The sequence below is a fragment of the Nylanderia fulva genome, unplaced genomic scaffold (assembly GCF_048542155.1).
Source record: "Nylanderia fulva isolate GAGA-0341 unplaced genomic scaffold, ASM4854215v1 Scaffold373, whole genome shotgun sequence".
In the NCBI taxonomy this organism is placed as follows: Eukaryota; Metazoa; Arthropoda; class Insecta; order Hymenoptera; family Formicidae; genus Nylanderia; species Nylanderia fulva.
Window position 1 is genome coordinate 14,509 of NW_028190448.1, and position 72,089 is coordinate 86,597.

General features: G+C 40.8%; 2 protein-coding genes and 1 pseudogene across 2 annotated transcripts; 2 read left to right on the plus strand and 1 right to left on the minus strand.

Moving 5' to 3' along the window:
• Nucleotides 1-7,914: 7,914 nt before the first annotated feature.
• LOC146722073 (uncharacterized) lies at nt 7,915-8,985 on the minus strand. Its single transcript, XM_085485536.1, has 2 exons — nt 8,750-8,985; nt 7,915-8,512 (listed from the first exon to the last, which is right to left on the minus strand). Exons 1-2 carry the CDS (start codon nt 8,983-8,985, stop codon nt 7,915-7,917), a joined length of 834 nt encoding a protein of 277 aa, XP_085341662.1.
• Nucleotides 8,986-14,065: 5,080 nt separating this feature from the next.
• Nucleotides 14,066-14,794, plus strand: LOC146722074 (uncharacterized). Its single transcript, XM_085485537.1, has 2 exons — nt 14,066-14,118; nt 14,227-14,794. Exons 1-2 carry the CDS (start codon nt 14,066-14,068, stop codon nt 14,792-14,794), a joined length of 621 nt encoding a protein of 206 aa, XP_085341663.1.
• A 13,531-nt stretch (nt 14,795-28,325) lies between these two features.
• LOC146722075 (uncharacterized) lies at nt 28,326-29,372 on the plus strand (annotated as a pseudogene).
• Nucleotides 29,373-72,089: the final 42,717 nt, after the last annotated feature.

Genomic DNA, 72,089 nt, shown 5'->3' on the forward strand with positions numbered 1-72,089 from the left:
TTCCTGGTTCGGTATTGGAATCGCCTTACTAAATTTTGTTAGGGTGTCTTGGAATGTTAATAAATATTTACTCCCATTCGTAGTTATTGTTAGCGGCCCTACAATGTCCAACGCACATTTTTCAAATGGCTTATCAGGCATATCTGTAATTATTAATGGTGCTTTATTTTTCCGCGACAATTTATTTTTTTGACATGACTCGCATTTGGCGATGTATTTCTCGACGTCTTTTGTTAAACCCGGCCAATCATGATCTAAACGAATTCTCTTAATTGTTCTTTCTATTCCCTGATGTCCTCCAATGGGCGCATCGTGATATTCATATAGTATCTGTTGTTTTTCCTCTTCGGTGTACGTCCTTTCATTCTTAGCATCGTTTACCTCTTCTTTTTCTATCTTGCATATACCTTCCGTCCTTTCGCTTGAGTCAGCGTTTCGGATTACGTTCCGACTTAATGCATCAGCGTTTGCGTTCGCTCGTCCGGCCTTATGTATGATTTCGTAATCGTATTCTTCTAATTTTAATCTCCAGCGAATTAACCTTGAGCCGGGGTCATTCACGTTAAATAGCCATACCAATGGTTTATGATCCGTAATGATTTTGAATTTGGTCCCGTACACGTATGGTCTAAAATGTTTTACGGCCCATACAATTGCTAATAATTCTTTTTCCGTTGTGCTGTAATTCTGCTCCGCGCGAGATAGCACTCTGCTTGCGTAAGCAACAGGGCGGTCATTGCCTATGGGCCCCTGTGAGAGCACGGCTCCGATTGCATAATCGGACGCGTCTGTAGTTACATTAAATTCCTTATTAAAATCTGGATATTGTAATATCGGTGCCGTTATTAACTTATCTTTTAAAATATCGAACGCAATTTGTTGCTCGCTGTTCCATCCGAAGGTTTCGCCCTTTTTTGTCAATCTAGTCAGGGGTTTTGCAATCTTTGAGAAATCCTGAATGAACTTCCTATAATAACCGGCGAGTCCTATAAATGCCTGTACATCTTTAACTTTTTTCGGCGTCGGAAAATTTTTTACCGCCTCTAATTTTGATGGGTCCGGTAATATACCGTTTTCCGAGATTATGTGTCCTAAGTATATAACTTCTTTTCGTAAAAATTCACATTTATCTGGCTGCAATTTTATGTTGTGCGTCCGTAATCTCTGTAGCACTTCCCTGAGCCTTTTATTATGATCCTCTAAACTTGACCCATATATGACAATGTCGTCGAGATATACGAGACATTTGAGCCCTTGAATTCCAGTCAGTACTGAATTCATTAGTCGTTGGAAGGTCGCGGGTGCATTCTTTAGTCCAAATGGCATTCTGTTGAACTCATAATGTCCAAAAGGAGTTGAGAAAGCCGTTTTCTTTTTATCGTATTCAGCCATCGGTATCTGGTGATAACCTGATGCTAAATCGAGCGTTGTAAAGTATTTAGCGTTTCCCAGCTGGTCCAAAATGTCTGTGATGTTTGGTAGCGGAAACTAGTCGCCTACTGTAAGGTCATTCACCTTTCTAAAATCTACAACTACCCTTAGTCTTGGGTTTCCGGATGCGTCAGCTTTTTTCGGCACTACTAACAGTGGAGCGTTCCATTGGCTAACGCTTGACCTGATAATGCCAGCATCTAGCATCTCTTTAACTTGTTTATTTACCTCCGCCTTATGCTTCTCCGGCAGGCGGTACGGTCGTACGTTGACCGGTGCTGAATCGGCGCGCGTGGTTATTTCATGTTCCACGGTCGCGGTGCAGCTCAGTGGTTCTCCATTCAAGAGAAATAAATCGCAATAGTCTTCGCATATCCTGTGTATAGCCTGTCGTTCTTCTACGTTTAGATGGTCCGTCCGTAATGAATGTCATACTTCCCGATTTCTTTTGCTCGAATACTTCGGAATTTCTTTTCGTATGAGGGTTATTTCATGCTTCATTTCCCCCTCTATTTTGTCTATAGTTATTAGCGGCGTTCTTAACTCGACAACTTTGTCGGTTGTATTTATGACACTGACTGGACACACGTAGTCCTCTGGCTGCACGAGGCATCGTCCTATATACACACCGGGTGCAGTTTGTTCGGCTCTTACGATTCCTGCGCTATTTTTATTTGTGGCGGCTCGGATAATTGTTTCGCTGCGCGGCTGTAACCGGATTCTTTCGTATGGTTGCAAATTTAACACGGCATCTCCTATGGTGAGTTCCCGTTTTTTGAAATTACAGTTAACTCCCTGTTTCCGCAAAAAATCTATCCCGAGAATTCCTTCGTATTCCATGGGAAAATCGTCTTTGACGACGTATGTGGTGTGTTTTATTTTCCGACCTCCTATGTCAATTGTCGCCGGCGTCTTTCCTATTGTTCGCGCTTTGTGTCCCGTAATGCCAATGAGCGTTATTTTTCCTTTATAAATTAATGCGTCATCTTTTAGATGTTTCAGTTTTATTAACGAAATAGTTGCCCCTTGAATCGAATAGCATTTTAACTGCGCCATTCTTAGCTTCACGCATCGGTAGTGTAATTAAATCTAAACCCGCGCTCTCTTGTAGTGTGGGTCGTAGGTGTGATACGCGATACTCGACGGCGCGTGCCGGGGTCTCTCCCTCCGAGTCTCCCTCGTTGCTGTCGCGTTCGTAACTGCTACTGCTTTGCTCGGAATCCGTATCACCCTTTCTCGTTTTCGGCTTCTTTCGGCTCTTGGTTAGATTAACATTACGCTTTTTTTTTCCTCATTCGTTCTGTCGCGATTTGATGTCGTTTTTGGCCGTCCGTTTATCGTCCAGCATTCTTCACGGCTGTGTCCACGTTTTTTGCAGTGGTTGCAAAACTTTTCTGCTGTGATTACGCGATCTGACTTCTCGGGTTTCGGAAGCGCGTATTTACTGTTACGGCATTCTCGCTTGTAGTGCCCCGATTTTCCGCATTTATAACATTGTACGGCATTTTTTGTTGATCGCGACGGCGCTCCCTCGTAACGGTTTCGATTTGTGTAATTACTAGATCGCGTTGTAGTTGTGCCCTTTACTTTTTCTTCGGCGGTTGCGGCCGTTATTGCCTCTTGCAGTGTTTGGTAATTTCGAGAACGAATAAGAAGTTGTATCTCGTCACGTAGTCCTATTTGGAAATTTTGCAAGGCTTGTTTTTGTATAGTACTTAGTATGATCCGCTTTGCAATGGGGGAGTGATCTTCTCCCTCCGTCATGGATTCATATAACTCTATAGCTAAGGTATCGAAAGCTTGCGCGCCTTCATTTGCCTTTTGTTTTAAGGAATTGAACTCTATCTGCAAATACGTAGTACTCCGCCTACTCTGGTATGTACATTCCAATTGTCGCTTGAGTTCGTCGTATGTCTGTATGTCTCGCGTTTGAAAATCTAACATTGCTTTGCCTTTGAGTTTCGTGCATAGGATAGCTCCCACCAATCCTCTTTCGTTGGCAGGGTGTATGTTTGTCATGGCGTACGTGCATGTGCTTAGGAATTCCTGTAATTTATGTTGGGCCGTCCCGTCAAATTCCGGAATCATTTGCCGTGCTTCTTTTAACGATAAAAAAGGCTCCTGCAGGGCCTTGTCGATGTCTAGCGTTACTCTCTGTTCGTCCGTACACAACGTTATATTTTTTGTCGTCATTGTCGGGGTCTCGCGTTTCTCTCTCGCGGGTGTGTGTGTCCCGGCGGATTCGACCTCGTTCGTCCGCGTATGTGCTAATATCACGAATTTGTTCGCGTAATATGTCTATTTCCGTGAGCATTTCCCTACGTAGTTCTCGCATGCCTCTCATTATCTCACGTAGCATAGGGTTATCTATTCCGGCCTCCCTATAATTAGGAGTTTCGCGCACCTCGATTTCGTCAATGCGTCTATCTATGTATCGTCTGGTATCGCGGGGGTTAGTTGTTCCTATTTCGCTATTAGGGGGTGGTGCATGTACGTCGGCTTCCACCAGTCGAGTGTTGTCGCGAGCTATTGTACCGTGTAGACGGTCAATCTCGCGGTCGATGGCACCCTCGGACACATCCATGCCACCGTTAGGCGGTGTTCGCAGCATGTCCTGATACTCACTCGGATCGAAAATACTACTATCGTATGATGTAAGCAAAGATTCCCCGTGTTATGACCCGTTGCTAGGAGTTCGTCTCACGCGTTCGTTACTTTCTTTTCTTAAATTTTTACCGGTGTTGGTTTCCCCTTCTTCAAATAAACTTTCGTCAAAAATGTTAAACGGAAATTCGCGTTCGGCTTTCCCGTGAGTATATGATTCGGAGTCGCTCTCTCCTGAATAATATGCTTCTAATTTTATCCGCACTTTTCCGAGGTTTTCTAAGGTTATCGGTAGTGCTTTGATTGATCGTGCGGCTGAGTCGCTATGTAACCACGAATTATTCGCTATTGTTTGTCGGGGTGTTTCGCTTTCCTCCGACATTCATGCAGTATGTATAAAAGTTTGGTTCGGACTTACATTAATGTTACTATCGCTCGCTTGCTGACGCTGCAGATCATCGCTCGGCAGTGTTGATACGGCTGGCGGTCCGGTGTCGTAAGGTGATCCTGCGGGTCGCTGTACGGTGCGATGCGTTGTCCGTGTTGTCGTAGGTCGCGTCCTTAGGTGATGGCCTACTTCCCGACGGCTGATGCGTTGTCCGTGTGTGTGTGTCTTCTTGTACGTACGGCACGCTGCTGCTTATACGTCGGCTTCTGTTTTGTTCGTTTCCCGTCGATTATTATGTTCGACGTGCCTGATTATTAATACTGCTGTATTTTTCAGGTCTTCCTCCGAGTAGTTCCTGACGGTCCTTAGGCGCAATCCCACCGCTGCCACCAAATTGTTGTGTGCCTCGGGAGAGACACTTAAGGGTCGCGCCAAATTGGGATGGGAATCCGGGGCGTCAGGACTTGTCGGGTGTTTGTAGAGAAATGCACTACACTTTTTGTATTAAAATTCTTTATTCAACTTCAACCACTTGGTCTTTATTTTATTTCACTATCAATACACTGAAGCTTTACGAGTGTGCGGCACTGACTTTATATTACTCCGCGTATCGCGCACAACTGCGAGTCGATGCTAAGTGCGCGCGCGGTTAGCGAGATCGTGGTTAGAGCGATTATTTGTGTCTGCGACTGAGCGAGTTGTCGCGTCTCTACTCTCTTTTTATATCGTTGTTTTTTGGAGTTTTTCCCGATCGGAAGGGGTGCCTGGCAACAGGTTTCCCCGGTCGAGAATCTAGGTGCAAGCGAAGCAGATTCAAAGTCCTTCTGCTTTGCTTGCACGTTGACCAATTTCTGTTCCGCGTATATCTCGCATTGTATGCGTTTTTAACGCGGTCATTATCTGTCGTAATTCTGATTTCGCGTATACCTCGCATCGTATGCGCTTTTTAACGCGGTCATTATCTGTCGTAATTCTGATTCCGCGTATACCTCGCATCGTATGCGTTTTTTAACGCGGTCAGTGTCTGTCGTAATTGCGGATGCAATACGAGTACCCATTTCTTAATATTAGTTAACTTTTAATAGTTATATCTATTGTATATCTTTGGGGGATATAACAGGATGTATTAATGAGAATTATATATTTTTTGTTATATATATATATATATATATATATATATTTGTTATATATTTTGTATATATGGTATACAATATATAGTATGTTATACAATGATTGAATAAAATACAATAAATAACATTGTTTTTATGTATCCAAGAGTTGTGCGAACTGTCGAATCCCAGCCATTTCACGTAAACCTTGTCACCCCTCCTGCGCAGTATTTTCTCCACGAGGTACACATCCGGACAATTTGCGCGATGCAGCTCGTGCTCGTAAAACGCTCCAGCGATAGATGTCTTGCGATAATCCTCGAGTAGATATGTTACGGGATTAGTATGCTGCACTTTAACAATCTTAAACACCTCGGTTGTCCAATTTGGTGTGTATCCCTTCTCAAAAAGTTGTTTGTACTTGCTGACGCGTATCTGATCACCTACTTTGAACTTTGCCGGGCCCGCGATTTTTACACGATTGTACACGGTAGCCAAGAGTCTTTCGGCGATCGCGGGGGTAACGTCGGCGGGTCGCATACCAATCGTTCGATGCTTGCGTCCGTTGTAATCTGATACGAGGCGTGGCAGCATGTCGAACCATTTGTAAGTACCATTCAGCGTAAACATCTTCCACATATTGTTTTTTAGCGTGCGATTGAATCGCTCGACGACCGACGCCTTTAATACCGAATATGTCGAATAGTGATTAATGTCATGTTTTCGCATAAGTCGTTGCACATCGGCGTTGTAAAATTCCTTCCCGTTATCGGTTTGCATGTTTTTCGGACATCTCTTGCTGTCTCGAATTATCTCAGCGATTGCGTCAGCTGTCTCGCTTCCTCCTTTACTCTTGAGTGGTACAGCCCACGCATACTTGCTCAAAACATCGATGACGGTGAGTATGTAGTGGTAACCTCTGTTGAAACGGGAGTACGGACGCATCTCAACAATGTCGGCTTGCCACAGATCATCGTATCCTCGCACTATGACATGTCTTCGAGGGAAATTTTTTCTCGCTGACGCGTGCAACTCGTTTACCAACTGCCGTCTCTCCAAACTATGTTGGTCGTTGTTATTTTCACTATTCATTCTCGTTTATTCACGTCCGTGCCACGTTGTTTCGAGGTTCGTTCACATTTGTGCCACGTTGTTTCGAGGTTCGTTTACGTTCGTGCCACGTTGTTTTGGGGTTCTTTCACGTTCGTGCCACGTTATTTCGGGTTCTTTCACGTTCGTGCCACGTTGTTTCGGGGTTTTTTCACGTTCGTGCCACGTTGTTTCGAAATTGTTTCGGGGTTCTTTCGGGGTTCGTTCACATTCGTACCACGTTGTTTCGAGGTTGTTTCGGGGTTTGTCCACGTTCGTGCCACGTTGTTTCGAGGTTGTTTCGGGGTTGTTTCGGGGTTCGTTCACGTTCGTGCCACGTTGTTTCGGGGTTCGTTCACGTTCGTGCCACGTTGTTTCGGGGTTCGTTCACGTTTGTGCCACGTTGTTTCGAGGTTGTTTTGGGGTTGTTTTGGGGTTCGTTCACGTTCGTGCCACGTTGTTTCGAGGTTGTTTCGGGGTTGTTTCGGGGTTCGTTCACGTTGTTCACTCTCGTCCTTGGCCCATTCGAAAATCGTCTTTGACTCGTTTGCAGCCTTTTTCACAGTCGCTTCTGACCCGTTCGTAGCCGCTTTTGACTCGATCGTAACCGTCCCTGACCTGTTCGCAACCCTTACTGAGTTGTTGATAGCCTTGTATGTAACCTTTAAGGACTTGTTCGTAGCCTCGTTCGCAGCCCTGCTTGACATGTTCGTAACCTCGATTGTAGCGGTTGCGTTCACCACCGTTTCCAGGTCGTTCACTGCTGCTTCCGGGTCGGTCACTGATGCCACTCATTGTTGTTTGGTAACACGCTGATCGTAGCTGTTCGTTTGCAACCACTTCTTCTAGACGTTTCACAACTGTTTGATAGACGTTTCTGAGCTAACCGCTCATTAGATGTCTGTGTTTGAGGTAGTGTTTGGTGCACGCAAAAGTTTTTTTATCGCAGTCTCCAACGCTCGTACATCCTTCTCTAACGCAGTCAGCTTCTCATCTAACTCTTTCTGTTGGACCATCAATGTTTTAAAGCACTCTTCCAAGTACAATTTGTTGACGGCATCGGTATCCGCCTCAGGTTGCGCTACACGGCGAATCTTGCGCGATCTCGCGTCATAATCTGTAGCGACGCGACATAGAGCGTTTTTATGCACACATCTTCTCATCAATGTGTGCCAATGATCGCCGGTTGTATCAATTCTCCTCTCGAATAATCCAAATTTATTGATAGACATTTTTTTGCAATGCTTTGTAAAGTGTCACGCGATGAACTGAATAGATTGTCGGGACCTCTGTTTAATTTATAATAATGCCCGCTTCTCGCAGTTCCTCGATGATCGACAGGATCTCGTTGTCATGCGCGTTGTTGCCAGCTTGGCGCGAAGCGTCGAGCAATCGTAGGCGATCCACTAGCTCGTTGGGGTCATCCCAGTGCACGTAATCAATCTTATTGCCGGTTAGCGTCATAGCGCAAGGCATTCCCATGCCAGATTTTGGGCTCTCCACCCGCGTCAACGGTGCAATTATATATTTGTACTTGTCCCCCTTGCTACCCTTCACACGACCTTGCGCATCAAAATTGCGTTTATGCACGTTTGTCGTCAATAATATGTGCTTGTATTTTTGCAAATCGTCATCCCGGTAATCAGGTCCTTTCTTGAAGATCAACTCGTACAATCCGGGCGTTCCAATGTACCGCGTGTCGCCTATGATTATATTCTCATCTTTGTCAATATCGAATCGCTTGCTGCCGAGCCGCATTTCATTCCCGCCGAAGTAGACTCCGTATACATTATCAATTTCTTTCTTCTCATCAGCACCGAGGAGAGCGTCCATATACTCTTGTCCTAATGGCCCCCAATCCTTTCGCATCATTTGTCGACCTTCCGGCAATCTTAACCAGTGTCGAAGGGATATTTCGGGCGGATTACGCGTGGTTCCGAAAACATTTTCGTCTACGTGTGCTTTGGGTATCACAGGTAGTACGCTTATCGGTGTAGATGTTGTTGGCAGTGAAGCGTCCAATGACTTCGAAATATCATATTTTCTCTTTTTCAATTCCTCCTCTTCCTCCTCTTTATATCGCTTGATAGTTTTATGTTTTCTCTTTTTCGGTGTCTCCCCCTCATACCGTGTGTCGATCTTCACACCGTCGTCGTCGTCGGTGTTAGGCTCGTTTTTCACCGAAATCGTCGCGTTGTCGACAATCTTATGTAGCGGCTCGATAATAGGTTTAAAGTGAGTCTTGACGGCGATATCATCATCGATCTTTCCGGTCTTTAGAGTGCGGTGTTTCTTGCGGATCGATTCGGCCGTCTTCGCAATCTCCTTGGCAACCTTTTCACGCTCGCGAATATTATCAGCCATGTCGGCAGCACTCTCTAGAGTTTCTTTCGACTGGGAAGATTGTTGGCGACGACTAATGGCTCTGCGGTATCGCGAACTCGTTAAATACTTTTCTGTATCGCCTGTTCGTAAGCGAGCTGTCCTTGTCTATCACTAGAAATCCATACTTTTGTTGCCAACATGTACGACATAACTGAAATCCTCATACGACATGTCGGTATTCACGTGATCGTTGTACACGTGCTTCAAATTGTGGCGTCCTGTTTAAACAGGATTAGCAGATTCGCGTTGTCGCGTATAAGATGTTTCGGTATTCTCGCGTATGTCTGACAGAGATAGAAGCAGTCGATGTTCGAGTGGCGCCCCATTGAGAAGTACTCTCTTATCGTATCTTGCTTGTCGCATGCCACGTCATCAAAGACAAAAATTGAATTTGGATATGCCTCGCTCGGTGGAATGACGTCACTGTTATTGGAGAATGTAAAGTAGCCGATTTCGTCAATCGGCGTCAATAAATCTTCCAAATAGCGATATTTCGGCTGTTGCAGCGATTTAGAGTACACGTTCTCGAAACGCACACCGTGCGGACTTTGCAGCAGGCTTATCAACACGTTGGTTTTACCGCAGTTTGAGGGGCCGCAAACGATCGCGCGTATAGTTGTCGGTAGCATCGTACCGTGTTTGCGCACACCTTCGTTCACGCTGCAGCGTACTCTGTCGTCGTAATTCATCACTCGTATCGTCAGAGGTTGTCGCACGAATTTCATTTTCTCACTCCCGATTTGACCTCCAACGTCCGCCTATTTATAGCTGCGCGGACTCGCGCTTTGCTCAGTAATGTCTAGAGATTGCGGCGGATGTCAACGAAAATAGGCACAGGTGTATTAAATCGTGCGATAAACGCACTTCCGGTCGAGCTTCATATTCCCGGCTATCAATTTTGCGGCCCGGGAACTCGTTTGGAAAAGCGATTGGCTAGAGGTGATCAAGGCGTCAACCCATTGGACGCGGCGTGTCGTGAACACGATATAGCGTACTCTCGGAGCAGCGAACTCACCGAGAGACACGCGGCGGATAAGGTACTCGTCGAGAAAGCAAAAACTCGCATCGTCGCGAAAGACTCGAGTCTCGGTGAGAGAGCCGCGGCCGCAGTTGTCTGGGCAGCGATGAAAGCCAAGACGAAGCTCGGCATGGGCTTGAAGAAAAGGACGAAAAAAAGGACGAAGAAGAGGAGGGTACTTTCGGCAGCGAAACGAGGCGGATTTTTGCCGATTTTACGAATGCTGGGCACGCTCGGATCCCTGGTCGGCGGAGCGGCTGGCGTAGCAAAAGCGGTAAACGACAATAAAGCCGCGCAACGTCAGTTGCAAGAGATACTACGCCACAATCGCGCCATGGAAGGCCGCGGACTGTATCTCGCCCCTTACAAATATGGACGAGGAGCGAGGAAAAAAAAATGTCAAAAAAACGTTAAAAATGCCGCAAGGTGTAACTACAAATGTGCAATTGCTACAACTTGCAAAACGTATGCACATTCCATATTTTAAAGGTGTATTTATGCGCAATAATTTACCGATAAACGCGCGAGAAAATGAGAGCGGTATCGTCAATCTGGACAGCACAGACGGTCCTGGCACTCATTGGATGGCATATGCAAAAAGGGGAAATCGCGCAATCTATTTTGACAGTTTTGGCAATCTTCGGCCACCCGAGGAATTGGTGCGATATTTAAATGTGCCGAAATTGGAATACAATTACACTTCTTATTAAACGTATGATCAGAGTATCTGTGGACAATTGTGCTTGCAGTTTCTCCGAGATTTCTCGCCGCGAATTTAAAGACTGACATTGCGTTATTTAACTCAGTTTTGTCAACATGTCGCTAACACTAACATTGACTGGGAAGAGTAGCGTTCTTGCGGCGACTTACTTTCCGCCCATAGATTTGAGCGACGCGGACTACGAGCTCGGTCTGACGGATTTTGAAACTTATCACACTATATCGAATGTGAATTCCTCGAATAATAAATTTTACTACGGCATAGACGACGCGTAAATTGCGATTCCCGAGGGATCGTACGAGCTGCAAGCGATACATGAATTTTTGAAACGTGCATATTCCCGAAAACATAATGCTGTTAGCGATAAAGGTGTCGACGATGAAGATTACCCAATCGTGCTCCGCGCTAATTACAATACAATGAGAAGCGAGATCAAGTGTGCCTACAGAATAAACTTTAGCATGCCCAACAACATTGGATCGCTGCTGGGATTCTCGAATCGTATACTGCAACCGCGAAAATGGCACAAATCGAACATGGCGATTAATATTATCAACGTGTATATTATCCGCATAGAGTGTAACGTGACCGCGGGTGCATACAGCAACGATAAACTCGTTCACACGATACACGAATTTTCACCGAGGGTACCACCAGGATATAAGATATCGGAAACGCCGGCGCAGATCATTTACCTGCCGGTCTTCGTACGGAGCATTACTGATTTAGTGTTACGCGTTACTGATCAGGAGGGACGATTGCTCGATTTTCGAGGTGAAGAGTTAACAGTTAGATTGCACGTACGACGGCGGGCTACCCTCGTGCAACAGGATGCTCGTGTTGAATAAAGACACGAAGAACACAATCAGACCAGCAGCAACATCATTCGCTAATATCAAATCAACCACGAAGAAGAGACTCACCTCGTCAAACGTTGCGTTTTTACAATCTTTGGGATTTGCGGTGCGCGCCATCTGAACAATGACTGAGATTCTCAACATCGAGGAAGAGCCAGTCTTTGACGATCGCATCGTCATGATTGAGACTCACACATACAACCCGTTTGCCAACACAACATTTGGATACAGCGACGAGATAAGAATACCCATACAACAACAGGATTTATATACGTTGCCGTATGAGAGTTTCCTCTACATCGAGGGTGAACTGCGGATAACTCATCCAGTTGAGGGATCCAATGTGATGCTGGGAAATAATTGCGTCGCATTCATGTTTGACGAAATTCGCTATAAGCTCGATGGTGTGGAGATTGATCGCAACAGGAATGTGGGAATAACAAGTCTGCTGAAAAACTATGTAACAATGTCATCCGATAGAAGCGTGATTATGCGAAATGCAGGCTGGGATAGCCTGACTACTGTGAATGGATACTTTAATTTTTGTGTGCCGCTGCACATGTTGCTGGGATTTTGCAAGAATTACAAACGCGTGGTTATTAATGCGCGTCATGAGTTGATCCTAATACGAGCGCGCAACGACAATAATTGTCTGTATGGAGATTCTGCACTGGAGCCTGTGATCAACATATTCAAGATACAATGGCGAATGCCACACGTGTTGTTGAGCGAGATTAAGAAGCTGTCGATGCTGCGCGCTCTGGAAAGCGGACGTTACCTCAGCATGGGTTTCCGCTCGTGGGATCTATACGAATTTCCGCTATTGCAGCATACGACCAAGCATTCGTGGGCCATTAAAACCGCGACTCAACTGGAGAAGCCGCGATATGTAATTTTTGCCCTGCAGACAGGGCGTAAAAATGTCATGTCTGAGGATACGAGTCGATTCGACAACTGTAAATTAACCAACGTGAAACTCTTTCTGAACTCGGAAAGTTATCCGTACGACGACATGAATCTGGATTTCGATAGAAACAGATGGTCGATTCTGTATGACATGTATGCGCGTTTCTGCAAAAATTATTACGGATACGAGTATCTCGAGCCGAGCCTCACCATCACACGGTTTTTACAAAACGGTCCGTTTGTGATTATCGATTGTTCTCGACAAAACAAATCGATCAAGAGCGCAACGGTGGATGTGAGATTAGAGTTTGAGTGTAAGGAGAATATACCTAATAATACCACTGCGTACTGCCTCATCATACACGATCGCGTGATCCAGTTGACCAACGTTGTGCGCAAAATCACCTAAAAATGTCTACACAACTACCCGTGTGAGGGAGGAGGAGGAGGATACATAATCATGATGATGCGAGATGTCTGATGTTAGTGAAGTAATACCTCTCGACTGACTCACATCGAAGAGATCATGTCCGCACCAACGTTTGTCGACCTGCAAGGATTTATCCTAAACAAACGATTTATCGTAAAGGAAGCGGCAATTCTGAGAAAAGGATATGTCCTGTCGCACTATTTCTTCGCATGCCCTGTGCCATGGGGCGTGCTTATAAAGTCGGAAAGGCGCCAGGCCTCGTGGATAACTCAGCATCATCACAGCTTGCAATGGGAGGATGGAAATGTTCCATACTGCATGGCTCAGCGCTTGATCACGACAGCTATCATTGGTATAAATGAACAAGACGAAGAGGACGAGGAATCCTCTCTCGTGTATGTAAAAGGACTCGAAAAGCGAGAATGACTGGCCGAAATAGTGGACGATGCGAGCAGCGGTTTCATCATTGAGACCTTGGATGCCATATATAAAGATGTGCCTGCATTAAATAAATTAGATCCCACATACACTCTACGGTGTAATAAACATGTAAAAAATTGCGCGTTACAAAATGTATTTAAATTATTCAATTGGTAGTCGGCCGCAGAATCCAGGCTTGGATCAGACGATCACCCGTTTTTTGAATAAACATATTGTTTACATACTATTCTCTTTGTTATTTCCCTCATCAGATATTTCTAAGAAATCCTTTCTCCTAATATTTTTAAATATTTGTCTTTCCCTCCAGATATATTTCTAAGAATTCTATTTACCCCTTCTTCTAATATTTTAAAAAATTTCTCACGCAATCGTTTTTCTAAGAATTCCTTTACTCCCACCACTTTTTGTTATTTCCCTCACCAGACATTTTTAAGAAATTCCTTCTCCTAATATTTTAAAAAATTTCTTACGCAATCGTATTTCTAAGAATTCCTTTAACCCCTTCTTCTAATATTTTTAAATATTTGTCTTTCCCTCCAGATATATTTCTAAGAATCCCCTTCTCTTAATATTTTAAAAATGATCGTTACTCGATTATTAGTACTTTTTATACGATCAGTCTCTCGTCGACTGTTCTGACTGTCGGTTCACTTTTTTTTTTAATACCCTCGGTTCAAAGAAGCAGCATGAATTACTACATGTCGAGACATGATAAAACGTGCGAGAGGAAATGTGACGAGTAAGTATAACTTTTTTATATTTTATATTTTATATTTTATATTTTATATTTTATACTTTTATTTTTTTATATTTTTTACGAGTTATAATTTTTATCTAATTTTTACAGCGTTTTGCTGGAGTCTCGTGCGGTTCGTATACTTGGAAGACGATACGCATTGACGGCCACGGAATTCAAATTCCTCGAAATCGGCATCAGAGTGGATCCGCCGAGTTACGTGGAGATCGCCATAGGATATCATCGGGGAAAACAGCTAATACTATCTCTCGAAACGTGGAAAGGACTCTACGAGCAACGTCACGCTATTCACAATTATCTGAATAATGACTCTCCCAGCAACGATGTGTATAATTTCATAAGTGCCGGGCCGCTAACAATACGTTTTCACAAGATAAATGATACCAAGCTCATAAGTCTCGAATCGGCGGACGTGCGCATGATGATGGTCGAATCGACGTTACGTCGTATGTTCGAGCTCGATTCATGCATCGAAATAATGTTCGATCGATTGACGAGGCTCATCGCAACGGTCGATATCAAACATACGCAATTCTCCAATATTGCATCCACTGTAACGAATGCGAGAGAATTGCCGAATGCGATACGCGCTAGCAACGCCTTCGACATGCACCAACTTGTCGATTGCGAGCTGGTGGCTATAGTTTTTAATATGTAATAAAACTTTATATATAATTATGTATTAAATATAAGACAAATAAATACTTATATGTATATATCATGGTGTACTTTATTTACGCGCCACCCGTTACATACTTTGCAAGAGATAATTATCTTGTCAAGGACATTGAAGCCTGCTTTCAGCGAGAAAAAATCAATATTATTATCTTACGAGATAAGACGGGCCGCATCCATGCTGCGGCAGAATCAATAATTTTATCTTACGTGGCGCACGCGACATTAAGAAACAGAAGACGCACGCATTCGAAAGAGAAGACGCAGCGCGCGAGAGTAAGAGAGATGCACGCATTCGAGAGAGAAGGAGGTAGCGCGCAGTCAGAGCGAGAGAGAGAGGTAGCGCGCGGCGGTATACGCGCTCTCCCGTCGGAGCGAGAGAGAGGTAGCGCGCGGCGGTATACGCGCTCTCCCGTCGGAGCGAGAGAGAGGTAGCGCGCGGCGGTATACGCGCTCTCCCGTCGGAGCGAGAGAGGTAGCGCGCGGCGGTATACGCGCTCTCCCGTCGGAGCAAGAGAGGTAGCGCGCGGCGGTATACGCGCTCTCCCGTCGGAGCGAGAGAGACAACGCGCGGCTCGGGATTCAGCGGCGAGAGCGATGCTGTGGCGAGAGAGTCGACGGCTCGCGGCGAGAGAGTCGACGGCTCGCGGCGAAAGAGTCGGTGGCTCGCGTCGAGAGAGATTCGGCGGGAGAGGGATGTGAAGGAGAGGAGGGGAAACATTTTTTTATTTTAATAAAATATATATTTTATTCCATATTTTTTTTTTGTACATTATTTTTTTCATTATTTTTTTTATACATATTTTTTTTGTACATTTTTTAAATTTTTTGTACATTATTTTTTTTATTATTTTTTGTACATTTTTTTCATTATTTTTTATACATATTTCTTGTACATTTTTTTTTTTTTAATAATTTTTGTACATTATTTTTTGTACATATTTTTTTGTACATTTTTTGTACACTTTTTTTTTATTATTTTTTTATACATATTTTTTATAAGGATATCGAGAGAGGGAAACAGTTTTAAATTAATAAAATTTTTGTATATTATTAAAATATATATTTTTATTCTTGCATCCATGCGGCGGCAGCGAGAGAGGGGGTCGCATCACCCATCGCTGTCATCAGACTCGGCATCTGTGCATAGAAATATATTAAATTAAAAATATAGTCATTTTTTTTGACATATATATATATACTCACGTCCTTGACAAGTGGGACATGCGTTGGCCAGGTAGAATACGTATAATCTCCCCTGGCAATCGGTGCAACGCAGTTCTGGTGCGTCAACATAACGCGATGTCGTGTGGCTCTCGATGGTCGTGATCGAGATGAATCTGCCCCTGTTTTTCATGAAACAGGGCATACAGATTCGCACTGACCCCCATAGTGCGACGTATGCCATGACATACGACGTTACAGTGCATACCCTCATGTGTTCGTCGAGGGATGCAACTGCTCGTATGTCAAACATGTGCGAGTGGCACGACTCCCGAACAGCGTTTTCGCTATCGTACCCATCGTCGTGCAAATCTTTTTCCTCTTCCTCCTCTTCTTCTTCTTCTTCTTCATCACCATCATCATCATCATCATCATCATCCTCTTCTTGATCTTCATCGACGATGGGTACGATATCGACCTCCATCTCCTCAATATCGTCTAGTACGATATTCACATCCCTGTCATAGTCGGGGTCGTACATTGCCACATCGCTGTCGCTGTCGCTGTCGTCGGAGATTGTTATTATCTCAATCTCGTCGTCTGAGATTGTGATCATCTCCATCTCATTGTCTGAGATCGTGATCATTTCATTGTCACTATTACGCGCTGCGTTCTCCATTTTTTATCACAAAAAAAACTATTCACTCGCTCACTACTATGCTCGCAAATGTCACCGTACTATGACCCGGCAGTGGCATTGGTTCTCATTATATACCCCGATCATCTCTTTGTTCTTCAACGTATGATGCAATTATCTCCGAAAGATTTGCTATTATCTCCGAAAGATGATCTTCGCCGAAACAAAAATAGCGGCTGTTGACTATCGACATGTTTACACCTTCCGCGAAGTCATATACATATCTACTCTCAGAAACGTTGACATACTCTTCATATATGTTGTACACCTATTTAATCAGACAAATAAATAGGTTGCAACAAGTAATCTGACGATGATGATGATGATGACGACAATGGTGATGGTCTCGGTTCTCTCCTATCTGACTCCTCTATTTCTTGGTCCGAATCATAATCAGATGATTGTGTTTTGCATGACACCGATGGTGAAGACATATCCATGTCGGCAAAATAAAGGTTGTCCACAGTGAAATATTCTGCACAATTTTTGTAGCGACGCTGATAACATGCAACTCGCTTGTGTCGTTTAGACGATCTGGTGCATTTGGATAACCCACCAATCACTCTTAAAATGTCTTCGTGCATTTCCAGGAAATAGGCAACATCTCTTGTATGCGGTTTTTGCACACCAAGTTCGCGATTTCTTACGAATTGCACAACCGAAGTCACCGCTTCACGTTTAAAATGAAACGGGTCATCTTTTTTTTCATCATAATAGCATTCATCGAGATGTCTATACCATCTCTCAACATTCTCAAAACACCTCGAATGATCTTTTACCGCGTTCTCCATTTTTTATGTCTGGCACTTATTCGCACTGTATTACGCTTGTAACCTTAGCCTATTTTCGCTGACATTCGCTGCAATCCCTGATCATTGGTGCTGGACCGTCAATATGCGTTCGCATCCACGGCCGATTTTAATGTTCGAGGCAGCGACAATATGTCTGAACCTCCGGATCCGTCTTGATATGCTCCGGAAGCTTGTCCCACAAATGCTCTACGAAATATCCGCACTTTTGCAGTAAAACAATCTTCGGAATATATTGTAACTGTTCGACACTTAAACTGAGAATGTCGGAAGCACTTGATAGTATTACAAACATTCTGCACCCCGAATGAAGAGAGCGTGCGCTCGCCAGTGGTACTATGACCCGGCAGCTGCATCGGTCCTCATTATATATCCCGATCATCCCTTTGTTCTTCAACGTATGATGCAATTGTTAATTCGCGAGAAATATTTGCGCTATCTTATCTTGGATTCGAAAACTTAGATATCGCTGATAATTCTTAGAAATTTATAGATAAAGCTGCCATTCCATTTCACCTCGTCGCAAGACACGTCGGATCCAAGCCTGGATTCTGCGAAGACATGTCGCAACCTGTGAAGCCTGCGTTCGCCCCCGCTGATATTTCTTAGAAATATACGTATTAACCCGCTTGATTGTCGGCGCTCGGGATCCAAAATGCGGCAGCCATTCGCAGAATTTTTATCTTATCTTGGGGTAATACATATCTATTTGTCGGCGCTCGATCCAAGCTTGGATTTTGCGGCAGCTCTTCGTAGAATTTATCTTATCTGCAAACTTTGATACCTTACAAAGACGCCGCTTATCTTATCTTGGATTTTCTACAAAAACTTTGATACCTTACAAAGACGCCGTTTATCTTATCTTGGATTTTCTACGAAAACTTTAATACCTTACAAAAACGCCGCTTATCTTATCTTGGATTTTCTACGAAAACTTTGATACCTTACAAAGACGCCGCTTATCTTATCTTGGATTTTCTACAAAAACTTTGATACCTTACAAAGACGCCGCTTATCTTATCTTGGATTTTCTACGAAAACTTTGATACCTTACAAAGACGCCGCTTATCTTATCTTGGATTTTCTACAAAAACTTTGATACCTTACAAAGACGCCGCTTATCTTATCTTGGATTTTCTACGAAAACTTTGATACCTTACAAAGACGCCGCTTATCTTATCTTGGATTTTCTACGAAAACTTTGATACCTTACAAAGACGCCGCTTATCTTATTTATGAAAACTTAGATATCCGCTTATCTTATCTTGGATTTTCTACGAAAACTCAGATATCCGCTTATCTTGTTTATAAACATATCAGGTAACATGATCCCTTATCAGGTAACATGATCCCTTATCAGGTAACATGATCCCTTATCAGGTAACCTGAGCTGATAAGATAAGCTTATCTGCTGATAAGACCTCTCCCCCGCGTGACGTCACCCTCCTCGCCCCCGATTCCCCCCCCCCCCGCCCCGCACCCCCCCCCCCTTATTGCCCCCGGGTTAGAACCCCCCTATTATTCCTACTACCAAGGATATCCATCTGTATCCTCTCTAATAGAGCTTTGACGTTATATATTTGTAAGGGAGATTTTCCTTTTTCAGAAGGACTTTTCTTTGATACACAGGTCCTGCACGTTTTGCACCATCTCTCAACGTCCTGTTTACAATTTGCCTAAAAGAATCTTTATTGAATCTTCTCGAGAGTCTTGTTAACTCCAAAATGTCCTCCGGACAAAGAATCATGAGTCTTCTGTAAAATTTCTTTCATTCGATCTTGGGGAACTATTAATTGAAGAAAACTAGTTCGTAGATTCGGGGCTTCCCATTTCTTATAAAGAATTCCATTTTTTAAAACGAGAGAATCCCAATAAGACCAGTAAATCTGAGCCGAAATATTTCCAACAGGAACTTCCGAATGCGATGGTTTTTTTGTTTCTTTTCCTTGTATAATAAATGAGATATTAGGATCTCCATGTTGTGCTTGTCGCCATTCTTCAAGATCTTCCCCTGCGAGCACAATACGAGCGACTATTTTCTCCGTTTCCTCTGCGCTCTTCCTCTCGATTTTGGCACAATATTCGCATCCAAAGGTCTCACATAATCGCCTGGATAGTCCATCGGCATTTCCATGAGATTGTCCTTTTTGATGAATAACTTTGAACTCAAATTCTTGAAATCTCTCAAGCCGACGAGCCAATTGTCCTTCTAAATCCTTAAAAGACATTAACCACTTCAATGACACATGATCTGTACGAATTATAAACTTTCGACCTAAAAGATAATGACGGAAAAATTTCAAAGAATTGCTAATAATTCCTTACGAGTAACGCAATAATTCCGTTCAGCTTTACTAAGAACCCTGCTAAAATAAGCAATCACTTTTTCTTGTCCGGATTGTCTTTGAGATAACATTGCACCAAAACCGATGTTAGAAGTGTCAGTATCTAGAATAAATTCATCTTCTCCTTTCGGAAAAGATAATATTGGAGAAGACGATAACATCGATTTTAATTTCTGAAAAGCATTTTTGCAATCAACTCCCCAAACAAATTTAACTTGATTTTCAATTAACATGTAAGGAGGTTTTGCGAGAGAAGAAAATCCCTTTACAAACTTCCTATAGTACGAGCAAAAACCGAGAAAACTTCGCAATTGTTTTTTCGTATGAGGAATCGGCCAATCTTTCACAGCAATAATCTTTTCGGGGTCTGTAGTAACGCCCTCTTCAGAAATTATATGTCCTAAATATTAAACATTTTAAAAAAAAAAAAATACATTTCTTTGGATTTAATTTTAAATTGGCTTCTTTTAATCGTGAAAATACTATATTCAAATTCTTTATCATTTCATCAAAAGTTTTCCCAAAAATTATCACATCATCTAAATATACTAAACATATTTTTGATAGAAGCCCGTGTAACACTTTTTCCATTAATCGTTCAAAAGTCGCGGGAGCGTTACGTAAACCAAATGGCATTACCGGAAATGCCAAAGACCCCTACCAATCGAGAAAGCCGTCTTTTCCTTGTCTTCTGATCGGACTTTAAGTTGCCAATAACCGTTTTTTAAATCTAATGTGGAAAACCATGAGTTACCTGAAAGTTGATCTAACAATTCATCTATACGAGGAAGGGGGTAAGAATCCTTTACCGTCACATCATTTAATTTCCGATAATCAATACAGAATCTTATACTGCCGTTCTTCTTTTTGACCATAACGGCCGGAGAGATCCATGGACTTTGAGATTCCTCAATGATTCCTTGTTCCTTCATGTCCTCAATAATTTGATCAACCTCTTTTCTCAAATGAATAGGAATTCGTCGAGGTACCTGTTTTATGGGGAGAGAGTCTTTTACGTTAATGACATGTTCTACAATGCTGCAATTGCCAGCCACAATATTTTCAGAAAATACATTTTGATAATTATTTAGAAAATTGACAAAAATTTTTTTTTCAGTATCTCTTAAATTTATTAAATTACTTTCAAAAAGTTTTTTTAAAATAATTGGGACTTCAGGAAAATTCTCTATCCGTGAACAATTATATATTTTATTTTTATTTAATTTTAGATTTTCATTTGTGTTTAGAGTGAGGTAGAACGAACACAAGAATATTATAAAGAATAAAGAAATGTTCAAAATATACTGTTCACAAAAAAGTGTTTAATGAAATAAAACAAAGCACAAAAAAAGAATATATATATATATGTAAAGTAATTAGACACAAAAAAATAGAAAGTAATTGATGCAGTAAATTCTTATTAACTGCACGTTGCAGCGGTGCGATATTGGCGAGAATACTAAGTGCAATTTTGGCGCGAACTCGAAGCTATATTTTCGGCACGACTCGAAGCTGCGGCGTACTTAGAGGCACTGAGCGTGAGACTTCAAGAGCCTGGTGTCTTTAGATTTCGGCGGACCTTGGGATAAAAAAAAACACGTCAGTTCTCTCGGGGGAAAATAATGGTCTCTCTCGATTTCGCTCGGCGATGTTGCTAGGCGGCAACGATGCCCTTGGTCGAAGACAAGAGGCGCGTTTTGTTATGATTCGCATATTTATTTTCCGCCGCTGTTTGGCTCTCGACAGATTTGCAGAGTTTCGACCATCTCGCAAAAACACAAACAGCGCGCGGACTGCGTGATCATTTCCGCAACAATTTGATTCATTAAATTCGGAGTCAAAAATATTTTCTAAATTAATTTTTTTAAGAAAATCAGTGCCCAATATGCAATCATCATTAATGGCGGCAACAAACATAGAAATCACAATACAATTTTTTCCAATCTCTACTCTAACTTTAACTTCAAAATTAATTGACACTTTTTCTCCGGTTGAATATCTTAAACTATAATCTCTAACTCGAATCTTTTCAATCTCTTTATCAATCAGTTTTCTATTTAACAGAGAAATATCGGAGCCCGTGTCTATTCTGAAAAAACAATTTCTATTATTAACTTTTCCACTGTATATAAAGTTATTTTCTATAATCCTAGCGACACTAAAATTAACAAAACGATTCATCGGGGTTTTACAAGAAAAAGTCGAGCTCACCCCACGAAGCTCGACTAAGCCGTGTTTCCCTTCTCCTCAGGGCACTCAAATCGGAAATGCCCTGTCTTTCCGCACGTCCAACATTCTTTTCCTTTCGAGGAAAAATCATTCCCTCGCCATCTTCCTCCCGAAGGATTTCTCTTTTCATTCCCTTTTCGCGCGTTCTCACTGTTCTTATTTCCGTTCTCGTTTTTATAGTCTTTCCGCGCGTCGTTTCTCTCTGCTTTTTGATAATTCGCGCTGTTAAATTTTCCAAAATTATTAAATTTTTTATTAAAATTTTCCTTTTTTCTCTCAAAATGTTCTCCTTGAATTAATTTAACGATTTTCGCTCTCTCAACGGCCAAATTCAAAGAGGTTATTCCTTCTAATTGAAGAGTCCTCCTCAAGAATCCATCGGAGAGAGCGGAAATAAACTGCGCGCACGCGATTTTGTCTCTAACTGCGTAGGGACATTCGGGGTAAGCAAGTCGCGATAATCTCTCTAACTCAGCACCAAAAGAAGCAAAATCTTCTCCGAATTTCTGTTTTCGATTTGTGAACATCGAATAATAATTTTGTGTACCTTCTCCGAAAAGTAATTCCAATTTTAATTTTATTTCAGAAAAATTTAGGTTATCAAAATTTTCTATGTTCTCTAAAACAATTCGCGCTTTCCCTCTTAAATTCGCGGCCAAAGCAACAGTTTTTGTCGATTCGTCCCAATTATTCGCGCGCGCAATTAAAAGAAATTGCGAGAGGAACTCTCGAAGCGGAACTTTTCCGTCAAATGTGTCGGGCTTTAATTTTAAGCCCGTTCTCGCGCAAAAATCATTATTCGAATCCCCGCAAGCTCTAGTATCGGAACCGGAAGCTCTGTTATCGAAAAGACTTACAAATTGTCTTCCCGCGAAGCGATTCTCTGTTCGAGGCGGCGTAGTTCCTCGTCTCTCTGCCGCAGCAAGGCCTCAAATTGCGTATGTTCTCGCTCCCGTAGTTCTCGCATTCGTCGGATCTCGTCGAGCGCGGTTTGCAGCACGTCCTCCCCCGAAGGAGCTGCTGCATCTGGTTGAATATGAAGCGGAGCCTGCGAGCGGGTTACTCTCGGCGAATGTTGCGTAGTCATTCCGTCGATTCTTTCGCAGCTCGACGTTCTTTCAATCCCGGACGAGCTCCCAAAATGTTACGTCCTCGAAACGGTCCTCTGCAATTTTTGCAGAAGTCTCACTCACTCACACGCGCACGAAATGAATTAACATGTAATGAGAAAAGGATCTTTAATAGAATGATTCAATACACAAATACGACGAGATATAATAATATATGCATTAAATATGCGAGCAAAGATAATCGGGTCTCAAATGCGTCCGCTCGGTGCGTCGGTTAGACCAAATCTCTCCAATGGCGCCGGAAAACATCCAAACGTCGGTCGTCTATAAACAACCCTCCTAACGATGATGCTCAGGGGATAATAGTAAAGTGAAGTTGCACAGGGGATGCAAATCCAGGGACGTAACAATAAGATTTGCGAAAACGAGAGTACATGTCGAAAAAGAGGGCGAATCTATTTTTTTTTTAATCTAAATTTAAATCATCGTAAGGATAAGATTCTAAATTTAAATAAAGCTTAATGTTGATTAATTTATAATGATCAAATATGGTATTATCTTTTATCATAACATTTTTTCTACCAGTCTGCAGTGCAAAGATTACGTATTGCGGCTTTTCCATCTTAGAGGCGGTTTTTACAGTCCATAAATGTTTGGTCGTACTAAGTAACAAAGGAAATTTGTATAGATCCCAAGAGCAAAAACTTATGTTTAAGAATCGCCCGCTTTCCAATGCTCGTAACAAGAACAGTTTATTGATCTCGTTCAATAGTACATGAGGCATACGCCATTGTATCTTGATCAATTCAATATCAGCTTCCGCAAGCCCATACAAGCAATTGTTGTTGCGTGAACGTATCAAAATTAATTTATGTCTAGCGTTAATCACAACTCGCTTGTAATCTTCGCAAAATCCCAATAACATGTTGAGCGGCACGCAAAAATTGAACATGCAAATATCATTACATGTTCCATGATGTGCCATATCCCATCCAGCATTCTTCAAAATTTTACCTCTCTCAGTTGTCAAAGAGATATAATTTTCCATCGTGGAAGTTATTCCAACGTTTCTATTGCGATCAATCTCCATCCCATCGAGTTCATATCGAATTTTATCAAACATGAACGCGATGCAGTTATTTGTTAATAAAAGATCACCATTTTCAGCTAATTTAGATATTATCGATTTTCCCTTAACATACAAAAAGCTTTCACATGGTAACTTGTATAAATCCTGATTATACGTATGTGTCTGAATTTTGACAATACGGTCATCAAAGATTGACTCACCACCAATATTCAAAATATCAAGCATTTTTTTGTACAGTGAATCCCAGGGTCTTTGAAAATTTGCGATTCAACGCGCTGAGTTTCTTTTTAGTGTTATGAGATCTCTGATTATTGTCACTTGATACCACTGTAGTTGTTCTCGCAAATGTATTGTCTCGTGTAATGTCTCTCGTAAAAATATTGTCTCTTACGTGCTCCGTTTCGTTTAACACAAGCATCACATGCTAATTTTGTCGACGTCGCACATGCAATCTTACAGTATATTCTTCTCCTCGAAAATCCAACAATCGTCCTTTTTGATCAACAATACATATCGTTAGATCAGTAATGCTCCGTACGATGATCGGCAGATAAATGATCTGTGCAGGCGTTTCCGATATCTTATATTCTGGCGGCACGCTCGGTGAAAACTTATGTATCGTATGTACGCGCTTGTTATTACTGTACGCACCAAAGGTAACGCTACATTCTATACGAATAATATTCACACTAATAATATTTATAGGCAAATCCGAATCATGCCATTTATGGGGCTGCAATATACGATTTGTCGAGAATCCCAATAGCGATCCTATGCTGTCTGGTTTACTAAAATTTATTCTATAGACGCATTTGATTTTACTCTTTAGCGTATTATGATTGGCACAAAGCACTATTGAATCTTCATTCAGCTCTTTATTAGAAGAATATTGTAAAATTGCATCTTAGATACTCACCTATAGCATGTAATTCATATGATCCTTCGGGTATCGTAATTTTCTTATCATCATTATCAAAGTAAAATTTATTATTTGAAGAATTCACATTCAGTATTGTATGATAAGTTTCAAAATCTGTTAAACCGAACTCATAATTGCCATCAGATAAATCTATAGCTGGAAAGTAGCTTACAGCGAGAACACTACTTTTGCCAGTCAATGTTAGTGTTAGCGACATGTTGTCAAACTAAATTGTGATGGTAAATCGTCAGGCTTTATATCTGCTGTTTAAAGAAAACGCAGACATAATTGTCCACAATTATTCTGATTATAATTTTAATAAGATGTGTGATTGTTTTCTATTTTCATCACATTTAAATATCGCACCAATTCCTTAGGTGGTCGAAAATGACCAAAACTATCAAAATATATAGCGCAATATCCTCTCTTTATATATGCTACCCAATGAGTGCCAGGACCATCCGTGCCATCCAGATTAATAATACCGCTTTCATTTTGCCGCACACCAGTTATCGGTAAATTATTGCGCATAAACACACCTCTAAAGAATGGTATGCGCATACGCCTTGCCAGTTGTTGCAATTGAACATTAGTTGTTACGCCCACAGGCATTTTTAAAGTTTTTTATTTGGCGTTTTTTTTATAGTTGAGAATCCTTGTCCACATTTGTATGGAGTAAGATAAAATCCATGACCTTCTATGACGCGATTATGACGTTGCATTTCTTCGAGCTTACGTTGCGCAGTCTTGCTATTATTCACAGCCTTAGCGACTCCCGCTGCTCCACCGGTCAACAAACCGAGAACTCCCAACAATGGTAAAATTGGCAAGATACTACCACGTTTTGCAATAGGCAGTATTCGTTTCTTTTTTTTCAATGATTTTTTCGTCTTCATTCCCATACCGGATTTTGTCTTTGCTTTCATGGCCGCCCAAACAGCCGTAGCGGCTGCTCTTTCACCAAGAGTCGAATCTCTCGCGATAATACGTTTTTGCGCTTTCGCAGCGAGTATATTATCAGCAACGTGTCGTTCGCTGAGGTTGTTGCTTCGAGAATATGTAATGTCGTGTTCGCAGCATACAGTATCCAATGGATTAAACCTCTATCACCTTTATCCAATCGCTTTTCCAAACGAGTTCTCAGACCACAAAACTGATAGCCGGGAATATGTAATTCAATAGGAAGTGCGTTTATCGCACGATTGAGGAGACCATTACCCCTTATTCTCGCTGACATTCGCGGCAATCTCTTATCATCGGCGTTGAACAATCAATATGTGTCCGCTGCCAAGATCGATTGTAATGTCTCATGCAACGACGATATGTTTGAACCTCCGAATCTGCTTGTATATGTTCGGGAAATCTGTCCCGCAAACGTTCTACGTAATAACCAAAATTTTGCAGTAAAACAATCTTGGGAATAAACTTCAACTGCTTAGCAGTAAGCTCGAGAATTTCGCTTTTAACCGACAGATAGAGCAACATTTTCAATACTGAGCAATTTTCACCCGATGCATGGCTATAAATAGGCTCTCCATGACTCATTCATTCAATTCGAGAGAAAACATGCGATTTATGCGGCAAGCAACAATAATTAAAGTTATAAATTTTGATGATAAAACACGACTAATGTCGAAGAAAGAAATACGTAAACATGGAAACATGTTGCCAAATACTATACGGGGTATTATTTGCGGTCCTTCAAATTGTGGCAAAACTGACGTCTTTGATTGAAAGCCCGCACGGTGTTTGCTTCGAAAACATGTATATATACTCGAAATCGCTTCAACAACCAAAATATTAATATTTGGAAAATTTGCTATCACCGATAGAAGAAATTGGTTATTTTACATTCTCTAATAACAGCAATGTCATTCTGCCGAGCAAAGCGTTTCCGAATTTCATTTTTATCTTTGATGACGTGGCATGCGACAAACAAGAAATGATAAGAAAGTACTTTGCAATGGGGCGACTCTCGAGCGTCGACTGTTTCTATCTTTGTCAGACGTATGCCAAGATACCCGAGCATCTTGTAACGGTTCACCTTTTCCGACGCCGCGGATCGGCTCGCCGGTTCCAGGATTCGGGAGAAGAGGGAGACTCAGACTCGCTTATTCCTTTACAAAAATGCTTTATTGATGGAAAATAAGAAGTGTGTCCGCGAAAGACTTACATGCCACCCTGCGGATGATAATGACTGAGGCTATACAATGCTAAAGAAAATAAAGGTGTGTTGTGCCCCTAAGGAAAGTATCGCTTATTACGTTGCCCGGTATAACCGGATTTAGGCGTTGAAGACGTATAACCTAGACGGTGTAACAGAGACTTACAGACTACCCGATATATATACAGTGCGCGGCGGTTGAACTTAATACACGATGGCGTAAAGCCTGGACAATGAACAGAAAGATTTACTGACTACCCGGTATGTACAAGGCACGGTAATTGAACTCACTACACGGTGACGTATAGCCTATAACGGTGTCCAAAAACCGGGAAACCCGGCCTAACGACGGGAAGCCCGTTGTCCGGAGATTAACAGGAAGAACCGAAAACCAGGAAATCCGGCCTAACGACGGGAAACCCGTCGCCCGGCTTGTAGCAGGAAGAGACCGGAAACCGGTAAACCCGTTGCCCGATGCAAAAGGAAGGAACCAGAAACCGAGAAGCCCGGCCTAACAGCGAGAAGCCCGCTGCCTGGTATCAGAGTCTGGAACGGGACTGGTGTCAGCTCATCCGCCGGGCCGGCTTATATATCCGGTCGGCGGCCTCCCGCCTTGCGTCGGGTGCATGGCGATGGCGCAGTGGTGGGGCGCTCCCAGAGTAGGGCTGCTCGTGTATGGCGTTTAGGGGGGCGCCTTAGGCGCCAGAGCCTCACGTGGCGGGCGGATGATCGGCCCGCGAGGCGATAGTAACGGCTATGCCGTTACAATCTTATACGTGACAATACAAATTTATTAATTTTATTTAAACAAGATGGAACAAATTTGAAACTTGTATACAACGGTCATGTAAATACAGACATGTCTTTCAATGAATTTCGCGCTTTTTGTCAAAAATGTTGGCAACACAAATATGGATTCGCAGTGATTGACAAGGATAGTCTGCTGATTAATGGACGATATAGAAAAGAATTTAATGAATTTGCAATACCGTTAAGCGATTAGTTGCAGTTTGCACATTGAATGAACATGATGAATAATGATCGTGAGAAGATTGTAAAAGAGATTGCGAAAACAAGCATTTCTATTCGTAAAAAATATCGCTTTTTGAAAACTGGTAAAATGGAGAAGGATGAGGCCTTACAGAGACACTTTAAACCAATCTCTGAACCTCTGACCCAACTTGTCAAAAACACAGTCGGTGTTGAGTATGATGATGAAGCAAAAATCGAGCTATTGAGTATACTTGAAGATAAAAAAGGATCACTGCATGGAACATCACTGAACAATATAACTTTTACTCCGAAACGCTTCAAGTACATGCAAATGCATCAGTTATCTGATGTGGTTACTTCTACTCCGATACATGATGTAAAACCAAGGCAATTATTGCATGACAAGACGGCTCCGTCTGCTGAAGAAATTTACGAGACTTCACCTGAATCGCTCGTGACATCTGTTCAACATTCATTACAAATGTCCGATGGTCAAAATTTATTAAAAAGTCGTTTAAGTCCACTGGCACAAAAATATGTAATAACTATAATAAGTCAAGACAGAAATTCCTAGATGGATTATGTCTATGGTGTTAAATTTACTGACAAAGGAATGATGCTCAATGATAAATATTTTGATGTAGATAAAAATGATAATATACTTATCAATGGAACCAAATATGTGGAAACACCAGGTCTTTATGAGTTGATTTTTATGAGACGCCCCAATGATAAAATATACACCGAGAATAACTAACAAAAATATAAAAATATATTAATACCAACAAATGCACATAGACGATATGGTAATGTAAAGCAGCCTGTATTAGGTAACAAGGGATTCAAGTATAAAGTTATAATTGCACCATTATTTGCTGGTAAAAAATTTAGAAAAGGTATACCAAGTGCTATGACGCTAAACAATAATAAGATTGATTATATACATTGGAACGATCCCAACTAGTTGGTAAATAGTCTGCGATTGCTCGAAGCTTCACGTCAAGCTGGCAACAATGCTCATGATAATGAAATATTGTCGATTATTAAGGAACTTTACGAAGCTGGTACTATTATAAAATAAACCACGTATTGACGATACGAGTCAGTCTGTCAGTTATCATCGATGATGAAATGTCAATCAATAAATTTGGATTGTCGCTGGGTGCTTCAAATAATTCATATTATCAGTAGAATGCATTACTGAGAAATTACGTAAGCGATAACGCTCTATGTCGGACAACTTCCGGCTTTGACGCAAGGTCGCACAAGATACAACGTGTAGCGCGACCGGAAGCAGAAAATAATGCCGTCAACAAAGTATATGTAGACACAAGTATAAAACAAATGAGATATCAGCAAGAAAAAATTGAGAAAAAAATTGCCACGCTACGAATAATGTTGGATGAGATAAGGAAAATGCTTCGTAATACAACTACTGAGTCAGCAAAAGATTCATAAAGAAGAAATCATGTCTTCCGAAAAGCAGCTTCTCGTGGAGGAATTGCATGCTTCTGCGAGAAAAAAATTTCCCACGTAGACGCGTAATAATACGCGGATACGACGATCTATGACAGGCTGATGTGGTTGAGATGCGTTCTTATGCGCGATCTAATAAAGGCTACAACTATATACTCACTATTATCGATATGTTGAGCAAGTATGCATGGGCTGTACCGCTCAAGAATAAGAGTGGAAACGAGATGTCAGAAATAATTGCAAACCTTATTTGAGAAGATGGAAGATGTCCAAAAAATTTTCAGACCAATAGAGGAAAAGAATTTTACAACGCAAATGTATAGCAACTCTTGAAGAAACACAATATTAATCATTATTCGACGTACTCTGTCATGAAAGCCTCAGTCGTGGAACGGCTTAACCGTACTTTAAAAAACAATATGTGGAAAATGTTTACCCTTAATGAAAATTACAAATGGGTCGACGCGTTGCCTCGGATCGTTGCGAAATATAATGCGCGAAAACATCGTACTATCGGTATGAAACCTATCGACGTTACCCCCGCGATTGCTGATAAACTATTAAAAACTGTATATAGCAACGTAAAGATTGCCGCTCCAGCAAAATTTAAAGTAGGCGATCAGGTCCGCGTGAGTAAATACAAGACTATTTTTGAAAAAAGCTACACACCAAATTGGACTACTGAGGTGTTTAAAATTATCAAAATGCAGAAAATTAATCCCGTAATATATCTACTCGAAGATACACGCGGAAATGCCGTCGCCGGAGGATTCTACGAATACGAACTATTGCGCGTCGCTAATTCGGACGTATATCTAGTTGAGAAAGTGATACGCAAAAAAGGAAATGAGGTTTATGTGAAATGGTTGGGATTAGATGCATCACACAACTCCTGGATAAATGAAAATAATGTATTGTAAAATTGTTTTAATATACAATATAACTGCATAATAAATATAATAAATATAATAAATATATAATCAACATACAATAATAATATAATTAACATACAATAATATAATATATTATACAATTAATATAAAATAATATAATATACAATAAATATAACAAAAAATATTTACAAGGGTATTTTGTAATGCCCCCATGGCAATGTTTCAGTGGTTTCAAGTACGATATACCGCGTGTTATCGTGTGGACTTAGAGCAATTTTTGTCTCGCAAATGATGTATACCTTATGCAGCTTGGATCTTATGCAAGGCTGCTGACGCGTCATTTCAATCTCTTCATTCAAGCACCGCGTATAATTGTCAAACGTTATTGTCTTTACGACAACGTTACTTTTGACACCTTTGACTTTTTTTGTATCTTTTTTACCATCCACTCGCAAAGCGTACATTTTTGCTCTAAGCCCTACAAATTCAGTCATTATCGAGCCGTTGTTTTCATCTTTCATTAAATCAGGTACTTTTTTATTCACTAGTGGTATACCGTACGCATTGTCCGCAGCGTAATCGCTCGTATCAAATTTGCATACGTCACGCTTCATATTCTCACGTCTTCGCATTCAATGTCATATATAAGACTGTCTGTGTCGGTGTACATTACCCTGCATTTGTCACGATACAGCGGTGACATGTATTCGTGATGAAACTCGTATAAACACGTTTTAGAAATGTCGAGTATACACATGCCTACATAGATTGATTTATAAAATTTTACTTCAAGTTTACGTAATTCTACGGCAATTAAATTATTTGAAAAAATGCTCTACTATGAAAATTTGGTTTTGCAATCATTGCCATCGTATCTCCCTTCCCAATATGTTATGAGTTTTACATTAATTTGATTACGCACTTTTTCCATCGTCTTGCCAAATACCGCATTATTCACCAGTTTATATAAATTTTTTTCAAAATCATTTTTTGCTTGTGTTCTAAATTGTGTATTAAGTTCAATATAATTTTGAAGCCACGGAGATTGAGTAAATTATAATACGCGATGCATTTTTGTAACCTGAAAGCCATGTCGCATACATTGTTGCAGGTTGCGGTAGTGTATCACGTAACGCTTCTTATCGTATAGCGTCGCGAGAAGTTTATCTTGCCGCTTGCCAGGCGGTTTGTCGCATGTCGGGCAAAACGATGTGCGTATCATGTAGATGTTGAGGATACTTTAAATCTACTTCGAGGATGTAGCCTGTAGGTGCATCGAGTGCAATAGATGATACATCAAAATTAGATACATCGTCGACTCATCGAAAATCAGCATAAGGCAATGGTTGACACATTGCCCATTCGTACAAATTATTTACGTCAAAGTACATAAGATACGATGAGTCGTACGATTGCATATACTTGTTATTAGCATGTGCATATCTGTCTGAACATTGACTTAGACCGCCGCATATACCCCGTTCGATAAACATGACCATGTCAATGTTTGTTAATAATTCAAACGTAATGTTTGTATGTTTTAACATGGCATCTCATGTATATCCCAAAAGGGTATAATAATACGCGGGATCGAATCTATAATTTTTAATACAACTATCCCGAAAATTTTCAAAAATATCTGCTAATAACAAGACATCGATTTTCAAATATAGATCGCTATATTCAGCTAACGTTCCAAGGAAGAATCGCTTCCAAACGTTCTCGGCATGCGCTTAATCGCTCTCGGATACTGTATCACCGGTTAAGAAACTGTAGAATGATTCACGCGGTGGTAAATGCGTATCTTGCAACTTGTCTACACAGTTTATATATTTATATGAAAAGACGCCCTTCCGGGTTAATAAATTGAAATTTTCAGCTGGTAAATTTTGAAACTGTGATTTTAAAATTTTAAGTTTGCTTTTATTTAAAAAAGATGCCAATTTGTCGAAACTTGTTGTGAGAAATTTATACGAATCAATGAAACGTAATTTCACAAATGTTTTTCAATCTTTATTGTTATCAGTATTATTGACAGTTTTTGTAAATGATATATATTTTTCTTTTGTTATTGGAAGTAATTCGATGCTCCCTTCAAACGCTGTAGCTATATTCTCGATAATAAAATGCGCGTCATAGCCTGATAAATTGTAAAAAACTACTGGAATGACATAAGAATCTTTATAATTTAGATTACAGTTGGAGTGTGCGGGATCCCTGTACTGTCCGGTGAGATGGCAATGATCGCGTACGCGTGTATCGTCTGGTGCAAATGGTTTCTCGCAAATGTGACAATGCGTTGTGCTGCAAAATTTTGACCACTTATCTGATGTTAAATTTACCATGGAAACATTTGTTGTTAAAATAGTTTTTACGCGTACTGCTAAATTTTTAAGCTGTTCGGCAAACCATGAAACGCAATCAATGTTACGGCGAGAATGATATGCGGATAATGAATTATCATACGAGCAATGTACATAATACGCGATGATAAATACTTGATAATGTTGGTAATTTTCTTCTTCTTCCGTCCTTGCCAAAACGCATTCCATGTCAGCGTACACTATGAATGGAAGCCGCTCTTTCTTTGTGGAGTTGTTAAACGAGAGCCACTTGTCCTTATCGCTCGGTAACCGGTTGCTGTCTTGCACGTACAGCAATTTGACATGCTTGTCCCTTTTCTGCCCCGAAAGCCGTAGCGGGATGATGCCGTTTTCATTACTGTAGACATTGATTGAGATGTTATTTGCCAGTTCAAATTTCTTTATTTGATTCAGAGTCACTGGAAACTCAATGTCCTTGAGATTCAACACTGTCGTATAATGTGGATACGAAGATTCTCGTTCCACATGTCTTTCGGCAGGGTACAGAGCAGCGACCACCGCCCACGTGAAACATGCATTGTCTTTAGATTTCACGTTTACAACCGCTCTCTTCATCATTATCTCACGCGGTAATTTAATATAACATCCTGCACGCATCGGATTGTACTTGTTGATATTTATAATCAAATTGATTATTCGCGATAATGCCCAACCACTATCACGTTCTTGAAATTCTTCAAGCGATGCTAGCGTGGGCTCGATGACGCGGTGCTCAAACCACTCGCGTACATCAGACATGCAAAAAAGTTTATAGTTTCTCGTATTTATACTTTTATTGGTCAAAAATTTCAATAAATTTGTATGGTTTTATCGGCATGTTTATTGCCCGACACAAACTCACCATTAAACACAGTGTTTACTTTAACACTAGTATACTTTTGCAACACTTTTTGCACGTTCTCGATAACAATGTCTTTAGCATCTTCAAGAAATTGACGAGGTTCGATGTGATTACAATTTATGACTGCACCAGTCAATATGCGGCTCTCAAACGCCGTATCAATTTCTCGCCATTCGAGTCTGTTTTCTCGCGAACTACTTCCTGCACCTGCGTGTACGAAACGTCTGCGTATAGCATTCTTTAAATTTTTCAGACGAGCAATTTGGGCGACAAGCGATTGCCGAACTCCGATCGCTAACCGTGGACGTTTAATTCGACTTTGTTCTTTTAATGATGCAATAAATTCATCACATCTTGATCTGGGCGTTATTTACTAACATCTACTAAAAAGGCAAAATGAAAAATATAGGATCAAAAGGGTCTGAATAGCTTAGTTGGTAAGAGCAGTCGCCCGGAAAGTGAAAGACGCGGGTTCGATTCCCACTTCAGCGACTTTTCGGACCTATATTTTTCTCGCCTATTTTTCTCCATATGTAAGTTCGAGATTAATTTATATATGGAACTTAGTAATCTCAAACCAAGAGATACAGTTCCAAAGAATTAATTTTTTGCGCTTTGGCTCTATTGGCCGATTTAAAATTTATGTATTATTATTATTAATAATATTGAGAGCCGACATATATTTCTTATCTGATTTTATATTAAATGTTTGCTATTTTGTCTAGAATATCAAAATAAGATTCACTGAGTAATTCGGTATTTTTATTTAAATTTAAACCATTTTTTGTTCCTTAATATGTAACATCTCAGAGATGAGTCTTTTATGATAATTAATTTCACTATCTAAAATTTTAACATTATTCCAATCAAATGTATGTTGTTTATTTAATATGTGTTCAGAAATTACCGAATGTCTACTCGAATCTGATTTAATATTGTTTCTATGCTTTTTTAATCTAGTCTACAGTTGTCTCTTCGTTTGTCCTACGTATGATGCGTTACAATCATTACAGTTTATCCTATACACTACATTTGAGTTACATGAGTGTTTATTTTTATCTTTATGTCTTAATGATTTTGTCAAATTTATTAAAACATCTGTATCCTATTGTGAGGTCCTTATTTTTAACCAAAGAGACAATCAATTCTGATATTTTGTTAATGTATCGAATAACAAATAATTTTTTATGTACTGATTCATTATCTGAATTATCTATTTGTTTTGCGGTAATATCTCTATTTACAATGCTTTTCTTGAAAATGAGATGTCCTATCCGATGATTAATCTTGTTGAAAATGAGATCAAAAGGATAACCGTTGCTTTTTACGAGTAGTATACTAATAATTAGTTCCAAGTTTTTGTCAAAAAATTGTGGATGTGATAACAATAAACATCTATCTACTAAGTTATAAATTATACCAATCTTGTGGCACAATGGATGATAAGAAAAGAATGATAGAATTCTTCCTGAAAGTATCTTTTTGATACCAATCTATGTGTATCATATCATTTTTTATTTTAATTGACAAGTCTAAAAAACTCAAACTACAGTTAACCTCCCGTTCAACAGTAAATTTGAGTCTATTGTGATAATTATTAAAGTAATTTACAATTAGATTCAAGTTCTCACCAGAAGTGGCCAATATTATGTCATCAACGTATCGAAAATAAAAAGTGCAGCTGATGTTTAACAATTTCAAAACTGTGTCTTCTAAATCCTGCATAACCAAATCAGCTATAATCGGGGACAATGGGGAGCCCATGGGGGTCTCAAATGTTTGTTTGTATGTCTTGTCTAAGAATGTGAAATATGTAGACGTTAAAATGAACCTTATCCCTTATATAAATTCTTTTTTAGGTATTTTTGTATTCATTTCAATATACTCTCACCTATCATTAATAGCGTTAATCGCAAGATCCAGAGGTACGTTGGTGAAAAGCGATACCACATCTAATGAGAACAACAAATCATTGTTATCTATCATTTTACCAGATAGCATGCTGTACAAATCAAAACTATTGTTAATATAGCTTTTGGCTTTAGGGAGGCTATTCAATAACATTTTGTGCACAAATGAAGCAAAAGCATATAAAGCCGTATCAACAGAAGAGATTATGATTCTAAATAAGATGTTTTCTTTGTGAATTTTAGGTAATCTGTAAGCCTTTGGTAAAATAATCGATCGAATGTAATTTATAATATTGGGTTTTAGAAATTTAATCCATGTTCAACCATTTTTTTAATAAGTTATTTAAATCTTTCTCTATTATTTTACATGGTTTTTTTTTGATAATGGAATATGTATTTACATCATTCAATAGATTTTCTATTTTATTAATATAAAACGATCTGTCCATTGCAACAGTAACGTTGCGCTGTATTTGCGCATGTAAATATGATTTCCGAATTTTCTTTGCAAAACCTAACGGATTTTTTATAATTGTTAAGTACTTTTTGTTGTATTACATCGTTGTTATTGTTCGAATTTATTGTAAAAGTTGTGAAAATTTTGGAATAGCGATATTCTGGATAGTTGCGAGGTTATTAATATTATTACGTTTCGAATTACTCTCTATGTCTTTTATAAATTCATGTATGGCTGTTTTTTGTTGATATTAAGTAAGCAAAAATTATTGCCCATTTGTAAGAGATTCGAAGCGTTGGAAGGAATATCTGTATTAAAAAGGTTAATAAACCATTTTTTATTTGTGTGATCCAATGGGTGAATATTATTATTTGAAAATTTATTAGCCTCTATATGTATATTAATATCTGTTATGTTTGTGATTATTGTAGGATGATTTTGTGAAACTTTAATCGGTTGTAAAGTATTTTTATGTAAAACAACTTGCAAGTCTATAGGTTTAATGTTATTAATGTACCTGGAGTTGTTCTTCCTTACCAACCACTCAAACTTCTTTTTATGAGCAAAAAATAATCTAATATGACAATTATTAAATAAAATAACGTGGTGTTTGTATATTTTATTCCAAATTTGTGTATGAGATTAGTAAATTCGTGTGTTAAATTGAGAATCTTCTGTTGTAATGAATCTACTTGTCTATGCAAATAAAAAATTTCTATGTTTAACGTATTTGTTTTAATTTTGTACAGCATGCTCTCCAGTTTTCTGATTTATCTGTAATGATGTTAATTTTATTAGTATTTCATTTTTTTTAATTATTAAAATTAAATACTTACTAATCGGCTCCTCCGGAACGGGAGGATATGGTTCATATCTGAACAATTTCCGGAGGTCGAAAGTATCATCCCACCGATGGTTGTACCAATCCTCCTCCTCATCCATCCCCGTGTCTTCCCACATCTCATTCAATTCTTATCGGTCACACCACCAGTAATTCTTCTTTTTCTGTATCTGGCGCATATTGAGAAATCCATCAATTTTTACGGATTCCTCTGTAATGTTCTGCAAATTTACAAATAAATTTAATAAATAATAACAATATAACGACAGTATAATAACAATATAATAAAAACTTACTGGCATTGTCAGTACGAGAAAATAATCCTCAATAGCGTCTCTATTAAGGATACTTTCCATGTTACTGCTATCACCACATTTCTAAGCCCTAGAAAGAGCATCTTCGTGATCTGTGACGTGACGCCTTTGGAGCACCGTCACAAGGGCGGAAAGCCCGATCGGGTAGGACGCGAGGATCTGGAGCGTCCCTCATTTCGGGGAGAGTGCGATCCGTTTCTTTTGTTTTTATTTTTTGCGAAAATCGCAATTGCGCGCAGCATCGGCCTGTCGATGCGCGTGCCGTGCGATTCATAGGGAGAGCGACGGCGACGGTCCAAGAGAGCGGCCGGAGACCATTTTGTAAAGCAAGAGAAAGCGAGACGAGAAATGCCGGCATGCCGCAGCAGAGAGAGAGATGGAGCAAGAGTGAGAGAGAGCACGGGACCTCGCACAGCTAAGTATCACGTGGCCGAAAATTACGTGAATATCTCTCGCGCAAAATTAATCAAGGTGACTTCTTCTAGAGTACCGAGAGAACTCTGAGCCGTATCAACCCCGGGGCCGATTCTGGAGAAAGACGACGGAGGGCCCGACCAGCCTACCGCCTATTCCCCCCAGGAGAAATGCCAAAGGAGCAAACTCGGAGAAACATCCTCTCGTGCAGCTTTAAAAATACCGGCGAGAAATTACCCCGGCTAGGAGGAGAGTTAGGGAGACCCTAGGACCCCCGCCATCGACCCTATCATCGAAGGAATGCGCGAGAGATCGACGCGGCACTTAAGGTACCAAGGCGCGCGAGGCTCGGCTCTTCACTGTTCGGTGTGCCATAAGCCAGAGAGGGTGCCTCCAGATCTCCAGTTGTGCGACCAGAGGACAAATCTTCACCGCCAAATACTGTAAGCCGCCTCTCGGGTAGCCGTACGTAATTGTTGGTTGGTGCCGTGGGTGGCGAGAACGTAGAGTAATTACTGTGAGTACCGTGTCCTCTCGTTATCGTATCGTTTTGTGTTAGAGAGAGCGGTCTCTTTCTCTGAGTATCGTACCGTGGGGCCAGCCGACTTCGAGTTTCGCGAGCCGAGCCCTCTCCGAAAAAGTGCCGCCGACAGTCAATCGTTCCGAGAGCGAGAATCGTAAATTCTTGTTTGCCGATATATTCAAAGTAACGTTTATTACATATTCGATCAGTAAATTTTCAGAATGTGCGTGCAGCCGTTCTCCGCGAGTGTGTTAAATATTTCAATTTTCGACTCGGCGAGAGAGTCGTGCGAGAGAGTCACGAAATTACCGTTATCTCATTGTTACCTTTTTTTGTATACCGCGCCGTGTCTTGAATTATGTTTATGTGACCTCTGTATATACCGCGTGTCCGCGATAATAAGTTTAATCAGCGAACCGTTTACCGATTTTTTTTCTTTGTGAATTCCGTTCTTATAATATTGTCGCGAAATTGTTAAAAGTATTCAACATTGTTATAATTCATGAAAATTTAATAAATCGATTCCGTCATACCGACATATTTGCATATATCATTATATTATATTCTTCCATACCGCTAGCCTCAATGTTAATGTTTGTTATATAATTATATTGTCCCTTTATACTTATTACATGTAAAATTGTTAGTCCTAAGTGTTTGAAATATATATATGTCTATTCGTGTCAACATGTGTATGTCTGTCTATATACCTCTCTCTTAACCATAGACCAAAAATCCTATAGACCCGCGACTCACTGCCGAATTTTGAAGAGTTACCTTAAGTACCGTTTTCATTGATATCGTGGCGCATTTACATGCGCCTGGCGCTTAACTTTATCGTGAGTTACCGAAAGTACCGAAGTACGAGTAATTAACTCTTTTGTTACCGATCTTTGACGTTTTGTTATCAGAATTATTAGAATATTTAAATTGAACGCTCCCCTGTCAGAACTCGGCGTTTCGGAGCATGAAAAGACGTTGCAGATCATATTCATCATGATAATTCTCCAAAAATTTGGGGCTCAAAAAATCAGCAGTTTCTTCGGCTTCCATACTTTTGTTCTCGTGACACTTTACACGTTGATTGCTAGAAATTGTGCAACAGGATGCATATTTTATAATGTCGCTCCCCTCTTGATTTAATTCTACATCTCTTTTCATCTCTACATCTCTCTGTTCTAATTAGATCATCATTGTTTTAGCTAGCTCATTATTTCTTTACAGAGCACGTTTAAAGAGAGAGACAATTTTGTTGACTATACATAGCCAGGAGAGAAAAATATTTTTATTTGTTAGCTGAAACGCTTACGAATTTCTCCACATCGGAAACTAATTACTATCAGAATCCGAATCTTTATTAATTATTTGTCTAAGATTTAGCATCCAGTAGATATGATAATGGATTCTCTGCATTCTTATCGAACACACTTGCAAATTTCTAGCTCTAAAAATGCAATTTGGGCACAAGGCTAACTTGTCTAACTCTAATCTATCTGTCTTTGTATTCCATATATAAAATTCTACATTGGCGGTCGCGGCTGGAGAATTTCCTACACCAAGTTTACGATTTCATAAATATTGGAGATCGAGGTCACAGAAATGTTCTTTGATTTTTCCCGAGTCGTCATTTTCACTGCATTTTAAGTGTCCCAATTTTTTTCTTACTGTGTACAAATAAAGTAGTAGTTTACTGCTTGCAAATAGGGCACACACTGCACGATAAAATTTGATATAGGGAGCATCTACAACTGCAACACGTTTTCCCTTCAAGTAAAGTATATTTTGCAGTTTCGTGCAACCACACAGCACGAGCACGCGAGTATAAGTCTGCTACTCGCAGGAAACATGTAGAACAAAATTTTTGTCTTTATTTGTTTCGTAATAAAAAAAAATATTACATATGTAACAGACGCTTTTCGCGAGCGTCGGACTGCTCAGTCGGGATCAGGGCTCGAGAAAGGGTCGACAAATCACCCCGGTGATTTAGTACTGAGATACATGTAATTTATTCATATAAAACAAAATAAAGTATTCATACAAAAGAAATCAAATCCGCACTCGATCTAACGTCAGACTGCGGGTAACGTAATATATATAAAGTAATGCAATTCGAACGCGAGTGAGTAATAGGTAATGCAAAGCGATTATCTGTGCGCGAATATAAGCGAAATACAATGGTTCCGCGGGTAATATATAATACAAACTATTAAAAGTGCGCCAAGACAAAAGACACATAAGCGGTTCGTGGATAATATATAATATAATCAGCAAAAATCAGAACGCGAGTACAAAAGACATATAATCGGTCCGCGGACAATATATAATACAATCAGTAATACAATCAGAACGCGAATACAAGAGAAATATAGATGATCCGCGGATAATACATAATATAATCAGAGCGCGAATACACAGAAATATAGTCGGTTCGCGGATAATACATAATACACTCAGCCGCAAAAAAAGCGGTACACTTAAAATTTGAGAAAATTCACCAAATTTTAAATAATCATAATTTGGTAAATAATAATGATAAAAATATGTTAAGAGTTTAACACGGCTCTGTAATATAAATATAAATTTAAAGTGTAAGACAGGCAATAAGAGCCAATCGCGGAAGACAGTGCGTTATCCCAACAAAACTAAATTTTTTCGTTAGAATTAAATATCTGTGCACAAGGCACCAAATTTTACTTGGTTACCGCCAAGATTTTAAAATATGAAATAATCTCATCTTTGAGACTTAATTTCAATAATCCTGTAACCCCCCTACAGAAATAAATAAATGCAAGAGAAAAATATAGATCCGAAAGTCGCTAAATCGGGAATCGAACCCGAGACCTTTCGCTTGCCGGGCGACTGCTCTTCCAACTTAGCTATTCAGATCCTTTCGATTCTATACTTTTCTCTGTTATATATATAATAATGTTGATAAACAAACGCCTTTATGCCAGCGTGTATAAGTTAAGAGTTTAACACGGCTCTGTAATATAAAAAAATTTAGTTTTGTTGGGATAACGCACTGTCTTCCGCGATTGGCTCTTATTGCCTGTCTTACACTTTAAATTTATATTTATATTACAGAACCGTGTTAAACTCTTAACATATTTTTATCATTATTATTTACCAAATTATGATTATTTAAAATTTGGTGAATTTTCTCAAATTTTAAGTGTACCGCTGGCATAAAGGCGTTTGTTTATCAACATTATTATATATATAGCAAAAAAAGTATAAAATCGAAAGGATCTGAATAGCTAAGTTGGAAGAGCAGTCGCCCGGCAAGCAAAAGATCTCGGGTTCGATTCCCAATTCAGCAACTTTTGGATCTATATTTTTCTCTTGCATTTATTTATTTCTGTAGGGGGGTTAAAGAATTATTGAAATTAAATCTCAAAGATGAGATTATTTCATATTTTAAAATCTTGGCCGTGACCAAGTAAAATTTGGTGCCTTGTGCACAGATATTTAATTCTAACAAAAAAATTTAGTTTCGTTGGGATAACGCACTCTCTTCCGCGATTGGCTCTTATTGCCTGTCTTACACTTTAAATTTATATTGATAAAAATGTTTAAAAAAACAAAATGAAGGTTTTAATGTCTACTTTAAGAATATTTAAGTGCCAATTATGCTCATCCATTTTCTCAAAATGGCGGATAACAAAGTGAGAATGTAAAATTGATTATTAAAAGACCGAATTTGGGACAGTGTACGGTGCAAATCAGGTATCGCAGCCCAATGGGACCAAATGCACGTGAAAGTGTGGAGTGTTACCTTTAAAATGCTTTTTTACCGAGCTTGATATAATAATTATTCATTGAATTATTCCAAATTAAATTCAAAACGCTTTTTTTCTTCAATTTGCAGTTCAGCGAATAATTATCGTATTAAGCTTGATAAAAAAGCATTTTAAAGGTAACACTCCACACTTTCACGTGCATTTAGTCCCATTGGGCTGCAATACCTGATTCACACCACGCACTGGAGCAAAGCGGGAATCTTTATTTATCAGTTTTGTATGCTTTTATTCATCCACTATTTTGAAAAAAATGGTTGCACATAATTTTAATTTAATTTACGTGTGTGTGTGTGTGTGTGTTCGTTTGTATACCACAAAGATAAGGATCTCGTGGTTCGTCAACTTCACAGTATTTAAAGACTCCACCACATCTTGTGGCGTGTGTGTGTGTTTGTGTACGCGCGCACGCATGTGTATATTAATAGTGGGTATGACCTCCTCGTGCGCGTATTTCCTCATTCATGCGATCAGGCATACTCTGTATTAATTTTTTTATTTTATCCTGCATAATTGCATCCCATGAGTTTTGAATAATTCTTTGAAGTTCTCGCAGTAACTGAGGGGCAGGTACGTGATTTTGTACTTTCTTGCCGAGATAGTCCCACAAATGTTCGATGGGATTTAAATCTGGACTATTTGCTGGACTATTTCTTCAAAACTCATGGGATGCAATTACGCAGGATGAAATAAAAAAAATTAATACAGAGTATGCCTGATCGCATAAATGAGGTAATGCGCGCACGAGGTCATACCCACTATTAATATACACATGCGTGCGCGCGTACACAAACACATACACACGCCACAAGGAGTGTTTGGAGTCTTTAAATACTGTGGAGTTGATGAACCACGGGGTCCTTATTCTTGTGGTATACAAATAAACACACACACACGCGTAAATTAAATTAAAATTATGTGCAACCATTTTTTGTTAAAATAGTGGATGAATAAAAGCATACAAAACTGATAAATAAAGATTCCCGCTTTGCTCCAGTGCGTGGTGTGAATCAGGTATTGCAGCCCAATGGGACTAAATGCACGTGAAAGTGTGGAGTGTTACCTTTAAAATGCTTTTTTATCAAGCTTAATACGATAATTATTCGCTGAACCTGGGAGGTCTGATGGCGCGCTTGACGTGTCGGAGCCTGGCATCTTCCATAGCCCGGTGGAAGTCTTAGACAGGGAGCAGGTTCTGTCGGATAACTGCCGGGCTTACGCCGAGGAGATTCGGAGGCTTGAGGGGCGCATCAGCGAGTTGGAGGCGAGCAACCGAAAACTCCGTGAGGAGTTGGAGGTTGTTCGCGGTGCGATGGCTCCCCTGCCTCCCTCTTCTGGGGAGAAGGAGGCGCCTCCTGCAAAGAAGAGGTCACGGCGAAGGCGGGACAGAGGGGTGGTCTCTGAGCCGGAATTTTCTGGTAAGAAGACCACCTCTGAGGTGCGGAGGACTCTGTTTGAGTCCTCCTCTGAAGCGGCTTCGGGGGGGGATCCACACCAGCAGCTTTTAGCGCGGATGGATCTCCTCATCGAGAGGCGCATAAGTGGGGCGCTTGAGGACCTGAGGAAGACGGTAGAGTCACTCAGGTCCTCTTTGGTTTCCCGGGGGAGGGGGACAGGGTCGCCTGTCTCTGCCCCCCCGGTCAAGGAGGTTTCCCCCGTCCTCTCGACGCCTGTGCGTGGGAGGCGGGGTCGTGGTACGAGAAGGAAGGTTTCCTTCCCGGGGCTCGGGTCTTCGTCCCCGTCGGTGGTTGATTCGGCTGTCGGGGGGGTGAGGGGCCCGGGTCCTGGGAGGGTTCGTGTGTCCGGACCTTCTGGTTCCGGACTGGGTGTTCGGCGGGGCCATTTAGCGCGGGCTGCACGCGTTCCGAGTACGTCGGCGGTGCAGCTCGTTTCGACGGGGGACCGGTCCTACTCGGACATTTTGAGGGAGGCGAAGTCGCGCGTCGACTCTGCGGAGTTGGGCATTGGCCCGATGTCAATGCGTTTCGGTGTGACTGGGGGTCTGCTTCTGCAGGTCTTTGGAAAAGACACGGTGGAAAAGGCTGACTTACTTGCAGGTAAGTTGCAAGAGGTCTTCCTGGAGAAGGGCGTGGTGGTCTCCCGCCCCCAGAAAACCATGGAGCTTAGGCTCCGTGGGACTATGGGGGAGGGGATTACCACGCGTGAGGAAGTATTGGAGGCGTTGGTGTCTCTGGGGGGATGCAGCGCGGGGGATTTCCGGATCGAGTTGATCCGGCCTCTGCCGCGGTCCCTTTGGAGCACCCTATGGGTGCGCTGCCCGGTGGCCATTGGCCGTAAGGCCTTGATGGCGGGCAGTTTGGAGGTAGGATGGAACACCCTGGGGGTGGAGCTACTTAGCGCCCGCCCCTTGAGGTGTTTCAGGTGCCTCGAGTTGGGGCATGCGCGGGTGAACTGCTCGTCTCGGGTGGACCGCTCGCGGTTGTGTTACCGCTGTGGTGTGGAGGGACACCAAGCGGCGGGATGTGTCGCCACCTCTCGCTGTCCGACTTGTGCGGACGGCGGGAGGTCGGCTGACCATGTCCTGGGTGGGCGGGGGTGCGGCTCGCTCCCCCCTCCACCCGGGCAACGCACTACCGGGGCGAAGGATAGGCGCCAGGCTCCGGGCCGTCCTGATGGGGGACGGCCTTTGGAGGCCAAGGCTGCCTTGGCATGCGCGAAGGCACCGGGGCCCCCTGTTGGGGGGGCTCCCAATAGTCCCGAGTGGGTGGGGGTGGACTGCAGTCGGGGGCGGGGGAGGTCACGGAGAGGTGGCTCCCCTGTGCCGGGCTGTAGCTCTGCTTCCAATGTTTAATGTCGTTTTGTTAATTTGTCGTAGTGTGTAGCGGTGGATGTGGGGGGTTCCGGGGAGGTCGCCGAAAGGTGACTCCGTGGTCTCCCTGCTCCGCCATGTCTATGTTAGTAGGTAACGGCGCTGGGTGTTGAATGCCGGGGAGGTTGCCGCAAGGTGACTCCGCGGCCCCTTCACCCGCGCCAAGTCTATGTTGTTGTTTAGTGTTGTCTTTCGTTCATAGGTGGGAGTAACAACCCTCCCACCTTCACTGTGGTCGGCCACTGGGCCTTCGCTGTTGGCCCCTAGAGGGCTGGGCCTGTGGCCCTTATTTGGTCATTGTTGTGGATGTGAATATGTCTGTCCACGTAGTTGGTGACGTCCTGTGACGTCTTAAATGTGGGGTGGGCGGCTGCGGCCGTCTCACTAACCGGGTTCGGCAGGGAGAAGGGTGGGGGCCCTGATCCCATTGCACGTCGACCCAGGGAAGTCCGGGGGGAGCTAGTAGTCCGGCTCCCTCCGATGCCCTTTCGGGGCAAGGGTATTGTCCTCTCCGGGGGGAGGCCTGTAGTGTCCTCTCGGGGGGATGTGTCCTACCTACAGGACGCCGGTCGGGTGTCCACCGTGAAGTAATGCTAACGCGGTTCCGCGATGGACATAACCCATACGACCAGGGGCTTCAGTCAGGTTTTAGGTCGGTCCCCCGTCCGATAGTCCCTCGGGATACTACGGGCGGGAATCCACCACGAAGCCTCCTGACCCTCCCTCAGGGGTCAGGACGGCGAAGTTTGGTTTAGGCAAATTTCCTGACTATAAAAAAAAAAAAAAAAAAAAGTGGATAAATGAAAGCATACAAAACTGATAAATAAATGTTCCCGCTTTGCTCCAGTGCGTGGTGTAAATCAGGTATTGCAGCCCAATGGGACTAAATGCACGTGAAAGTGTGGAGTATTACCTTTAAAATGCTTTTTTACCAAGCTCGATACAATAATTATTCGCTGAACTGCAAATTGAAGAAAAAAAAGCGTTTTGAATTTAATTTGGAATAATTCAATGAATAATTATCATATCGAGCTCCGTAAAAAAAAGCATTTTAAAGGTTACACTCCACACTTTCACGTGCATTTGCTCCCATTGGGCTGCGATACCTGATTTGCACCGTACACTGTCCCAAACTCGGTCCTTTAATAATCAATTTTACATTCTCACTTCGTTATCCGCCATTTTGAGAAAATGGATGAGCATAATTGGCACTTAAATATTCTTAAAGTGGACATTAAAACCTTCATTTTTCTTTTTTGTACATATTTTTATCATTATTATTTACCAAGTTATGATTATTTAAAATTTGGTGAATTTTCTCAAATTTTAAGTGTACCGCTTTTTTTGCGGCTGAGTGTATAATTGGAGCGCAAATACAACAGAAATGTAGTCGGTCCGCAGACAATTTAAGGAGACGCGGTAGTGTCTCCGGCCATGTTCAAACCCTAAAAGACCTTAAAAGACACTACAAGTCTCCTTATCCTGCACCATCAAAGTCCATTTTTTGGGGGTGTAGAACTACTAAAATATAAAAAATTTTGAATTGCACGTAATATAATCTGAAAGGCGGCATCACCACGAGTAATTTGAGCCAAGAAAAAATAAAATCGGTCAAGCCGTTCTGGAGATACAAGCGGTCAAAAAGTGACGTTTTTCATGAAAAATTAAGTAACGTCGTCTTCTTCTTCTTCTTCTTCTTCTTCTCTGTCCGCGTATAAATCTCTTCTCACCTGTCACTCACACCTCCCTCAACTTCTACCCACCCCTTTCCCTCCCACATCCCGCCACCACCCCCACCCCACCCCACCCCCACTCACAACCCTCTTTCACCCTTTTTCGTCCTCTCTCACCCTCTTTCGTCCTCTCTCACCCTCTTTCACCCTCTTTCGCCCTCTCTCACCCTCTTTCGTTCTCTTTCACTCTCTTTCATTCTCTCTCACCATCTTTCACCCTCTTTCATTCCCTCTCACCCCCTTTCGTCCTCTTTCACTCTCTTTCGTCCTCTTTCACCCTCTTTCGTCCTACCTTACCCTCTTTCGTCCTCTCTCACCCTCTTTCACCCTCTTTCGTCCTCTTTCACCCTCTTTCATTCCCTCTCACCCTCTTTCGTCCTCTTTCGTCCTCTTTCACCCTCTTTCATTCTCTCTCACCCTCTTTCGTCCTCTCCTCACCCTCTTTCATTCTCTCTCACCCTCTTTCACCCCGTTTCGTCTTCTTTCACCCTCTTTCATTCCCTCTCACCCTCTTTCGTCCTCTCACCCTCTTTCATTCTTTCTCACACTCTTTTACCCTCTTTCGTCCTCTTTCACCTTCTTTCACTCTCTTTCGTCCTCTCTCACACTCTTTCATTCTTTCTCACTCTCTTTCGCCCTTTCTCATCCTCTTTCGACCTCTTTCACACTCTTTCGTCCTCTCTCACCCTCTTTCGTCCTCTTTCACCCTCTTTCGTTCTCTCTCACCCTCTTTCGACCTCTTTCGTTCTCTTTCACCCTCTTTCGTCCTCTCTCACCCTCTCTCACCTCTTTCACCCTCGTACGTCCTTTCTCACCCTCTTTCGTTCTCTTTCACCCTCTTTCGCCTATCTGGTTTACTCTTACCCTCATTCGTCCTCTCACCCTATCTCCAAAAAATCATAAAAATGAAAAGGTCAAGCCATGTTCAAAAGAAGGTCCTCAAAAATTTAAACCTAGTCTGTACAATGAAAAATAATTACTCGTAATTCCAGAGTTCCAATTTGTTAATATCGAATAATGTATTTGTTTCAAGTAATGGCAGTAGAGTCAAATACATACCTACGTATATGCAGTTTTTGCTGTTAATTGTACTTGAACGAAAAAAATAATTAAATGATTTAAATATAGCACATTTTAAATCAAGAAACTTATATAATCGAACTCTGTTTAGGAAAAGGTAGAACATTTCATTTGCCTCTGCCTTTACAAGAAACATTGGATAAGGTATGTCCTCCGGAAGATCCTATAAATTTGAATAACGAGTTGCACATTCTCGTTCGAGGTATACCCAAGAAATCTAAAGTGGTTTGGGAAAATTTGGTAGATATTAATAAAATGTATAAGGCTTTACAATGGTTGAAAGAAAATAATCCTCATTACTCAAAAATTCGTCTTCCAGCGTCATCTGATGATCTATTAAAGGATAAGTTGCAGGAAACAGAATATAGGATTGTCGATGAGGAAAGCGACAATGACGAAATAAATGAGGTGGTTGAGGAATTACCAGCATTGAATTTGTACAATGTACAGCAAAACAAAAATAATAATGATCAAACCGTTTTAAAACGTACGGCTTTTCTCACACAAATCACTGAACATTCGGATATTAACGATCAGTATACAATATACCCAATACACGCAAAAAAAATCGATAACGAATCTGCATTGAAGCTTTATCAAATGGTGAAAATTGAAGATTTTCCAATGGATAATCGTTATAAATATCTGGATGTCATGTGTTTCCCTGATTTATATCCTGATGGTGTCAATGGACAACGAGAAAATAGAAACTTTGCATCGCCGGAATATTTATTTATTAGAACACGATTGATGTCGAAACATAGTAGATTCAGGTTGAATCTGCAGTATCTGTTCTTCCTTCTCAATGATGCTAACTACCGACAGTTGAAAAGTGGTATCTATTATACGATGATGGTTACTAACCCACGAGAGAGATACACTGCTGGTAGATACTTGAACGAATTGAAAGGTTACCAATTAGAATCGAATTTAATGGGTATTTTCGCAAAATTGAGAAATACGGATCAATTTTGGCGACAACCGTCCAATAATGTAAAATGCATGACTTTGCATTACGGTCCAGCGACGTGGTTTTTGACTTTGAGTCCTAGTGAATGGAAATGGTCCGATTTGGGTGAATATTTACGAGATATGAATCCCGATAAAGAGAAGTTAGGCATCAGCGAACTAGTCGCATACGATCCTGTAAGTACTTCTAGATTCAGGTGCATAAAATTCGAAGCCATGATTGATTTTATTTGTTCGTCCGATAATCCAATAGGAAAGGTTATTCATTACTTCTGGCGACTGGAATATCAACGTAGAAGTATCCAGCACATGCATTGTATGATTTGGATAAAAGATGCTCCAGTATTAGAAAAATCGCCGGATGAAGAAGTTGCTACGTTTATTCAAAAATACGTAACGTGTGAAATTCCAGATGAAAATGTTTCCCCAACGTTGTACGATACGGTAATAAGTGATCAGAATCATAAACATAACTCGTATTGCATGCGTACGAAAAAAACGGAAACTAATATATACTGAAAGTGTCGGTTCGATTTTCCTCGGCCAGTTACTGAGAATTCCGTTTTAAGAGACGTTATCACTTCGATAGTCGGTAGAAAAAATTTACGCAGTAAGAGCAGATTGTACGATCTTCCTCGCAAGGAGTCGGAAAGGTTTATAAATGATTATAATCCGTCTATCAAATTAGCCTGGGAGGGAAATATGGACATACAATTTATTAGAGAAAAATCAGAGTTTTTAAACTCATATTTAACAAAATACACAACAAAGTCGGAAAAATGCAATACAGACTTTGAAGTGATAGATTCGAATAAGTCCTTGGCATCGAAACTGTGGAATTTTGCAATGCGTTCATTAAATAACAGAGTATGCGGTGCTTTAGAAACTGCGGATACACTATTAGGGAATCCCTTGTACGGTACGGATAATGATACCATGGTCAAATGGATCGATGTTAATGAGGTGAGAAATAGAAAAGTTAAAACATTTAATGAAGTTTAAGCTCTTGATAAAAATTGTACGAATATTTACTGTTCGTCACTCATCGATGATTACTATCCAAATAGACCTCAGGAATTAGAATCATTGAATTTGTACGATTTTGCCAGATTCTGGGAAATTACGAAACAGATGTCAAATAATGACGAAGTCAAGTGTTACAAACTGGCATCGGGTTTATTTTTAAAAAAACGAAAAAAGGGTTATTTAATTAACCATTATCGATTTAATATAAAAACTGAGCTCGAAAAATACTTTTACTCGCTGCTTCTTCTGTTCAAACCATGGAGAGATTTGAGTGAACTCAAAAGTACATTCGAGACTTACACGGATGCCTTTAAGAATTCAGAGTCTGTTTTAACGAATGGCAATGAAATATCACGAAAGGCTCGAAGAAATACAGAAAGCTTTTGAGAACGTTGCTGAATTAATCAAGAAGCGCGAAAATGATCTGAAAACAGCAGACAGAGACAAATCCGATGACGATGAACTGGATTGTAATCCGATAGAAGCTGACGACGCGATGAAAGATCTGGAAGATTTTGGTAAGATTGACGACCCGATTGATTTCGCAAATGATGTCGCAATTGAACAAAGACCAGAAAAGAGTCTTTGATGGAGTATGCCAAGTTTTACAAGATAAGAATCAGATTCTGCGACTGTACGTAAGTGGCGAGGGTGGTACAGGGAAAAGTTTTCTAATTGAAACGATTAAACATTGGATCAGAATAAATTTGGAAAAAACGACTGCCATATCTGCTCCCACGGGTATCGCAGCATTCAATATCAATGGCTTGACAATCCATAGAATGTTTCAACTACCGGTTAGTCATGAATCTACACCAAAATATACGCAATTGTCAGACATGGTCTTGAAAACTTTCAGAGACAAATTAAAGAATGTCGAATTATTTATAATCGAAGGAATTACATGTAACAATGCAATGATGGATTTAGGAACGACTGTATTCAGTGATGGTCAAGCCTATGTAGGTTTGTCACGAGTAAGTAAATTGGAAGGCCTACATTTGATAAATTTTAATCCAGCATCAGTTAAAGCAAACTCGAGAGCCATTGTAGAATATAATCGACTGAGATCTATATTCAAATCTGAACTGCCACAAATCAATCCGTCCGAGAAAAAGGTTGTGAAAATGTACGATCGTCGATGGGATATCCCTAATATCATTGATGATATGCAGAATTATGATTGTGAGGAACCAGAAAGTATAGTTACGTGGAAAATATATGGCCTTTGCAATAACGATGCTGTTTCGTGTTACGCTAATGTAATATTACAATGTGCGTTTCATTGCGTACGTATTAGGCAACAAATACTGAAAAATAAAGCATCGAATGCATTGATTGATGCCATCTGCGCGTAAGGTAAACGTAAATATTGCAACATTCAAGCGGTTAGAAGATCTGTCGGAAAACGCTTCGAAGAACGAACACAACAAGATGTTTCGGAATTTTTTACGGCTCTAATGTCGACGTATTCCGACATCAATGATGTATTAGAACTCGAATTAAAGCACGTAACATATTGCTCGAATGTCAAATGTAATTACAATGTAACTTAACTGGAAAGCAGTAGTTTGTTAATATTACCTATACATTCGACATTAAAAAAGAAAAAAGGTGTAACTCTACAAAGTTTGATTAATGTAGAATTTTCTAAATGGGAAACGATAAACGGCAATTGTAACGAATGTAAGGGCACCGTGTTGAAAAAGAAAACCGTAATCGAATCAACTTTATCCGTCGTGGTAATACAGCTCAATTTATATACTTTTGTAAACGGTGCTTCTAAAAAAATTATCAACAATCGGATTACCGCCGTGCCGACGAGTAATATCACGATTAATAAAAAAAAGTACAAGCTAATAAGCGCTATATTTCACGAAGGTGAAGAAATGAATCGTGGTCACTACACGTGTATGTTGAGAGCTGACACAAAATCGGAATGGTATTACTCTAATGATATGGAAGTGTTCAAGAAAAAATGGCCCAAAGGAGCACAAGGGGCATACATATTGTTCTTAGAACAGATTAAATAATGGCGCTGTATAAAAGCTGCCGTAAACACTACATTAAAACATCAACTGTTCTAGCGCTGTATAAAAGTTGCCGTAAGCGCCAAAATAAAATATCGGCTGCTCTGGCGCTTTATAAAAGCTGCTGTAAGCGCTGCGTTAAAACGAGTGCAATAAGTTTCTAACTTGACCTAGGCTTCATGACATTTCAAAAAGTATCATCCAGAAAAAAATTATCAGACAGAAATATGTATGTTGTGTTAAAATCGGAGAGACAAAGAAAAATATATGGTTGCGTTTTCACGAGAATGGGCGATGGAGGGGCCCATTCTTTATTTTTAATATTCATACAAGAATATAAATTCATTCTGTTGCAATTGAAATAAATGTGCAATGTATCGTTAAAAGTTATTACAATTATACAAACATTTACATATATGATTAAATAAAATATATATGTATACTATAATATAATTATATATTTTATATATGTACATATATACCATATATTTCAATTATTTTGAACTGTATTGCATAAATTGTTACTTATACAAAGTTATGTGATAAGAATCGAAAATACATATATTTGTGATACTTGAATTATTAGAAAGCTGCTCTATATATCTGTACTTTAAAAAGTAACTGATATCCTAAAAAATCATAAAAATGAAAAGGTCAGGTCATGTTCAAAAGAAGGTACTCAAAAATTTAAACGATCTAATAATAAATTATCACGAAAAGTAACTGATATGTTATTCAAGGTGCCAGTTCAAAGTGAACATACGTAAAGTGTATATTATCTAAATTTAGTAATAATATATTACCATGAAAAGTAACTGTGATATTTTATTCAAGGTGCAAGTTCACATTGAATATACATACATATAAGTAAAACTGATTACAATTTGATTCTAGAAAATAAGTGCGATATGTTATTCTTAGTGCACAAAATATAATAGTCGTTTATAGAGATTTGATTTGAAATTCATACTAGCCCGTACAATGAAAAATAATTGCTCGTAATTCCAGAGTACCAATTTGTTAATGACTCAGAAAAATAACATGGCGGCCTGCTCTCAAAAAACTTTCGATGGATAGAATAAATAATTGAAATAAGAGTTGTGAAAATTGTATAAATTAAAAACCTCCAATCTTTCTTTAGTAAAATTTCGAATTTTCGTATCAACTTCCGATTTGTGTTATACCGTATTTTCAGGGAGTAAGTTATTGATCAGAAAACTTTGCCTTGTTGCTCGAAACGGGTGTATATTAAGTAAAATTTATAAATGTACAGTTCTCAGGTCAACTACAATAAAGCTATACGCTTAAAAAGTTTACTGATTATTTGTCGTAATATACAATAAAAAATTACATATTAATTATTCAAGATACAAGTGAGAAATAAATATCATTAAAATATACAAAAAAAATTTATCAATTTGACTCTGAAAAGTAAGTGACATGGTTCTCAAAGTGCAAGGTTTCATTTGACTTACAATTTTCTTCAGAAACACAGAAGAAAAAGGTATTTGTATATAGTTTTGTATATTCACTTCGTTGTGTGTGTAGAGCTTTTAAAAATACGTTGAATCCTTATTCTAATCTAATCTTCTTCTAATGTAATACTTTTCGTATTTCAAATGTTGTAGTAATTATTCTGTAAGAGCTTCGACATTATTTCTAAATGGACATCGAGAAACATCATAGTTTTTTGAGAGCAGGCCGCCATGTTATTTTTCTGAGTCATTAACAAATTGGTACTCTGGAATTACGAGCAATTATTTTTCATTGTACGGGCTAGTATGAATTTCAAATAAAATCTCTATAAACGACTATTATATTTTGTGCACTAAGAATAACATATCGCACTTATTTTCTAGAATCAAATTGTAATCAGTTTTACTTATATGTATGTATATTCAATGTGAACTTGCACCTTGAATAAAATATCACAGTTACTTTTCATGGTAATATATTATTACTAAATTTAGATAATATACACTTTACGTATGTTCACTTTGAACTGGCACCTTGAATAACATATCAGTTACTTTTCGTGATAATTTATTATTAGATCGTTTAAATTTTAAAAGGTTTAAATTTTTGAGTACCTTCTTTTGAACATGGCTTGACCTTTTCATTTTTATGATTTTTTTAGGATATAATATAATCACAGCGCGAATACAACAGAAAGATAATAACGAATAGTGAGGTCGGATGCGGTTCCGGTGCCTAGGCGCATTTTTTCCGACGGTCCGATTCTAATTTTGACAAGTGTCAAGGCGGGACCTTATCGGTATTTCGGCGCAGATGAGGAGCGCGCGAGAGATGACGGCGCGACCACTTTTCGGGGGTATCGGAACTTCGCAAGTATAAGAAACCGGCAGGGCGTAACACGTACGCGTAAGGGGCGCGTTTTCGCCCGATGACAAACCCCCACGCAACAAAGACGGTTTCACGATGAGAGCGAGTAGGCGACGCGTATCTAAAAGCGCGCGTGCGAGAATGTCGGTACTAATTGCGTGCAGGCCATGTGCGACCGTTAACCTGCAAATAGAGGGATGCACCGACCTACTGCAACTCAGCAGCAAAGGGACGTCACCGACAAGAAGTCGGTGCAGAGAGATTTCGGAAGACAGATAGAGAGATAGTCGGCCCTGAGAATCGAGGGAGACCGAGTATTTTTGACCTCGTGTCGACTGATTCGGGAGATTCTCGGGTTCAGCTATATTCGGAAATGTTGCGAGGTTTGCAACGGAGTATGTTCGATCTCAGATTTCCATATATACCGTTCCGTCGATCAGGATCGATCGAAATCAGAAATCGGAATTCCTTTGTTCTATTTTTCGACTCTATTTATACCTAGAATGTAACGGGACTTCTGCCGCCAAAGTTATTCGATTGTTCCCGTCTGTCGTCGGGTTTTGGCTGTTCGTGTACGCGTATCTATAATCTGTGCCGTATGTATATGTACGCGTAGCTATAGTGCGCGTATCTACAGTACGTGCCGTGCGAAATACGAGTCGCTTCAGCGACTATTATGTGAGAGATTAGAGTGGCGCGTAAGCGCCCGCTGCATTGCCCGGCCGGTGTTCGCCGGGCGCAGCCTTCCGACATGCAGTCGGGAACGATGGGAAGATGCATCGTTACCCACATTTTTGTCAGTTCATTAAAATCAATTATATCATCCGGTTTTAAAACTTGTACACATTTATCATTAAAGTCATCACTATCGCAATCAGAATATAATATCACTTCTTTATCTACTTTTTCATATACTTTTTCATTTACTTTTTTGTCTACTTTTTCATCTACTTTTTCATATAATTTCATCGACAATAATAATTTTTGATCTATTTTGACTTACAGAAACTTTATGACGGATGGACAGAAATTGCAGGGTTAAATAGTCTTTTAATAAAAAGAGTAGGGGATGCATGACAAAAATTAGCATGAAGTTTATTATTGTTGCGGATTGGAGAGACAGAGAGAGAGAGAGAGAGAGAGAGAGAGTGTGTGTGTGTGTGTGTGGGTGTGTGTGTGTGCGTGAATGCATCTCGGAGTGCATTCTGCGCCTTGCAACAAGCGCAGCTAACTGCGCTGAAAAATAGCCGCTCGAATTTGGCACGACGATTCACACTAAATCTCCGTGCGCCAATCGCGAGCGAACGCGCCCGCCATAACGCGAGACCGCGCGCGTCTTTAACGCTCGCAATACCTGTCGTTTGAACGGTGACAGGTAACCGTATCGTAACAAACATAAAACCGACGACAACAAGTGATTTTGCCCTCCGACATTCGAGAGGATTCTATCATTATGTGGAAGGAACACAAACACGGTGTTCCTTACCTCGGAACTCTCTCGAAGGTCGGTAGAAAACAATCACGTTGGTTCGCGCTTTCTCTTGTCGAACGGATCTATCGTCGTACAGTCGTTCGCGCGTACAGACAGCGTTACTTTTCTCTCTTCTCGATTTTCGTCGCACTTCTCGCGGGAGATCGATTTTGTCGTTGGATTGCACTTCCGGCAATCATTGCACGCTTCTAATTGCAGTTCGCTTGCATTAGAGCATTTCTTTTGTACTGTATAATTATTTGTAAAAATATATTGTGTGCTGTGAACTTTCTTTATTTCCTTTTTTATCTGTGCCGTCCAAAACTTGACACTCGCGTCCGCGCACTAACTATAATCACTCCGCGTAGCATCGAATATTGCACAATTATGCATCTTTCTTCATCTCTTCATCTCTACATCTCTGTTCTAATTAGATCATCATTGTTTTAGCTAGCTCATCATTTCTTTACAGAGCACGTTCAAAAAGAGACACTTTTGCTGACTATGCATATCAGATAGGAGAAAGAAATAATTTAACCGAGATTAACAGTAAAATCATTTATTTGTTAAAAGCATTATACAGAATATTATTTATAGCACAAGCTATCAATTCACAATCTACAAGTGATTCGTTGTCAAACATATTGCTTCCACGTATCACTTTTTCAGCATTGCTCGCATCGCTGATATTATTTCGTTGTAAAATATGCATAAATTGTTTAAACTTTTTGGTAACGTTATGTGTATTTTCACACAACCAGGAATACATATGATCAATACATTTATCGAAATCAAATAAATGTAATAAAGTTGACGGTTTCATATATTATACAAAAAATTATCTGACAATGTAATTTTTATAATTGTTGAATTAGATGTATTAAAATGTTAGATCTCGAATCCATAGCGGAGTCCCAGTTAGTTACTCAATGTCCGCATTACTCGTGTCTGCATTAGCAATCTCCACGTTTCAATAAACAATATTATTTGATTGCCTCGATTGTCACCGAGAGCCAATTCCACATAGGATATATTTCCAATGCTGATTCGTATCTCCAAATATTTGTATGATGTTAGGATTAAGGCGTATCTTCTTCCAAGTATACGAATCGCAAAAAGAGATAAAGCGCTATAAAATTTTATTTAAATTATTTAACAAAAGTTGTTTATCATCAATGAAAAAGGTTTCCGGATGGATGCCGCATGGTTTAACAGCGTAACGCCGACGTTTCGCAAACGTTGCAGTTTGCATCTTCAGGGCTGAGAGCTCCGATATTGAGCTTTCTTGAGTTGTGGTCCTTATATATATTATAAGAGGTTTTTTATCTACGGAAAAGTATTCCGTAATGACGCCGCTTAATGGTGTGAGTGTATATTAAGGGCAGTGTGCCAAATAGGGTTTGTTTAATAACCTTTGTCGCGGTTGAGGTTGTTGGGATGTTTTAGAATTTCTAGGGTTTTACGATGTTTCTTGGCGAAATAGCTTTGCGAGGGAGCTAGTCTGGTTGCTTTGTCGTATTGTACCGAGTGTCCCGTCTCCATCCAATGTTCTGCCAAGGCTGATTGACTTAAATGGCAGCACTTGGCACTCCGTTGGTGTTCCTTAATTTGTGTACCGATCTTTCTCCCAGTTTCTTCTATGTACACTTTTCCGCAGAAGCAAGGAATCCTGTATACACCTTGTGTTTCTAAGTATGGTCTCCGGTCCTTGGGATTAGGAAGTAGTTGCTCAATCTTATTTTGAGGAAACATCGTGAAGCCCTAGAAATTCTAAAACATCCCGACAACCTCAACCGCGACAAAGATTATCAAATAAACCCTATTTGGTACACTGCCTTTAATATACACTCACACCACTAGGCGGCGTCATTACGGAATACTTTTCCGTAGATGAAAAAACTCCCATAATATATATAAGGACAACAACCCAAGAAAGCTCAATATCGGAGCTCTCAGCCCTGAAGATGCAAACTGCAACGTTTGCGAAAAGTCGGCATTACGCTGTTAAACCACGCGGCATCCATCCGGAAACCTTTTGCATTAATGATTTCAATAGCCGCGAAAGTCTCAAAACTAGAAAAGTTGTTTATTTTAAAAATCTGTATTTAACAAAAATATTGAAACTTACTTGTCACATTTTTTCTTTGGGATATCTTGTACTTTTGGAACGTAATAATTTATGTTGCAATCTTCGCCAGAGTACAACCTTTTCAGTCGAATGATCAATTGCGATATTAAATTATTTATAATAGTTCAGGTTTATATTGATGTAAAATGCTGATGCAATAATATTTTTAGCCAATTAAAGCGCTGATGCATGGCTGCTATAATATCATACTCAGGTGTTCAAAATGCATCATATTCAAAATTTTCGATGCAACATTATCCACAGATGAAATTTTAGAATTATTGTCAAGGTTAAAAATATGCAACATGTTCAAGCGCCAATGTATGGCTGCTGACCTAATCCTCAGGTATTTAAAACGTGACAAAATTATGCGATATGCAAATTGTATCAATTTCATACACTAGTGATGTGACATCATCATCAATGAAATCATAAAAAAATGCACAGCTGCTATGACATCAACCTCAGGTGTTTAAAGCGTAACAATTATCAGAATAGCAAAAATGTATCACGAGCGCCAATGTATGACATCATTCTAAGATGCAATATTAGAATTATTGTCAAGGTTAAAATGCACAAAACTTCAAGTATCAATGATCACATAAAAATCATGGCAAGGAGACATACACTGTCAGTATATTTATTAAGAGTTCCGCAAGAGCATCAAGATGGAAGCAAGTTTGTTGATGTAATCCACAAGGGTGAATTCGATGGAAGAATACATTGTGTGGAAGCAGCAATGTGATGAATTTATTGCATCATTGGAAGAACAAAGTCGAATTAAACGTCCACGGTTAGCGATCGGAAATCGACAATCGCTTGTCGCCCAACTTACTCGTCTGGAAAATTTGAAGAATGATGTACGCAGACGTTTCGTACACGCAGGTACCGGAAGTAGTTCGCGAGGAAACAGACTGTGACATCCCGTCTATTTCAATTTTTTCGCTCTTGGTATAATTATTGTACGCTATTCATATTCTTGTAAAAATAAGACTATTAATAATTATTATATCTTACTAATTGCTCTAATTCGACTATTTTTGTATTAATAGTTAAAACCATTAGATCTGGGGTCCTCCGTATAAGAATCAAGCACCTTTATCTAGTCCTAATCACGCGACCAATCAGGCATTATCTAGGGACCCCAGAGACAGCACATAACTAGCGGAACTAACTAGATATTCTCTTACAGGAACACTTATTAATACACCTCTATTACAATAATATTAAACAATATAAATAATAAGATCAGACAGAAATATTTTTATCGGCTCTCAATATTAAGAATATAAATATAATGTTTTTTAAATCGGCCAACAGAGCCAAAGCACGAAAAATTAATTATTCGGAACTGTATCTCTTGGTTTGAGATCACTAAGTTCCATATATGAATCAATCTCGAAACTTACATATGGAGAAATAGCTCATCAGGAGGTAGCTCATCTCGACTAAATGTATCGGGTCAGTGACTTATCTCTCTTATATACCCCTGCGGGAGTTTTCCACTCACGAAAAACCGAATTCCTTCTGCGTGCCTTAGTGGCGAAGGATCGGACTGCGCGCGATCGCCGGTAAGTCGTTACCGACCGAGCCGATGGGTGGGAGATACTGCTAGATGGCGCGGGGAGTGGTGCGCTCGAGGGGTTACGACGGCGGGTCCGCGTTAACTCTCGGCGGTCTTCTCTTCTCCCTTCTCGGGAGCCGATTTGAGGTCCTGTACGTGGATGTGGCGGTGTCATCGTCCCCGATTGTCCTTGAGGTCAACGACCACAGGTGAGATGATCCGGCGGACCGTCATAAGCCCGATATACTTAGGGACCAGCTTGGCGTTAAGCGCGTTGGCCTTGCTCGATAGTGGACTGTCTCGTTTCCATACTCTGTCTCCCAGCTGGGGTCGCTAGTCTCGCCTTCGCAGGTTATAGTGTTTTTCCTGCCACTGGAAGGCCCGGGCAAGATATATCCGGACCATTTCGTAGGCGTCTTCCAACTGAGCCCGGCGGGTGTCTGGTCCTGGTGCCAAAGCGGTTCTCCGTCGATCGTCCGGATGCGGTCGGGTGTGTTCTCGGCCGTGTAGTATGTATGCCGGGGTATACCCGGTGGCCTCGTGCCGAGCGGTGTTCACGGCAAACTGCAGAGCGAAGATTCGTACGTCCCAGTCTTTATGCCTCTTTTCTACGTACTGGGAGATCATGGTCTTGACGGTACGGTTGGCCCGCTCCACTGGATTGCATTGTAGTGTATATACGGGAGAGGTCCAATGCTCGATCCCGTAGGTAGTGAGCAAGATCTCGACGCGCTGGGCGATAAACTGTGCTCCGTTATCGGACACGAGGGTGGTCGGGCATCCGTGTCGGAATATCAGGCGATCGGTGATCGCTTGTATCAAGACGGCGGCGATGGCTTTCCGTAGCGGGACCATTTCGATCCATTTGCTGAATCGATTTTGGATGGTTAGTAGCTATGTGTGCCCGCTGGCGGATTAAGGCAGGGGGCCAATCAGGTCCACGGAGGCTTGTTCCCACGGAGCTCGGATATGTGTGGTCATCATTTTTTCCGCGGGGCGCTGTTGACACGCTTCATGTTGCGAGCAATTGGCGCATTTGCGGACGTATCGGGCAATTTCTTGAAACATGCCGAGCCAGTAATAAAGTTGAGTAACTCAAACGAGCGTCTTTGAGATACTCAGATGTCCGGCGGCCGGGTCGTCGTACAACTGCAGCAACAGGGCAGGTCGCTGCTCAGTTGGTACGCACTGCTTCCATTGTTCTTCGGCTGGTGTCTCCCGGAAATCCAGGTCGTGGAGTATGTGTCTATATAATTTTTGGTCTTGTATTTTGTAATCCGGATGATCCGCCGGGCGCTCCCGCACTTCGGCAAATTTTTGGTGATACCACCGGCATCCTGGTCGTGCCACCGCTAGGGCCTCCGGAAGGCAGGAAAGGGCGTCCGCCGCTTAATTGAGCGTTCCTCGCTGATACTGGATGTCGAAGTCGTGTTGCTGTAGCTCGAAGACCCAGCGGACTAATCGACCAGTATAGGCCTCGGTCCGTTGCAGCCATCTCAGTGCCTGATGGTCGGTCACGACTGTGAACCGGTAGCTCTCTAGGTAGTCCCGTATCCGGCGTATGCCCCACACGACGGCCAAGCATTCTAGCTCGGTGGCGCTATAATTCTTTTCGGCCGTGCTAAGAGTCCGACTGGCGTACGCGATGACCCGCTCTCCCTCGCCGAGGTGTTGGATCAACACAGCTCTTAATCCGTCGTCGGAACGCGGTCTCTTCTTCATTCGTCCAACTCCAGCACACTCTCTTCTTGGTGAGTCGGATGAGAGGGGCGGCGATTGTTGAAAAGTCGGCAATAAAGCGGCGGTACCATGACGCTACTCCCAGGAACTGACGGACTTTGCGGAGGATCGTGGGGATAGGCCAGTCGGTGATGGCCCATACCTTTTCTGGATCTGTCTTGATTCCTTGACAGTCGATAACGTGACCGAGATACTGGAAACTTGGCCGAAAACAAAAGTGGTATTTTTCGGAGTTGAGGCGGAGTTTAGCGTCACGGAGTCGGCGAAAGACTTCGGCCAAGTGCCCCAGATGTTCCTCAAAGGTGCGTGAGGCAATGACGATATCGTCTAAATAGACAAGAACATGCGGCTCCAACTCGGGTTCCAGAGCAGTGTTGAGCAATTGTTGGAAGGTAGCCGGCGCCGAATGCAATCCGAAAGGCATTACTCAAAACTGCATCAGCCCTCTTCCTGGTACCGTGAAAGCGGTTGCGAGGCGACTTTCCGGGGTTAACGATACCTGCCAATACCCGCTTCGCAGGTCCAACGTGAACAAATAGCGGGCGCCTCGTAGTTTGTCTAGCGTGGCAACAATGTAAGGCAGCGGGTAGGCATTCTTTTTTAATGCCGCGTTTAATCTGCGAAAATCAATAAAGAACCAGTATGTTCCGTCTTTCTTCTTCGCCAGCACTATCGGTGAACTCCAGGCGCTGGTTGATGACCCCTTCGGCCTCCATCCTCTGCACCTCCTGATCGATCACGGCTTGCATTGCCGGATTGCGGGAGCGATACCGCTGTTTAATAGGTGGCCCTGGCTTTAGCCGAATTCGGTGCTCGGCCTTGTCGGTTGAACCGTGGACCGACTCGAACTTCGGGAGCTCAACATTTAGGTAGGCTTGCAGTCGTAGCACCTCGCTGGCGGTACCAGAACTAATGCTAACTGTGGCGGCTCCGACTTTAGCTGCGATGTCGGTGGCGGGTCTAGAAGGCGGGCGTAATTCGACCCCCAATTTTGCCCAGAGGTCTACGCCTATAAGACGGCGTTGTCCAGGTGTGGCAGTACGGAGAATCGGTGACGGTGAGATTTCCCCTGCAGTCTGACCGTTGTCTTGATGGTCTCTGCAATAGGGACCTGAGTCCCGTCGGCCAGTTGTGTTGCTCTAGGATCCGAACTGGATGGTTCGTGACTGATTCGGCGGACCGTCTCGGCATTCACGAACAAGATTTTCGAGCCGGAATTGAGGAGACTCCAATAACGCTGTCCGGCTATCTGGATCTGGAGGTGCGGTCTCGAGTTGTAGCTTTGGCAGAGTCGGGCTGGATGACGGCCGCGACAGTCTTCGGTCCGCACCCCGTTTCTCTTCGGAGGATGGCAGTCACGGGTGAGGACCTCATCTTTGCTGCATTTCGAGCAGAATTTCTTAGGTGGCCTCTTACAATCCAGGTGGGTGTGTCCTCGTTGCTTACACCTCCAGCAGCATTCGAGAGGGACGAGTACCCTCCATCACGCCGAATCATCGTCAAGACTTCGGTAGCATATTTCTGTAAGGATTCCCTGGGCCGTTGCTGGCGCCCTTAAATCGTCCTTTTCATTTGCCTCTCGTATCCCCTCGGCAGGTATTGCCGGCGGACGACTTGGCAGAATTTGGTCCAGCTGGCTATGGTATCGTGAACATTGCGGGAGAAGGGCGTCTCCCCGTAAGAGTTCGGGCAGCCCCATAAGCATTTGGGCGTCAGTGTAATTGTCCGATGCGCAATTCTTCTATACGTTCGAGGAACGCCAGGGGATCTTTGCCGTCAAAGTGGCATCCCCATTTGCGAATCTGGTTCATCACCTTGACCGGTTCAATGAGAGTGGAGGTAGTGGTTCCGTCACCTTTGGTCGGACCTCCTGTGGCCATCTCGACGTGGATAGTGGGTATGGTTAGGTATGCTTGGAATAGAGTGGGGTTTTGCCCTACAAATTGGCGGAGTCGCCGGCGAACCTTGTCTAACGTTTCTTGACTTTCGAGCTCGTTTTTTGGCCAACGCAACGGCTTCGGCTTTATGTATCTGATTAATCCACGCGGGCATCTGGGTAGGCCTAAGCGAATCGGGATCTCCACTGAGCAGGTCCCTGTTTGGGCGCCATGTAATAGTGCACCTTTCCCGACGCCGCGGATCGGCTCGGCGGAGACTCAGACTTGCTTCTTCCTGTACAAACTGCTTTATTAAATAAAAATAAAAGGTAGAGTATCTACTGAGAACTTACAGGCCACCCTGCAGGTGATACGGATTGAGGCTATATAATGCTAAAGAAAATATATTTATATTTTGCCCCAGAGGAACGTACACCTGATTATGTTATAGCGCGGAAATCGGATATAATGCGGCGAAGGCGTATAGCCTAGACGGTGTACAAAAAGACTTACAAACTACCCGATATATACAACGCACGGAGATCGAATTCAATACACGGTGGCGTATAGCCTATGACGGTGTCCGGAAGGGACTTACAACTCACCCGATATACGAAGACTGGATATGCCAGATACGGAGGCGTATAGCCTATAACGGTGTTTGGAAGGGACTTACAAGTTACCCGGTATACAAAGACTGAATATACAATGTACGGAGACGTATAGCCTATAACGATGTCCGGAAAGGACTTACAGGTCACCCGGTATACAAAGACTGAATATACAATGTACGGAGGCGTATAGCCTATAACGATGTCCGGAAGGGATTTACATGTCATCTAATATGCCCGATGCAATGAGGAGGAGGTATTCCGGAAATCGGGGAATCCGGCCTAACAACGGGAAGCCCGTCGCCCGGAGACTAGCAGGAAAAACCGGAAACCGGGAAACCCGTTGTCCGATGCAAAAGGAAGGAACCAGAAACCGAGAAGCCCGGCCTAACAACAAGAAGCCCGCTGCCTGGTATAGGAGTCTGGAACGGGACTAATGCCGGCTTATTTGCCGAGCCGGCTTATATACCCGGTCGATGACCTCCCACCATGCGTCGGGCGCATGGCGGGGGTAGCGCCGATAGCGCAACGGCGCAGTAGTGGGGCGCTCCCGGAGTAGGGCAGCCCGTGTATGACGTTTAGGGGGCGCCTTAGACGCCAGAGCCTCAGGTGGCGGGCAGGTGGTCGGTCCGCGAGGCGATAGTAACGGCGATGCCGTTACAACCTTTATCTCCAATTATTCTTGAAGAGATTGATAATATAATTAACGAATTAGTGAAATCATCTAAAAATTCCAACTAAGGTTTTACACTCTTCGAGGAATATATTTTTCTTGCTGTTTCTCTACCCGAATTAGTAAACCCGAAGTAGTCAGAACCGTTACAGCCTCACTTTGAAATCGACGACTATCCGATGTATCTAAATCTTTAGTAATTCTAACTCGTAATTATTTACAAATTATTCTAAATGTTTAAATCTTTGATAATAAAATGTTGCGGATTGCACTGATAATATAATTTTGATCGGAAGTAGAGGGAAAGAGGGGATTAACTGTTAACAGCGGAGATATCGTTTGTAAAAAGTTTATTCGGCTTTTCACAAATAACTAAAGTTCTTAAGTAATAATTAGGCATACTCGACGAACGGTGGAAAATAAATTCAACGAGGACGTACGGACATCTTGCGCTTGATCGGATTTGCTGCGCGTGTACGCGGCGGAAATCTTTAGCAGAACTATGCTGTAGTTCCGAACGCGACGGAAATTTTCTCGCGACAATGTTAACAAAAGATTGCAGCGATCAAGAGCCGAACGCGGATGCGCGACGCACCGTTCGCGAGATCGAGATCTTGGAGAGTCTCCGTAACGCTGTAATATCGGAACACGTGGTGACACGTGCTGTCGTAATTGTAGCCGAAATATGCGTGTAGTTCACAAAATTGAACGGAACTGACTGAAAATATCGCGGGCACAATATTATACAAATCTTGCCGATGTCCGGCGGAAAAGTATTACTTTTGTAGCTCGACGGATTATTTTAACAACGCGGAATATAATTTTTCAGTAACTAGGTGACGTGTTAATACACCAAGAGCCGGAACAAGAAGAAGGAACGAAAAAAGTAGAAGGATATTAGGGACTCAGATAGACAGAAAACGGGGGTGCGCGACAGATCATAATCGATACACCGCGCACTCGAGTTGGCGAAAAAGGACCGCGAATGCGAATTACACCGAGGCGTGACAAGGATCGGCTATGCGCGATGCCTCGTTTGCGTGGAAATTTGTGATTTGCTAATGCGACGATTGATGGTTCTCAATATGTCCGATCGCGCGACATTCAACGTTTCGCGGAGACTCTCAAGTATATTCAACGGTTCCGGAACATGAAATATTACTTAATATTAGTAATAATATATTTTAATTTTCTATCTAATTGTCTAAGTAGAAAATGATTTTGAATTATTTTTATTTCTCTTAGAAACTATCATACGTTCCTACAAAACATTCTCTATTCTTAAAATTCCCCCGATCCGAAAAGTCAGTTCCAGCTCTCGGCGCGCCCAGGGTATAGTCAGTGCATGCAGATTGCCCGAAATAAATAGAGAGCTAACCCTTTCTTCCCAGACCTAAAGTAATAGAAGAGAAAAAAAGGTCACTCGGACGTGACATTTCAAAATTTTGGTGGCAGCGGTGGGATCAATCCTCGAAAGAGAGCTTAACATTCAGATAATTAAATGTGACTTGAAATTCGACCAGATTGTCGATAACAAAGAGAGTAGCAACAGTTGATGACGATTGAACTTTATACTTGCTCCTTTTCTCGATCGAAATTATGTAATTTGAAACTTGATCAAATTGTCACTGACGAAAAGTGTAGCCACAATCATCACTGTCGCTAACGATGAGAGTAGCCACAAATGATTATGACCAAATTTTATAATTGCATTTAGTTCTTTAAATTTAATGTTTCCAAAATTGAATTTTGATCGTCGCTACTGCTAAAAAGTGTAGCTACAATTATCGCTGTTGCTGACAAATGTGCGTAGCAACGGTTGATTGAGATCAAATTTCAATTATATGACCTTTTTCGATATTAGTAATATTAGATATTAACAATCTAAGATTTTGTTCAGTTGTCGCTGTCGAAAGATACGCGATAGCGGTTACTGTCGCTGACAAATATGCGTAGCAACGGTGTACGTAAGAAATGAAATCTCATATTGTACAAATTACAAATGCTTAAAAGAGGCGGACGCCAAGTACAATTTAAAAAAATTACATTTATGATCAAACAAGCGCTTTTCTTTTCTCAAGATCCTCTTCCTTTGCTTGCTGAATTAAATAAATTTGAAAATCCTAAACCTCAATCCAACGAGATCCCGAGTTCTGATAATTCAAATATCGACTCAGCCGAATTCGACTCTAAACTTAACATAGACTTAAATATTGACTATAAGTCAACACCTATTGAATTTGAAAATAAATACCCAGATTATAGAATCATTCCAAAAGACGATCCTCGCCAAAAGCCTTATAAAATCCTCAAGCTATTTGGTCCCGAATAGTAATAAGATGGCAATAATATATTAGTTTTAAGTTGACTCAATAAACTTCTGCATATATTATACAATATTTGCATACTAATCAATTCTTTTAAGTTCCCGAAATAAGCATAGTAAGTAATTAACCATGCTTATGACACGATCACAAGCTTCTAACGCTCCTTCAGAAGCTGGCGATCGCTTGATTCAAGCGGAAATCGAAACCATGGGCCGAATGGCTGATGATAGAGAGAAGAAGGAGAGTAAAAATTCCGAAGAGCACGACTGTATTAAATCTTATACTCGAACAACTCGCTCGATTAAACGTCCTGATTATCAGCCCTCGATTATCAGCCTGAAAATCATCGCGGACCTAGTCCACCCAATACTACCTCCCCTATTCGACTCAAGGATGTAATAGATTCAATTCCTAAGTACGACCGTCATAAAATGTCTGTTTTCTATTTCAGTAAAACTTGCGAGCGAGCCCTTGACTTAATACCCCTTACCAAGAACGATATTTAGTACAATTTATTATTAACAAATTACAAGGACATGCTTATACAGCCATAGAAGATTCCGAATATGAATACTGTTTTTGCATTAACAAAAAAATTAAAAGGAGCCTCAATAAATCCGTAGATCAATATCGCGGAGAACTCGCAAATATTTTCATGAAGCCGAACGAAAACATTCTTGACTATATCGAAAGAGTAAAAGAATTGCGCGCAGCAATAATAGACGGAGAAACTAATTATAATGGTTATATCGACGAAGTTACAAAAAGCAATATCGATTACGCCGTCAATACAAGTTTCGTTAACGGTCTCCCTTCTGACCTATTAATCAGAGTTAAACTAGAAAACCCTTATGCGGTAGATGATGCCTTTATAACTGCTATACAACTTTCAAAAACTTTAGAAGCCGAAAATGCACTTAAACGCGGTAACATATTGTCCTATAAAACTAATAGCTCTCCTCGCGCCGATTTTTTAACTAAACCTGGCACTTCGTCGCCAAACGTTAATTTTAAAACGCAACAAATTTCCTCTCCTCAAACTCCTCGAAATAATATAACTCCTTTCATAAAACCATTAATCCTTGGACACCCGGGACCTAATCCTGCTGAAAAGATTTGTCGATATTGTAAAAACCCCGGACATTTCATGGACGAATGTCGTAAATTAGCATACAGGCGTTCCCTTGAAAGTCGACCTACTAATCCGGGAAATGCCCAAAACGTTTCGGCAACCAGCAATGCCCGCCGCAACGACATCGCACAGGGGCGCCCTGCTTTCTCACCACGAACCCCAGTTTATGTGATCCCGTCTCCGGACCAGATCCCTCTCTTACCACCCGTGTCGAAAGAATAGATGAAGTATCAAATGGTAGCGTTTTACCCTCTATAACTCTATCATCCCCGGACTTTCGGAGAAAATAAATCTTTATGATTGATTCAGACTCAGGTATTAATCTTATAAAACGACACCTCATCAATCCGGAAATTACCGTCAATAATGAGGTCCTTACTCTTCAAGGAATATCTTCCAAACCTATCTCCACATTAGGCTCTACCATTATATGTTTTCTCGACTCGCCTACATGCTTTCATGTAATTTCCGATATCGTCAGCCTTTCTCAAGACGGAATAATAGGGAATACATTTCTTAAAACGCATGAAGCCAATATAGATTATAAAAACAAATGTTTATTTTACGATAATTCTAGCATCCCCTTCTTGGACATTACTTATATTAACATCAAACCGCGATCTATATCCCTCTTTTACGTTCATATTATTAATTCAAAAAGCAAAGACGGATACATCCCTCTTGTTACTATTGCCGAAAACGTTTATTTTGGACAAGCTATAGTCTCAAATATCAATGGTAAAGCTTATTTACCTTTACATTATTTATTTACCATTAATCCTCAGTTACCTCTCTAGGTTACGTTAACTTACATCAAAAATGATTTTTTCGAAATTTTAGAAGATCACTTTTCATTTTTTCTCAAATATCTCGAGTCGTAGAAATCTGGTGACATTTGTACTGATATATTCTTTTTTCTTACTGTCTGGCGTATCAATTGAAAAAAAAATACTTCAAAATAGCTTCATTAGATCCAGAAATATAAACAAAAGAAGTTAAGAGTTTAACAAGGCTCTGTCATATAAATATAAATTTAAAGTATAAGACAGGCGATAAGAGCCGATCACGGAAGACAGTGCGTTATCCCAACGAAACTAAATTTTTTCGTTATGATTAAATATCTGTGCACAAGGCACCAAATTTTACTTGGTCACTGCCAAGATTTAAAAATATGAAATAATCTCATATTTGAGATTTAATTTCAATAATCCTTTTTAACCCCCCTACGGAAATAAATAAATGCAAGAGAAAAATATAGATCCAAAAGTCCCGATTCAGCGACTTTTAAGAGAATTACTCATTCATATTACAGTATGTGAAAATTTAATCAGAACACCCTTCATCGAGGAACGCGAAGCATTAATTATTGAGTATCATTCCTCTGCCCACGGCGGTCACAAAGGAGCTAAAACGTATAATCGCATAAGACCGCATTATTATTGGAATACCTTAAAAAAGATATACAGTATTTTATTCAAGATGTCATCAATGCCAATTAAAAAAGCTGACAAGAATAAAAACTAAACAACCCATGATAATCACAGATACTCCCGAAGCCGCTTTCGATAAAGTCGCTCTCGATATCGTAGGTCCTCTTCCTATCACGCCTTCCGGAAATCAATTTATATTAACCATGCAGGATTTGCTGACTAAATATTCCGTAGCTGTCCCACTGAGAGAAGCAACCTCTCTATCTATCGCACACGCTCTCACAAAAAATTTTATACAATATATACATGTATACCTTTTTTCTCTCGTAACTATAATATATACATGATTATACCCTATTTTGTATTATCCAAACGTAATTCGTAAGCAAAATATCGCAAACAAATCGTAATATCTTTACACTTTTGAAAATATCATGTAAGAACAGAATAATAACAATTATAAAATCTAGAAATGCATGAATAAAACCTTTTGTTTCTCTAGATAGACGCTTCTAAACCCCACTCAACGCTCCACTCATCCTCATTTGCTCCGCATAGACACGCCTTACCACGCCTCGCAACCTCAATTCCACCATCTTCTCAACTCCTCTGCGTAACTCTTACGTCTTCGTTATGCATCATCGTCTTCCCTTCTTTCTCCCCTTTTCTCTTTTTCTCTTACATATCACAACCCGTACCCTAGCATGTACCTCCACAACTGCACTATCCTCACCAATGACAATATCTGTTGAGAATAATCAATTAATATTTTGAATTTAGATTTAACTTCGATCAAATCAGTCGATACTGTTATTATTCTCACGCTTATAACACATGTTTACTAGTTTTTACGACAATACATAGCTCTTACACGTCGGGATACAAGGCTCCGACAGCCGATCACGCAGTTTCTCTCCGAGCTTGGTCACGTACATTTTTGCTCGCTGCTGTTTTGTGAGTATTTCTTACATTCTACGTTACAGTAATGGCTGAAACGAAACTGTTTCACATTTACCGCTTCAATGGACATAACTATCAATTGTGAAAGCGGCAGATGGAGATATATATGCTGGAAAACAAGCTGAAGAAATATCTGGATGGATCTACTCCACGACCGACGGTTCCTGCTGAGGCTCAGATATAGGAGCAAAAGGATGCCGAGGCACAGGTCTTTCTCATGCGCGGCCTTGAACTGGACCAACTTTGATACCTAACTGACTGCTCTACGGCTGCTGAAATGTAGAATCGTCTTCGAACCATCTATGCGGAAAAGTGATCAGTCGGTTCAGGTACTTCTAAATCAATTTATAAATGCAAAAATGGAATCCAAGAATTCGTTGGCGGATCACATTGCGAAAATCGTGTCATTAGCTCAGCGTCTAAAAGATATAGATATGGAACAAAAAGAACTGGTTGTAATTGCAAAAATTTTATCTAGTTTACCGTCAAAATATGATAATGTACATACCGCGTGGTATGCAGTTCCGCGACAAGAGCAAAAGTTAGATAAATTAACCGATCATTTAATTAATGAAGAATCGTTATTAAATATGCGTAAACAAGATACGAATAATAATCAGAAAGGTTATTACGCGCGCGGAAAGCAGAAAGTTAGAGGCGAGAAGAAAACGCAAGATACTAATACAAATAACGTGAAACGCGGTAATTGTCACTTTTGTAAAAAGACAGGCCACTGGGCACGTGACTGTTTTAGTAAGAAGGCCTTTTTAGAAAAAAGATATCAAAAAGGCGACAAAAATCACTCTCTCGTGTCTGAAAAAGCTTCGCATAGCGATAATGATAATGTTGAACTTTTCGATGTTGAATGTTTGATTTCAAATAAATCTGATAATAGCAAGATGTGGTTTGCTGATTCGGTCACAACTGAGCATTTGTGTCAAAGACATGAATGGTTTAAGAAATTAAATATGTTTCAGAATGATAACAACAGAGTTAAAGTAGGAGACATCGGACTCGTTATTACTAAGGGCATAGGTGATATCGATGTTAAAGTTAAAAATTCCAACAGATCCCATAGCACGTATACTATCAATGATGTATGGTACGTGCCTGGAATTAAGAAAAATCTTTTATCTATAAGTCGGTCTACCAAAAAAGGAATGAGTGATTTTTGAAGCAGGCGGTAAAAAGGTGTTGTTCTATAAAAATAATAGGTTCTAGTCGAAGGACTGCGAGAAAACGGCAAACTGTACAGACTCAATTTCTCATCTGGTTATAAAAACGTTGAAGCAAATGCATCTATTGTTACTAATTCATTTATGAACTGGCATGAAAAATTAGGGCATGTAAATTTTCAAACATTAAGGCAAATGATTAATGATGCTGTTGTAAATAATTTACATGTATCGGATTTAGATAAAGATAATCCATTCTGTGAAGGCTGTGTTCTAGGGAAACAACATAGAAATTCTTTTCCAAAAAATGAAGTAACTATAAGAGCAAAATTTCCGGAAGAACTGTTTCGTGCAGATCTTTGCGGTAAAATGAATGAAAGTTCTATTGAGGGAGCAAATTATTTTCTTCTACTAAAGGATGATTTTTCGAAATACTGTTTTGTATATTTTCTTAAAGACAAATCAGACGTTATAAAGGCTCTACAGCAATTTTATGCCGATGTACGAGCAGATAATCGTAACGTTAAAAGATTAAGAACTGATTGTGGCAAAGAATTCTGCAATAAAACTGTAAAAGAATTCTTATTAGAAAAAGGAATTAAGCATGAACTGACAATTCCCAGAGCTCTAGAACAAAATGGATGTATCGAAAGACAAAATAGAACTGTAATAGAATCTGCAAAAAGTATGTTACATGCGAAAAAATTACCTTTGTACTTATGGGGAGAGGCTACTGCTACTGCAGTATATGTTAAAAATAGAACTGCGACGAATACTTTAAAAGGAAAAACTCCATATAAAATGTGGTTTGAAACGAAACCATCCGTAAGTAATCTAAGAATTTTTGGT

Coding starts and splice junctions, on each gene's coding strand:
- LOC146722073 (XM_085485536.1), bottom strand. CDS start 8,985: ATGGCTGATAATATTCGCGAGCGTGAAAAGGTTGCCAAGGAGATTGCG. Junction 8,513..8,749: donor GGTGTGAAGATCGACACACG/GTATGAGGGGGA, acceptor ACACTGGTTAAG/ATTGCCGGAAGGTCGACAAA.
- LOC146722074 (XM_085485537.1), top strand. CDS start 14,066: ATGAATTACTACATGTCGAGACATGATAAAACGTGCGAGAGGAAATGT. Junction 14,119..14,226: donor TGCGAGAGGAAATGTGACGA/GTAAGTATAACT, acceptor TAATTTTTACAG/CGTTTTGCTGGAGTCTCGTG.